At 40.5% G+C, this 61117-nt stretch overlaps 1 protein-coding gene across 1 annotated transcript; it reads right to left on the bottom strand.

Annotated features, from left to right (window-relative positions):
- Nucleotides 1–10503: 10503 nt before the first annotated feature.
- CHST13 (carbohydrate sulfotransferase 13) lies at nucleotides 10504–59424 on the bottom strand. The gene is made up of 3 exons (XM_081316339.1): nucleotides 59184–59424; nucleotides 17045–17127; nucleotides 10504–13481 (listed from the first exon to the last, which is right to left on the bottom strand). Exons 1-3 carry the CDS (start codon nucleotides 59275–59277, stop codon nucleotides 12636–12638), a joined length of 1023 nt encoding a protein of 340 aa, XP_081172465.1. The 5' UTR covers nucleotides 59278–59424; the 3' UTR covers nucleotides 10504–12635.
- Nucleotides 59425–61117: the final 1693 nt, after the last annotated feature.

Here is a 61117-nt window from a genome sequence, read left to right as displayed (position 1 = left end):
GTGTTTTTCTGGAATACCCGGATGATGAGTATCTACAATCAACTGTTACCTTGTCATGCCACACTATGCCTTCACCAGAGTCACTACTGCTAATTGCAGATGGCCTGTGCTTCTTTTTCAGAGAACTGTGCTAAAAGAGGCATCCTAAATGAACTGTCAATATAAAAGAAACCCTTCTTAATGGGAGGCATTTTTAAAAACGTATGAAGAGATTGAGACCGAAAGACCACAAGACCATGTCACAGAGATTCTTAGACATATATAGGAGCATAATTGTTTTTTAGGAAAAGAAATAGTATTAGCAACTAAAAGAGATCACCAAAATGTAGTAATGTACTTTCTAAACCCAGGCTGCAGTTGGAGTAAGTTCATGTTCATAGCATCGTAACTGAACCTGATAGATGTACAGATTCTATCCAAGAATCTTCGTGATTTTAAAAATATGTATACAATTTACTGAAAAATAAAAACAACAAGGCACAGAAAGAGCTCTGGAATTGCTTCAAATGGGTTTCTAGATTAAACAACTTCCTGGCACATAGTTATGGGGAAATGAGAAATAATTCAACCAGGATCTGCTTCTGCCTAGAAAAAGTGGGAGGTGACCCAGTAATTCCCCATTATGTTCCTTCTCTTGTCAAACACCCATTTGCTGGTGAATACGATTCTCCTAGGGGATTTGATCTGGTTTCTGTAACAGAAATGCAGTTGGGTGAACTGGTCAGGGTTATCTGGGCCCAGATTTGTCCTGTTTTAGGGAAGAGAGGGCCTGGGAAGGGAAGGTCTTGCCATTACACCTGCTACTGCTTGGGAACTTCAGCACCTGTGCTGATATCAGTCATGTTAAATTATGGAGCTCATAGCTGCCATGTCATCTGTGGGCCTATCACAATAGAAATCTGCCCTCATTCACTATTGAGGCAGCATGACTGTTCATTAGTGATAGAGATCCTGGTCCCAAATACTGTTTGTAAACAAGGTCTATCTGTATGAACAATTAGGAGCAATTCTTAGGGACTTCTCATCTCTTCTAATTGTGTGTGTTCTGTAGTTGGTTGCTGATTGAGTTAGACTGAGGTCTGGAAGTTTAGGAACCATCCAAAATCTAGGAAAGTAACTAGTTTGGAAAATGGATTAGACTTTCCCTCCAACACACACACACACACACACACACACACACACACACACACACCTCTGTCCCAGGATGTCTGCAGACGTTTTAAAAAAGTAAAAATGTAATCACAACTGTAAGATCAAAATCTGCCCCTTCTGATGTGTGCCATGTTGCGACGTGTGCAAAAATGGGGAGGCTTCAATTAGACAGCTTAGCCATCTTGACTTTTTTTAAGTACACCCTCCCTCCCTTTTCATGAAAGACCTATACACATCCGCCTTGGATACAGATGATACCACCTTAGGCATTTCACTTGTGAAAAGAATAACAGATTGCTGTATGGAGCAGATTGGAAAAGACAGAAAAAGGTGGATTTGTGTATCTGCCAGAACCTTTGAATCCTAAGGAATATCTTATTAAAATGTTATGCAGAACCAGTAGACATTTGCTGTTTTTCAGGATTCTTCGACTGAATTCCAGATATCCACAGCCAGCCTATTTGTAAACAAACACATGCTTTGTAAATGCCAAGCTGCCTCCCACAAACAAATTCCAAGGAAACCAGCCCCAGGTAAGAGTTTTAGAAATCCCTTCAGCTTGCACTCAGAAACACAGTGCAAGTAAAAACACATACTGCTGCTTTGCAGAAATTGGGTTATTGCTCCAGGGTTTTTCTTTATGGTTGGGTTTTTGTTGTTCACATTGCAGCAATTATAGAATATTTTCTTTCTATGGTCACATGATCACAATTAAATCCTTTCTGGGGGGAAAACAAAGATTTATTACTAAGCCCAATCTTTTGGTGTTATGTTGAAGCAAATATAGTCCATTCAGAAAGCCATTGGAGAGTAAAGTCTGATTTTTTTACTGAAAGAAAGAACTGTGTGGCTATTTGATGACAGATTATTGGTTAATACAGTCGGAGGGAAGGCAGATTAATTCCACTGTATGCAGTAAACTCAATTTAATTGACCAAAGGTTAAAGCCAGAAGAAATTCTTCAGACTTTTTAACAAAAAAGATGATACATAATTTTACCATGTGGTTCTATGATTCAAAAAGAAGGAACAAGGATTCTGCACTTTTTTTTAAATCCCATTTATATCCCGCCCTTCTCCGAAGACTCAGGGCGGCTTACAATTTAAAGCACAAATCAATGTGCTTAGCACTTTACAAGAATAATAAAGGAATGGCAAGCAAATTTCAGAAGAGGATATATTTAAAAATGAGCCTTAATTAACTACAGAGTTTGACTGCAGGATTCAGGTCACAGCCGTTCCCAAATGCAAATACTTTTACTAGTTTACAAGAGGTAGATATAAAAGAACCAGCTGGCTTGTCTTTACCAGCTGAAGACAATCTAAATTCTCTATCCAACAGTCCTTCAGATACTTCTCTGGAACTACAGCTAGAGATCAGCCATCTGCTTGGTCTGTGTCATTTCATCTCCGTGTTGGGGGAAAGCTGTATTTATTGGTCTCCCGCCTGTCACACCTGCTATTAAAAGACAGGGGAATCTGATCAGGGTAACTTCAGTGGTGGGATTCAGCCGGTTCGCACCACTTCAGCAGAACCAGTAGCTAATTTTTTCTTGCCCAGGCCCAGAATGGACTTCCGGAAGGAGCATCCACATAGAGAATCTGTTGTTCACATATTTGAATCCCACCACTGCTTAACTTGTATACAAATTCCTGGACCAAGAGTGATACTTTGCAGAACAATCATAACCCTAAAACTGTGAGCACTATGAAGATTTGTGTGCTTAAAATATGGTACAGTGGCTTAAAATATGGAAAATGGAGAAATGATTTCATATTAAGTCCTGATGCAGCAATTTGTAAGTCATAAGGTCACTGAGTTGGAAAAAACTGAATAATTGACAGTACTCCATCCCTTATATCCATGAAATCAAGAGCAATATTGGGAAAAAGTATTTTTTTTATTTCTAGATGTTGCTCAATGAGGACTCTCAACATTTCTTACTATTAATCAGTTAGGCTAGAAATTGTAATTTAGCCATATCCGATGGCCAAGGGCTGTCTGATCCAGGAATGGGAAACCTTGGCTTTTTTATGACTTGTGGACTTCAACTCCCAGAATTCCTGAGCCAGCCAAGGTTCCCCACCCCTGGTCTAATCCAAGGTAGCCTATTTCCGGCAGGTGGTGCAAATTCTATTTCAAGTTCATTTGAACTACTGTTGAATTGACGCCTAACAAAATCAGAATTTGTGTAAGGCAGGTATGCATGATGCTGCCAATTTGATCAACAGGCACACAGAAGTCTGTTGAGGGTGAAATGGACAGCACATACTTTTAATAAATAAAAATAAATAAAAATTATGTTCAATGCTTCAGTTTAACAGTTTTGCTAAATAACATTACTGCTGCTATACTATAAACCTAATGAGCAAAATAACAAAATACACTTACTGACACACAATACACAACCATGCACACAAAATAAGAAGCGTGTCTACAGAGGGATTAGGGGGGAGAGATCAAATAAGATTTACGTTAATCTATAAATCCATTTCAGTCATTCTGCCAGAGTATTTGACTTCTCCAACACATTATCTCGGAATAGGTATTTGCTAGTATTTTAAAAAACTACATTTCCAGAATCCACAATCCATATTAGGTGTGATTGGCACAAATGCCCTTAGTGCATTAACTTACATATGGGTTTGGAATGCCAGTTCTGAACTGAGCTTCCAATTCTTTCCAAAAATTCATTTTGCTGATCCTTTTGATAAAAACAAGTCAGAAATAGAATGTTGTTCTGTTTCAAACTTTCAGAAATCTACTTATATTTGCATATCCTTATTCTGTGCTAAATTGCTTTAAATGCATTTTGCTCCATGATAAAAAATCTGTGAAAAGAAACTTTTGTTTATTAAATCCCAATCCTCACAGGGGTAGGCAACCTTGGCTCTTTTATGACTCGTGGACTTCAACTCCCAGAATTCCTGAGCCAGGCAGCTCAGGAATTCTGGGAGTTGAAGTCCATGAGTCATAAAAGAGCCAAGGTTGCCTACCCCTACGTCTAGAACACAGGTCTGCAACCCGCGGCTCCGGAGCCGCATGCGGCTCTTTCAGCCGTCTCCTGCGGCTCCCAGACCTCTGCCATGTGCAGTCCCCCCCAAAAAAAGTGGGACTAAAAAAGTTCAACCAATCAATTCAAATATGCAGGGTAGGTGCATATCTCGCCTTGGCTCCACTCTTCAGTCAAACCCTGTTCTGCGCATGCGCGCATGTACGCGCATGTGAACACATTTTTTGCGGCTTCCAGTTTTTCCTTTTGTGAGGGAACCGGTTCCGAGTGGCTCTTTCACTGTTTCAGGTTGCTGACCCCTGGTCTAGAACAAAGCATGAGCAATCTTTCTGGTGCTCTTGGGACATTCTCAGCATATCTAGGAAGGGGCTGGGGCTGGGGGTGGAAGGACCATCATGAGTTTTTGCATTTGTACACCGTGGCCAGTGCTCATTGCATAAATAATAGGGGTGCTACAATGTGTTTCTGTTGGGAGATTGTTATTGTCTTTAATGATTTAAACTTTCTTTAGGACAGTAGAATTTTCATTTATTTTCAACTTCAGCATGCACCAGTGATGATCATCAATCACACTGCTTCCATATTGAAAGGAAGGAATTCCAGAGTTAGGGGGCTGATTATTAATTAAATGTATTATACTGTTTCTAGGCCACCCAACCCTTGTTTATGCTCTGCCAAGCCAACCACTGGGTGGCAGAGCATACACAAAACAATGTGATCAATAATAAAACCCAAAATATAATCTCAGCTAGAGAGAACAGTAACCAAACTCCCCCACCAGTGGCAAAAACAGACAAAAAAAGAGTTATGGAGCATCATCCAGGAAAACATGTAACTTTTCCAAAAAGCCACCAACAAATGCTATGTGAAGCATCTTTTCCCTCTGAATTCAAAATGCTGCAGAGTTTTGTTGCATCTCTTTGTCCTAAATGAAACATCTAAAATAGTCCTTCCTAATCTGACCCACTCTAGATGTGATGAAATTACAGTAGTTCTTAATATTGCCAGCTAGTACAAGCAGGTTATCTGAAAATTCAATGAGATGCAGTCTCATCACATCTGGAAGACATCATATTGGAGAAAACTGGTTTAAGCAGCCAAACAGCAACATGAATTATTTCCCCTTTTAATGAGACTCACCTACATGTACGTATGTTGGAGGTAAATGTTCAGCAAGATTGGTAATACTGGACAAGATGTTGCCTATGTTTTCCCTGTTTTTTCTAGAGTGATCCCGTTCCAACTGCAAAGCAAATAGGGGTGTGCAGTGCTTTGGATTAAGTTTGGAAAAGGTGGTTTCAATATATGGGTGCATCAATGCAGCATTTCTTTGTGATTCAAGAAAGCAGATGCCCGAGTTTCCAGGATCCCATAGCCTCACACTTTTCAAAGGATCCCTCCGGAATGGAATTGAGAATACCACACAATCCAAATAGCAAGCATCCCACATTTTTTTTAAAAAAAAGTCTTGTTGAAATGTGTTGTTATGACATGCTATCATCCAATAATGACTCTCATAGAAATCTTTGATGGCTTGTCAAGTGGAAATGGTGAGACTTCTCAGTCAGTTTCAGTACTGCAAAGGAATCTAGCAGAGAACAAGTCTGTAATTACAATGTAGTAAATCACATTAAAAAATAAACGCATAACTAAAAAAAGTTGGTCAATTTAAGACAGAAAAAAAGAATCCAAATCCGTTAAGATATTTATTAGGTAAGATATTTATTAGGATTAAATAAAATTAACACAAATATTTTTGCAAGCTTTCACGTTCTCCAGAACTCTTCATCAGGCGATGTGCAAAAAGCAAAACATTTAAGAAAAAGAATTGGCATCTTACTGCATAAAGAACCATTACATTCCTCTTTAAAATGGCTGTTCATCACTCTGACCTTAAGATGTCCTTATAGCTCTATATGGTTTCTAGATATTATAAGTACCAGAAATTTATATTTAACTGAACAAAAAAACCCCTGTAAAAACTATAGCAGTAAAAGCATGTTTCCAGATGGACAAGTCAAAAGGCACTGAATAATTACTCCATTCTTCCATCCTTAACAAATGTATCTCTGTGTGTGGTAAGAGAACAGCTAAAAGAAAGGGTAAAATTAAATTACAAGTGGAAAATGATGACATCTGGATGGCCTATAAAGTTCCACCACTGAGGGAAGGTTATTGTAACAGCCTTGCCTGGACACAGAAGAAGAGCTCTGGGAAGACTTTAAAGACCAACAAAGGAATCAAGATGTTACTCAGAGATAAGGAAGATCCAGGTTCAAGTCTACTATCAGTCATGTAAGATTTAGGTTATTCATGCTCTTTCAGCCCAACCTACCCACAGAGGCGTTGTTAAAGGGAGAGGAAAGGAAAATGCTACCTATCCTGGGCATACGAAATCTGAGCTGCAGTAATTTATAAGACCACTGGATGGTAGCAAAGAGACAGAAAATTGTGACTTTGGATTTTGGCATGGCTATGGAGTGCCTAAAGCAGGGGTCTTCAAACTCGGCCCTTTTATGACTCATGGACTTCAACTCCCAGAATTCCTCAGCCAGGCATGCCTGGCTGAGGAATTCTGAGAGTTGAAGTCCATGAGTCATAAAAGGGCCGAGTTTGAAGACCCCTGGCCTAAAGTATGGTACCTTGAGCTCCAGCAGGAAAAGGTGGATATAATCTAACACATAAATAATTTTAATAAATAACAAAGCTAATGCCATGTTCAGAAAGAAAAAGGAGACCAAGGCTTGAAAGAAAGAGCCCCTCAGAAAAGAATCAGAGCCACTGGGAGAAACCCTGGAATGTATACTTTCTTTTCACTTTTAACACAAATGGATATCTAGGCCTTAGTGCAGGGGTAGGCACCCTCAGCTCTTGTATGACTCATGGACTTCAACTCCCAGAATTCCTGAGTCAGCATAGCTGGGAGTTGAAGTCCATGAGTCATAAAAGAGCCAAGGTTGCCTACCCCTGCTTTAGTGGGGGGGGGGAGAGAGAGAGAGAGAGAGAGAGAGGGAGGGAGGGAGGGAGGGAGGGAGGGGGAGAGAGAGAGAGAGAGAGAGAGAGAGAGAGAGAGAGTCTTAATGTAGAGACCCTGTAGTTGTGCTTTTTCAATGGAGAACAGCTCGTCCTCCTGGACACAGACCTCCATTTCCCTAATGAGTTTCCACAAGCTTGTGAAAACCTTGTTGTGGGATAGCTCTTTTGGTGGGAGGAGGAGGGTGTTAAGTTTGGACCTATCACTGCTGGATGGCACTACTATGGATGATGCTATCATTCTTTTCTAAACTTTGTTTATCCTATACACTTCTTAGTAGCAGTCTGATTGAAGGGTAGAGAAATCTTAGCAACAAAATAAATAATGCCATCCCCCATGCACATTCAAAAATTTGGTTGCCTTGACAGGGCATGCTTGCCCGAAGTTGGTCATGATTTGTTCAATCTCATTAGAAATGGAAGTCTAAAATCTCACATGCAAGGTTCCTAGATTAGTTTCTGGTTCAGGAGTTCAGTTCAGTTCAGTTCAGTTCAGTTCATCCCATAAATATAACCAGTAAACATCTCTGAGCTTTTACGATTTCTTTCAGAATAAGCATGTGAATGTTATTACCACAGGATGCGGCTTTTTCTTTTCTCATCTCCCCCCTCCCTTTTTTTTTTTTGCATTTTCATTACCTCTATTTTTCATTGGGCGGCAACGTGCAGATGTATTTGCAGTAGGACTGTGCATTTTTAATGTGAATGGTTTTATTTGCAGAACAAATAACTGATTCATGTACAGAAATAGGCTGTTTTCTTCAGTCTATAAACATTTCAGGCTTGAACCACTTCCAAAATTATTGGGAAAGCCACCCCAAATTTGAAATCAACTACATCCCACTTGAAATGGGCATTTTGCACTTGACAGATGCATCTCCCGTCTGAATCAAGTTTGTGAGATTGCGGTTAAAGGCACCAGGCTGGAAAGCTGAAGACTGGGAATTCTGGTCCTGCCTTAGGCACTAAGATAGCTGGGTGGCATTGGGCCTGTCACTTTCTCTCCCAGCCTCAGGAAAGAGGCAATGGCAAATTGCTTCTGGGGGGAAAAAATCATGCCAAGAAAACTGCAGGACTTGACAAGCCACTTGGCAGGAATCAGTATTGGCTCAAGGGTACCAAACAAACCCTAATCACTTTCTAATTCAATCTAATTCAATGCATATGATAGAAACAGCCTGTTGCTTATAGGACAAAAATGCATAAATTAACTGTCTCATGATTTCATGTCATTTTTCTGATAATATTGGTTCAATTACTACCTATAAACTTCAGCTAAAATACATAAATCAGGACATAACCTGCCTGAACATCTGAGACCAATACCTGAAGTTTCACTGTCCTTCCATTAATGTCAAATGTTTGGTGATAGGCCTCATCTGCAATGATGGCTTTCAATCAGTGATGGTTCTTGGTGGTTTGTATGTTTTTAGAGAGTCACTTCTTTAACACATTTGTGTTGTTAAAATTATTTGATGTTCCTGATGCAGTTTATATTTATATTCTGCATGTTAACTGTTTATCCTGATTATACTATTGTTATGTTGTTGTTGTTGTTAGCTGCGAAGTCATGTCCGACCCATCGCGACCCCATGGACAACATTCCTCCAGGCCTTCCTGTCCTCTACCATCTTCTGGAGTCCATTTAAGCTCATGCCTGCTGCTTCAGTGACTCCATCCAGCCACCTCATTCTCTGTCGTCCCCTTCTTCTATTGCCCTCAACCTTTCCCAGCTTTAGGCTCTTCTCCAGTGAGTCCTTCCTTCTCCTTAGGTGGCCAAAGTATTTGAGTTTCAACTTCAGGATCTGGCCTTCTAAAGAGCAGTCAGGACTGACCAGTTTGATCGCCCTGCAGTCCAAGGGACTCGCAGGAGTCTTCTCCAGCACCATAGTTCAAAGGCCTCAATTCTTTGGTGCTCAGCCTTTCTTATGGTCCAACTTTCACAGCCATACATTGCAACTGGGAAGACCATAGCCTTGACTATACACACTTTTGTTGATAGGGTGATGTCTCTGCTTTTTAGTGTGCTGTCTAGATTTGCCATGGCTTTCCTCCCGAGGAGCAAGCGTCTTTTAATTTCTTGGCTACAGTCCCCATCTGCGATGATCTTGGAGCCCAGGAAAATAAAATCTGTCACTACCTCCATTTCTTCCCCATCTATTTGCCAGGAAATGAGAGGGCCGGATGCCATGATCTTGGTTTTCTTAATGTTGAGTTTCAACCCAAGTTTTGCACTCTCCTTCTTCACCCGCAACAAGAGGCTCTTTAGTTCCTCTTCACTTTCTGCCATTAGAGTTATTGTTATGTCTTATTACATTTGTATTCTGTTTTTCTGCTAGGATTTCACTGAGGAATATGATTCTCAATTGTCCATTGCATTTTATCTTCACAAGTTAAAATAACTGATAAGCTACCACTGAGATAAACAAAAATGTTGGATTTAAAAAACAAACAAATAAACCAAATCACAAGCTAGTCATAAAAAAAATGTAATGTTCCTGAGCATATACAGGTCCTCCTGTTTTTTTCCTGTGTCCAACAGCATAATCTTATAGTTGCCTACTCTAAGGTAAATGCTATTCACTTCAGTATGATTTCCCAGGGAGGAAGAGAGAAGATTGCAGGCTACTTCACCAATGGGAATAATTTTGGGTGGATCTGTTCACTTTTAGCAGAAACATGTGTCCAGAACAAGAATAAATATCAATTTACTAGAAGCAAATATGCCAATGGAATTTTCATCTAAATAACATAATAGTCCTAGCTATGTTTATTTTTAAAAGTAAGTTTAATCACTAGGTAACCAAGTTTTCTTCTCATATTTCACTGATCACTGAATTTTGTATATTGGCACACATTTAAGTTTTATTTCTGATGCTTTTAGACAATCTTTTGAGGAGATTACTACAGTTGCCTAGTTCAATTTTTAAATAATATGGATTTCTAATTCATTGGTATTTTAAATGTAATTAATTAATTCTCACAGCAAGCAATGGGAAAATTGCAAACCAAAGAGCAGACAGCATCACTGGTTACACGTTAGTGTATAGTAATTACATACTTGCAAAGTAAATAACACCCTTCCCAAGCTGGCACCTTTCCTATATGCTGGGATCAAACATGCAGAATTCCCAGCTAATAAGCTAGCTACATATCCCAGAGATTGCAAACTTGGTGCAATGGTGTGCATGAATGACTCTGGAGACAGGAGAAAGAGCAGCAGACTAGGCAACAGTTAGATAAGAGACAGCTGAATCAGCAGAAGGAATGAGTGTGAGGCAAACATCTCAGAAGGGACCCTCCTTGGATTATAAAGATGGGGGAGAGAGGTATTTTCAGTCTTACAAGATTCTGTTAATGTAATCTTACAATAATGTTAGGGTTAGTTCATCTGAGGGTGCTTCTAGTCTGGCCTATTTTGCAAAGCTGACAATTGGAGACAGATTTGAATTTGAATTTGAATTCTGAATTAATCACAAAGTACCTTGGGTAACTTTGAAAAGTTGCCCTCCTGTCACTTCATTCCATCCATAAGAACATTCAATCTTATTGCCAAATGTCTCATCGTAAGAAAAAGCTATGGTCAGAATCTAAGCTACCTAAAATTAAAGCTTGGAGTGATACTGGGGCGCTGCACAGGTGAACTGACTAATTCAAACTCTGAACTATTCAATCCTCTCTTGGGAATTCATTCTCTCCTACTAAAAGCAAGTAACTATGGGGTGGAAATGCCACATTCATACAGCAGGAATCAGCAGAACCAAATCATGTCTTTAATATGTATGCCCTATATACTTCATGCAAACAAGTACATTCGGTAGCGTATGGCATAAATCAAATTATTCAGACAGAATCTCTATTAGATTTGAATACCCCCGATTCCCAGACAGTCTGAACATGCTTAGTGGGACTTATGGGTGTTAAAAGCCAACACATCCAGACAGCACTAGGTTGGGTGATGCTGTTGTACAATAACTCCACTTCCAACCAATTTACATAAATGAGGGCATATATTTTGGTATACACAGAAATGTAACCATGTGGAGACAAAAATGCCAACTTAAGCAAAGCTGTCCAGGTGGACTGAATTAAATGTGGTCTTCTAGGATTGTTGCTTCAAGTAAAACCCTCCAATTTTACCAGTTAAATTTTTGTTTCTCTCTGTACAGCCTAATTCCACATGCAATCTCTGCCTCCGAAGCCATACCCTGATTTCTACAGTAAAACAGATGCTCCCACTTAGAAAAAGGAGACAGCTATTTTAGACAGAAAACATGACTGAGACAATATAGCAATGCTCTACAAAAAAGGCACTGTTAATGATTAACCCAAGATGTGTCTTCTGGGGGATACTGTTTAAAGGCACAGCAGAACCTCTGATCAATGCTCTGTTCAGCTTTCACAACTCAGTACTCTCCAAATGTGCCAGATTCCCATTATCACCCATGAGAGCTGTCATATTGGTAAGAGAAGACAGGTTTTGGTCAAACATATCTGGGGAATGCCTGTTCCAGAAGAACAATCGGTTCTCTTCTTAAAACTCTCTCTGAGATCAATCCAGTTTCATATATAAGAATTCTAGTCAAGTGGACACTGCCCAAAGTCCGCTGACCTCCCAGTGTCTTTGGTATCACCTACAAAAAATACAGTTCTAAGGGAGTTCATTTCTCCCATCTGAATGAGGGTCCACTAATTAAACTGAAGAGCTTTATTCTGGAGCATAGTTTGATTAGGCCTACATAAAACAGGACACCACCACAATTTTTGCACATACCCAAAACATATTCACATGAAAAAAAGGCCAAGGCAAATAATTAAATATTTCTTTTGGTCAAGATCTTCTCACACAGACAAATCTGCACAGACAAGTGGGCAATCCACTAAGCGTCACTCCAGTGCAAATTGATGGAATCTGCATGGCAGCAGAACTTGATGGGAAAATGCAGGGGGTGGGGGGTGTTTCCAAGAAAATACAGTTCTCTGAAACACCAGCTGCAAGGATGGTACAAGGGGGAGACACAGAAGACTCTTATCTAATAGACAATTCTGCCTCTGTTTGCAATTAGATACTTCTGGCTCATATTCCCCTTTACTCCATCAGTGTGGAGGAGAGAGGTGTGAGGGGATTATAACTGAACACATTAAATGCATGCACATTTTATTATGTCTCCTACTTCCACACAGATTCTCCCACCTCCTGACAAAAGGACATAGTTCCAGTGCTTCCTAGAAACAAATGCTGTTTGGTTAAGAACAGGAGGAAGGATATACAAACCATCGTAGATTCTGTCTACTGAAACAGGAACAAAATACGGAGAGAAGTCTTTGTGCTGATCAAACATAAACAAAAAACAGGCATAGGTAGAACTGTAAGCATCTCATATCCATGTCTGTTGATTGACAGCAGAAACGATGAGGAAAGGGCCTATCACCAGCCTCATCGTAGATGTAAATAAGAAGGGATGGTGTAATTGAAGAGCAAGTAATCCATCTTGTATAAATTAAATAATCTTCTTTGGTAGAAGGGGCTGATATTCTTGAAGAACTTTGCAGTCAGGTTGTTGTTGGTTCTGATGATCTTAGAAGAGGAGGGGAACTTGATGCCTGCATCAGCCCCAACCAACTGCAAGATATAGTTGGCATCATCAGTCAAGGTCTCATACTTGCCAATGATATCATAGTGGAGAATGCATGGATGGCAAAGGGAGTGCACTCGCTCCCAATGCTCGTTGAAAGGCTCCTCACGCTGGGTCTTTGGATCCAACAGATAGTACACAAACTCCTCAAAACGCACATCATGGCCACTTTCCAGGGCCTCGCTGCTAGGGTCCTGACGGTGCCGCCGGATTATCTTGGTCCCGTAGCGTTTATGGAATGCCGTGTTGTAGTTACGGGTGAATTTGTTCCGGTAGGCTGAGACCAGCCGTTCCAGAGGCTCCCGTACAAAGATGAACTTGAGGTAGTTGCGCAAGCGGTAGTTGATCTCAGGAGTGCTGTACTCAGAGAGAGTGTGAAGGTTGGCAGGTACGTGAGCTTCATGTGCTGGGATTTCCAGGGGGTCCTGGTACTTGCCCTGCCCTGTCAAGACCATCAAGACCCTCTTCCAATTAGTGCAAGCCACCTTGGGGACATAGCAGTAGAGCAGCTCATGAACATCGTCCACCACCAGGTGCCGCAAGTCATCTGGAGTTAGGAGGCGTCGCTTGCGGGTATAACGATGGCACATACTGCTCAGCAGCTCCCTCCTGTGCCGGTGAGTTGCCTGCAGGGAAGATTGCTCAAGCTGAGGAGACATAAGACAAGGACATAAAGAGGAACAGGAGTCACTTCATGCTATGTGCCAAGCTTTTTTCGTAAGATCCCAATAATACTCTCCCCTACATGCTGCCAATACCTATACACAGGAACTGATATCTTTGGACACCTTTAAGATTCATCAGTAGTCGTAACATGGGTTATAATTGCTCCTTAAAATGGTGCTCTTACCCTTTAATAGTGAGGAATTAAAGGTTAGCAGAAGGTAAAAACTGGGTAAACCTGGGGGGCTTTCTTTCAGGTGGCACGTGACTGTAACCTCAGAATTCCCAACTAGAAAGTCGAAATCTGAGATTTGGAGCCCACAGACTCTAGGTCATCAGACTGGGAAGGACCAGTTTAGAGAGCAGATTACTTAACCAATTTTCCTATAGTGTGTCTCATTTTCAGTCTTAGAAATGCTGTTAAGGAGCAGCAGCAGTGAGGGGGAAAGGTAAGGGTCTAAACATGTTCCATTTTATTTTGAACTTAATTGCTTCTATGATGGATATTTCAATTGAATGTATCTGTCTGCACTGAGGCAGGGGGGGTATAAATCCAAAATTTACCTATCCATCAAAATGTGGATTCCGAATGGAAATACTCCCATACTATTTGTCATCAGCTCTTTCAAGGTTTCCGAATAACAATGGTATATCCTCTGAATGAAGGACTCCATTGTCTCTTTCCTTTCCCCCCGATCATCTCTGATTTTGTTTTAGTGATACGGAACGATTGATATGAACAATGTTAAAATGCATTAGTTTAGTATGGAGGGGCATCAAGGGCTACACCAAATGCCCAGCTGAGTGCTCTTAGCCGGAGCAAAATACTCTTGAACCAAAATACTGTAAATGTAGGTCTATCTTCATGATTTGCCCTTGGCTATTCCAAGTTTCATTTCTTCCCATAATTGGAGACCTTTCCTAGGAGAAAAGGGTGCCTCAGGTCACCAGGGATTTCAGCTTGGCTCCTGAAGGTATGACACATGACAAAATCAGGAAATACCTTTCTTTCTTGGAATTTATTCTTGATTTCCTGTAACTTCTAGCTAATGGTGGACTTCTTTTTTTAAAAAAAATTATTCCCTGTCTATCTGACATTTTATAGCACTTCACCTAAGGAAAAGTTCAGAAAAATCCCTGAAACTTCTAGGGCCTTTTGCAACATTTTGGTTCTAGGAAAGATACTATTCATGTATGGACTTTGGATATCTTTTGAACTTTCCTTATAAAAGCATAAAGCAGCATCTGTTTATAGGGGCAAAACCTTTTTCCTTCCTCCTAATTATACGTAGTTAAAACAAGGTGCTTATTTGCAGTTTGACTAAATATATATAAAGCTCTCCTTTCAGCAAGCTGTTATATTCATAAAGAGAGACAGATGAGCACATTTAGTATGCCATAAACTTCATAAATACACTTCTTTGGATGCACACATGCTTAGGCCAGGGGCGGGTGGGCACATTTAGGATGCAGAGCACATGTGATATGTACCCTCTCGATCAATGACTTTTGGTGGTGGGGCACATTCTTTTTATAAGACAATGGCTGAAGCCAATTACAAAAGTTTTTCACTAGAAGGCAAACAGGTAAGATTTGCCTGCCAGCCCAACCCCCAATTCTCTAGAATATTCCTTCCCCCTCCACTCCCCCCCGAAAGCAGATGGACACACTTATAACCAAAGAATTGAGATACGGTTATCCGCCATTTTATTTTTTCATAGAAACCTGAAGACATTTCAACAGCACTGCTGGAAGTAAAGATTATACTAAAGTTTGGTTTACTGCTTTGCAACCCGCCTATTCAAATCATAAGTTCTCATTAAAAGAGTCTTAAAAAGGAAGGCAGGCAAGGTAGGAAAATGGGCAGATATTCAGAGAGGTGTCACAGGGATTATTTTACCTAATCCTTTTCCTACATTACCTCAGGATTATGTATTTCATTCTTGGAAGTGTCATAGGATCGTATTGTTTTTATTATTCCTTCATTCCCCATATTTTATCATTTTTTAGACACTGAATATGAGATATTTCTGCTTTTCAAGTTACTTCACAGAGAGGTCCACGTAGTTTTCTTGGCAGCATATGAAAGTGGTTTGCTCTCTTTTTCTTCCAGGTGATTTTTTTTTCCTGCTCCCCAATATAGCTCACTGCCCTAGAAGCACCCGGCAGTCTGCCACCCAAGTACTATCCACCTGTTATGCTATTGCACAAAAAGTTTATTTGAAGTTCTATTTGTATTCACCATTGTTTAGTGAACCTGAAGATCTATACAAGGTGTTGCAGATTGTTATTCACTGATGCCATCCTTTGTTTTACCTCAGGCCAGGATTCCCAACTTTTATGATGAAATCCTATTAGGCAGAATTCAAACTACCGATAGATCTCCGAGACCCACAAGCACTTCATAGTAGGAGCCTCTGGAGAATTTCAGGAGGCACAATATGCTTTTCTGTTTGTAGGCGGCCGCAGTATCCAGTAGATTTTTAAGATGCCTAGCAGGACAATTTTTTTAGGGTTGAGTTCACAGTTCTAAAGTAAACCTCTTAAAGTTGGCAAATTAAGTAAACATTTGCATTTGCAATATTCTTTATATATGTGGGCATGTTTGTTATTCTGGATATATTACTCCTCTCTGTGGGTGTTCATTTAGTCATTTTCTCAGTTCTCAGTTATAACCAGCTCTTATTTCTGAGACAAAGAGAGTCAGTATCCCCCAATTTTGGTTTGTAAAAAAAATGACAAGTAGAATGGATCTGGAATGATTCAATTTCTAAAACAAAAAATTGGCATTCCAGAAAACTCAACTCATTCTAGGACTAGGTTATCAACATCACTTAGCAATATAATAGATGGTTTGGCAGGTATTAAAAGAGATGTTGACATCCCTTCTTATTATATGCCAGTTCTCAAAAGGTACTGACTGGATTAGCAACTTGGCCTCCACGCTATTTTTTGTGTGCCTCCTGATTATTTTCTGCATAGCCAAAAGGGTAAGGAAAAGGACATGAGGAATTCAGGGACAAGGGGCTTACTTTCACTCACAGGGATTATCCTGTATTTCCAAATTAGGTGGAGAAAACGTACCCTATTTGGCTCTGAAAAAACTTTACAAATAAAATATTTGTATGTTAAAGCTGTGGGCAGGGTCCAAATCTCCAATTCACAGGACAATCTGCACAACTTTATAGCAATTGCTGAGGTGGGGAGGAAGGTCACATTCTCTGCATGCAAACAGTTTTCTTCAGCTATTAATTGTCTCTCTATTTATCATTCACCATCAAAGCTGACATCAGCCAGAGCACAGAACAACTCAAAGAAGTTTGGGTGATGTGGAGAGACCTGGCCCATAGAATCTCTAAGAGTCAGACACAGCGAAACGGATAACATCATATTTATACTTGCATTTTATATTTATATTTCATTGCACTGAAAGCCGCTGAGTGTCACATTCATTGCCAAGATGGGTGGCATGTACATTTAATAAATAAATAAATAGCCTGTTCTCTTTCTTCAATTACAACCACTTTGCTTTTTGAAGTCCATTTACCTGGTCATCCTTGTAAAGAGTCTGAAGTGGACTTCGACCTGATTTCCTGTGCCAGCTAATCCTCAATATCCTGTCTTCTGCAGCTGGAAAAGAAAAAATGGGGGTGGTGGGGGGAGAAGAGACTTTAAAGATATGTGGCAAAGTTTTTCTATTTCATGGAAAGTACAAGTTTGGTCATACTTAGAGAAGGAATACAAAAAGTAAGGATGGGAACAGCATTCTTTAAATTAAGACTACTGTTGAACAACCACCCTGTCCTCATGATGGAACTTTCCCAAATATCTAAACAACATCATCTGCCTTTTGTGATTGTTCTGTCTTCCTCCTCAAAGAAGTATTAGGAAAAAAGATAAGAGGAAGAAAGACAAAATAGCACCAAAGTGGGAAAATTCTCAAAGAGCATTTGGTTAAGTTGTGTGCCTATAAGTGAGTTTCAGTTGATCTAATAATAGGATTGTCTCACTCGTTCTCTGCCCTGTTTCTCTCCCAAAACTAATTATAAAGAATAGTTTAGGTTTTGCTTTTTTTTCAGTAATAATTTTCTCTTTGTATTTTCCATTTTTAGCAAAAATTATTATTATATGATTCTCTAAAGAGAAAGTTCTGGGTACATTGTTTGCAAATATCTTTGAATTCTTCCAGAGTTAAAATATTTTTTTCCATTCTATATTAGTGGCCTTCTCCTTTAATTATAATCTTTAATTTTTCTGGTTGCCTCTGGTAACCAGCCTTCAAGGTCTGCTGTTATCATGTTTTTCTTTCATTCAGCACATTTTCCCAGGGAGATTTTTTTACACTTAAACTCAACATTTTCATACATTTTAGTAAGATTTTAAACAAACTACAGGAACTATTCCTTGTGTTTTTCAAATCTTACTTCCAGTCCATCTGGTCCCTTATGCCATTTAAAAGCTTTCCAAAATCAACATTCTAATAAACTTTTATTGCTTATTTTCAAATAAAAGGTTTTTCTTTAAGTTTTAAACTTACATAAAGCTTCTTTTGCTGCAGGTTGAAGAAAAATCACCCAGTGTAATGAAACTCAAAGAAACTATGGCTTGGGCAAAACTGACTATTCTTGCTGCCAGAACTCTAAAATCTGCTAGAAGCAGCTGGTCTCATCAGAGACAGCATCTGCAAGGAACATTCTGGGTGATCCTAAGTCCTCTTCTTCATCTGGAGAGGACTCTGGGGATCTAATTCACTCACCAGCTCCATTTTCCACTACAGTCATCAACTCTGCTAAAAATAAAGTCTTCAGTTCACCATTGCTTTCCAGGAGTCCAGGAATAGTTATGTTTTTTCTAAATTTGCATATTTTTATTCTTCAACTTTTATTTACTTAATCATTTACTGAAGAGCTGCATGAGCCCCACTTGACTCTAGGAGGAGAAAGAAATGGTGGACTGCAGACAGTTCTATGAAAAGGAGAGCAGAATGATCAAGGCAGAATGAAGAGGCGAGTAGTCTGGTTGTTCAATTATTTTTCTCTGGACAAGGAGAAGACTTGAGATCATCCCCAAGTGTTCCAAACAGTTGTTTCTCTGGCAGGCACAGAACCCTGGGAGATGAAGGAATGGCCCCCTTGCTCAAAATGTGATTGGTGCCTTTGAAAAGGACATTGAGTTTGTATGCTTCCTTTTCTAAATCACATCCAGGTACAGATAGTGAAAAAGGTTAAATATTTGGGTATATATTTATCAGCCAAATGCTCAACAATAAAAGAAGACAATTATATAAGGCTATTGAAACAAATAAAGCTAGATTTGGAAAAGAGGAACAACTTACAATTGTCACTATTAGGAAGAATTGCTACAGTCAAAATGAATATATTGCCTAAGATCTTATTTTTATTTCAAACAATTCCAATAAAACCTGAGAAAAAATTCTTCCAAGAATTAAATTCATTAATTTTGAAGTTTGTTTGGCAAGGAAAGAAAGCTAGAATAAAGATGAAAACATTGCAAGATGCTAAGGAAAATGGAGGTTTTGGACTACCTGAGTGGGTTTTGTATTATCAAGCATCAGTATTAACATGGGTGAAAGAACGGATAACTCTTAGGAATAAAAGGTTGTAATATTTGGAGGGACGTGACTTACACTTGGGGTGGCACGCTTTTTTGTGGTACAGGAAAAAAAAATTCATAAGTATTTCCAAAATCACTATATTAGAAATCCTTTGATAACAATAAGAGAAAAAATCAAAACTAAAATATATGTAAAAATTCCAGGGTGGTTATTAACGGCGGAAGCTTTTTCACATCCACATTTGGTAGATTTTGAAAAAATTTGGGCATATAGAGATATTTTAAATACTGATGGGACATTAAAATCGAAACAAGAGCTGGAAAATCAGGGTATCAACATGTCACGGTGGGTACAGTTACAAATACAAAATAGATAAGAAAAAGATGTGAAACTGTATGGGTTTTATAAAGAACAAACTGTATTTGATAAGATATTGTTAACCTCTGATGAGAAACTAATTAAGAAAATGTATAATTTTTGTTAATTTTAGAGATGGAAAGTGAACAAACTAAAGAGACAATGACAAGGTGGGCGAAAAACTTTGGTTATAATATAGAATTAGAAAAATGGCAAAAATTATGGGAGAGAAATTATAAACTGATGTCAACTGCGTATAAAGAAAATTTATATAAAATGTTTTATAGATGGCACCTGCCACCAGCAAGATTAGCAAAAATGTTTAAAAATATGTCAGATAGATGTTGGAAATGTAAACATAATTCAGGCACGTACTATCATATCTGGTGGACGTGTGATAAAGCAAAGGCTTATTGGAGAAAAATACATGCTTGGTTAGAAAAAATATTGGGAGAACATGCAGTATTTAATCCTGAATTTTTTCTATTAGGTATAACACCAGAAAAGATTAATAAGCAAAGTTTATATTTGGTTCTACATATTACAATGGCAGCAAGAATAATCTTCGCACAATACTGGAAAAATGAAGGAATACCACCAGAGGAAGAAGTAATTAAAAAAATACTGGAATGCGCTAAGATGGACAGACTAACTATGAGATTGAAAGATAAAGCAGAAACAGAATACTATCAAAGCTGGAAATTATTCTACAAATGGCTAGAGGAGAGAACCAAAGAGTAGGATTTGATTATGTATTAGCACCTTCGAACCCAGACCGCACGCTGGTTGAAAAATTAACATATGTATGTAAAGAAAAAAGAATTAATAAAAAGCTTATATATATATTTTTACAAATATGAGCTGTCAGTGTTGTGACTACTGCCTGTCGATGGCCTTCGGTTAGGCTGAAACAGGAAATAAAGATTTGTCCCATGTTTGGGGCCTAGCAAGGTAATCTAAATAGTTAACAAGCATTTAACATATATATATATATATATATATATATATATATATATATATATATATATATATATATATATATATATATATATATATATATATATATATATATATATATATGTGTGTGTGTGTGTGTGTGTGTGTGTATGTATGTATGTGTATATGTATGTTTTCTGAGGTTTTCGCGGGTGTTTGTATGTGGATCTTTGGTCATTCGGGTTTTTCCCCCGCATAGAACTAAAGGTGTAGGAGCAACGTTTCGACGGAATCCCATCCGTCATCATCAGGCTGGTGGCTTCAGCTTCCTTCTTCTGGGAGAAGCATGTGGTAGTGGCTGTTTGTTCCTCTATATATATAAAAAAACCATATTCACAAACTCCTTTGATAAATAAGTCAAACCAACAGCCTGAAAAGTCATGTGGATCAGAGGATGGTGGTATTAACTAATAGTTTCCTTTTTGAAATATTTTTCTTAACACTGTTATTTCTTTTTCAACTGAAGTATAACACTTTCTGAATGAGTTCAGCACAACTTCTCTACAGGATCCATGCCGAACAATTCAGAGTTTCCTCTGCTGCCTTTTCTTTACTCTTGCTATTCTCTTTTAAGGCAGGGATATCTCAAAAATGTATGTGTGCTGAAATTTTTCGTGCTTAAGATTCAATAAGTGGCAGCTTCCAGTAATAATTGCCCAATGCATTGCATCAGTTCTTACAACTAACTGATGTTCTTGTGCAATGTCTTGCTGAGAGTCTGTTCAAACCATAAGAAACCATCTGACTCCTTTGTGTCCCACTTTGAAGTTTCGGACCTGCTGTGGTCAAGGCAGCTCCACCAAAAAGATTTCAAGGATTACTACTATAATTGCTATGAGGAAAGGGTTTCTCACTAAAAAAATGTGTTAGTTTTAGTTTCTTACCACAAACATATTGATACCTGTTTTCTATTATAGCATCTGTGGTCCCTTTCCTCATGAGTATCATGATAATGATAGAACCACTAGATCTAGGCTGCAAAAGATGATTGCTAAATGAAAGCCAAGATCTAATTTGCTACCCATCCAGGTTTTTGCAACTCAGGGGTAATGGTCCTAATAACAACATATTAGAACAGAACTGGCTTTCCTGTATCTATTCATAACTGCTGTCCAGAGCTGCTGCCTCTGTTGGCATCATTTCTGTGATGTAGAAAGAGATGATATACTCAAGGAAGGTAAATCTCAAAATTTGATAAACCCTATCTATATAGACTGTTGATGGGCACCTGGAAAAAGCAACTTTCTAACTATTGTGTAGCTGTTAAGCTGGTCGTAAGTGCTTTCACCAGAGTCAGAGGTCATCAGAAAATGAACTTAACCACATAAACCAAACAGTTAGCCTACTCTCCTCCTTGCATGTCAGAGAAGAGCTGATGAAGCAAGCTCCTTCAGCAGAAACCGTTAGTTGGGGCAAGCAACGAAGCTGTTCACAAGGCAGGCTGCTGCTAAAGGAAAAAGCAAAGAGGAGCTGATGCAATGAACTTACAGGAAATGAATTTGAGTGGTCTAAACAGGCCTCTTCCCCATTTGGCTGTACTGTAGTGAAGAAGGAAGTGGGGTATTGCAAGCAACTGCTATTCTTGCCCACAAAATTACTGTTACCAAGACGCAAGTAAAAGCATTTTGGTAAAGTTCTAATGGACATAGACGAAGGATCTGACTGGGGAATTTCCAATTCCAGACGAAGAACTTACTCTTTATCTCACTAGCTCTGCCCAAAGGTATTCTCCCTTCCTCTATGCCTTTTCTAGCCATTATCAACATCATGACTGGAAGAGTCATTACATCCATTTTTAATGAGAGATGAAGAAGTGAAGAATACCTATCCAATTTGTAGACAGCTGAAATGTACAGCGTGTGCATCGAAAATAATCTTCTTTAGAAAAATTAGTTGAAACTAACAGAACAAAATTTAACACACATATGCAAGATTCTTCACTTAAACGAGAAATCAGTTTAATAAGTACAGGATGGCAGCAGCTCATCTTGAAAATTGTACCTATGAAAATATTTGCAGAATATATGAAGTTCTTATTTAGAGACCACAAGCAGCTTGATCATTAAGGAAAGTGGTTGATAAGTCTTGATCATTAAGGAAAGTGGTTGATAAGTGAAATTGCAACTGTGCTTATGATCTTAAAAATCATAGAGTTGGAAGAGACCTTGGAGGTCTTTTAGTCCAATCTCAGTCCAAGGCAGGAGTCTCCATATCATCACGGACCAATGGTTGTCCCATCTTTTCTTGAACACATCCAACAATGGAGCACCCACATATCTGTGAGGCAAGCTGTTCCACTGCTTGATAGTTGTCAACACGAGGAAGTGTCTCCTTATTTCCAGGTTGCATCTCCCTCTGGGTGAACTCTCAGCCATCGCTTCTTGCCTACCTCTTTATGGAAAATAAACCAACACCCTCTCCCCTGGGACAGCCTTCAAATGTTGGAAGACTGCTCTTTTCCCTCCCCTCAGACTTCTCAGCAAAACATACCCAGTTCCTTTAGCCATTTTTCAAAGGGCTTAACCCCCAGGCCCCTCATCTTACAAAGCTGCTCTTTGCTTTACAGACTTGCAAAAAGATTATAAATGTGAGGATTGGCTATAAAGTTACTTTATCACCGTTATTTTTTATTTTTATTTTAATTCCATTTATATCCCGCCCTTCTCCGAAGACTCAGGGCGGCTTTACAAACTTAGCAGTAGCCTTCATTCTATGTATATGCCTGCTTATTAGGGCTTTCACACACCCCAAGCGGCATTATTACAAAGTCAGCTTATTGCCCCCAACAATCTGGGTCCTCATTTTACCTACCTCGGAAGGATGGAAGGCTGAGTCAACCTTGAGCCTGGTGGGATGCGAACCTGCACTAATTGCAGGCAGCTGGTGTTACTTAAGGAGGCATTAGCCCACTGCTCCACCAAGGCTCTTTCTATAACTGCAAATGGTCTCTATACAAAGGCAGTTGTCCCCAACCCCTGGTCCATGGACCGATCCTGGTCCATGGCATGTTATGAACCAGGCCACACAGCTTGAGGTGCGCAAAGCTTTGTCTGTATTTGCAGCCATTCCCCAGCGCTAGCATCACCACCTCAGCTCCACCTCAGATTATCAGGCATTAGATTCTTATAGGAGCATGAACCCTACTGTAAACTGCACATGCAAGGGATCTAGGTTATAAGCTCCTCCCCACCCCCACCCCCAAAATTGTCTTCCATGAAACCAGTCTCTGGTGCCAAAAAGATTGGGGACTGCTGCTCTAAACCTTAGGACATTTCATACCATATTGGAAAAGGGCATTAGGGAGGTGCACACTAAAAGCACTTTGGAGACCAAATGCAATGCACACACTTTCTTCTTCCCATATTCAGAAATATAGATGTTCTGGCCATAAATATTGAGATCACAATCATCAGTACAGCCGGATTTTCCATCACTACAGGTTTCCCAAGACGTAAATATCCTAGCTGAAAATCATCCAACTTTATGAAGCAACGAGTGCTATCAGACATAGTTGGAGGGGTTTAGCAAAGTCACAGCTGTTAAGTCCAAGAAAAAAAAAATGTTATTGAAGAAGCAGGACTGCTTCTAGGAGGATCCTTACCTCTGTTCTGCTCATACAATCTCATTTCAAACATCAAGCCCAATTTTACAATGAAATGAGTTTAACAAAACAAAACTTAGGTTTTTCCATTGAAATTCCAGCTCTCCAGGCAAGTCCTCTTTTTTCCAGACCATGAGGGGATGAAGGCATCTATTTCCAACCTCAATACCTATCATTTCCAGCCATCTATGGCCATTCATATGGGTTGAAGGACCACATCTATCAGTAACCACAGATTGCACATTTCAGTATTGAGAACTAACCTGAACAAAACACTTGTACCCATTTCACAAATTATTCTTTTCTCATACTCCATATAATCAGTATTTAATATAAAATATAGGGGGAGTTTGATCTGGATCAATTGCCAACAGAGACAAGCATTGTCTTTCAATCATTTTAATAGGTCTAAATCTAGAACAGTAGTTTTCTTCTGCAACACAGTGCTAGGCTGCATTAACAGAGGGATAGAATCAAGATCAGGTGAAGTATTAATACCACTTTACAATGCTTTGGTAAGGCCACACTTGGAATACTGCATGCAGTTTTGGTCACCACGATGTAAAAAAGATGTTGAGACTCTAGAAAGAGTACAGAGAAGAGCAACAAAGATGATTAGGGGACTGGAGGCTAGAACATATAAGGAACAGTTGGTGGAATTGGGTATGTCTAGTTTAATTAATTCCCCAGCCAATTTCTAAGGGGCAGCCACAAAGAAGAGGAAGTCAACCTATTCTCCAAAGCACGTGAAGGCAGGACAAAAAGCAATGGAAGGAAACTAACTAAAAGGAAAGAAGCAAACTAGAATAAGAAGAAATTTTCTGACAGTTGGAACCAGGCCTTTTTTTCTCATAGAACGCTCAGAACGGAGTTCTGGCACCTTTTTTGGATGAAACCTTGTAGGGTAGGCAAGGCAGGTTGTATGACATGTGTGAGTTCCGGCCCCTTTTTCTTTTACAAAAAAGCACTGGTTGGAACAATTAATCAGTGGAACAACTTGCCTCCAGAAGTTGTGGGTGCTCCAACACTGGAGGTTTTTAATAAGAAATTGGACAGCCATTTTGCCTGAGAACCATTTCCTGCTTGAGCAGGGGGCTGGACTAGAAGACCTTCAAGGTCCCTTCCAACTCTGCTATTCTGTTATTATGTCTGTTATTAAGTTTGAAAACCACTGTTCTGAGAGTGATGATGTTTTGTATCCAGGAACAAGATGTTCCACAATACACTGTCTCTCCCTAACCTATGGATGGGAACTTGTGATCCTCCAACTGTTACTGATCCACAATTCCTAACATTATTCACCACTGGCCACACTAACTAGGGCTCCTCAAATGAGTTTAATCACTCTTGATGAGACAGATGTTACTCATCTATCAACCACACAAATCACACAGACACATGTTGCTGTGATGGCTCAGATCCATTTTACATATATACAAGAATAGAAATGAGGGCAATCAACAACCCTTGAAAAATAAACAAACACTAAAAGCACAACAATAATAATCCATATGTTTGTATAACAAACCTAACCAAAATTTTGTTAAGACTTTGGATACTTTCAACATTTCTAGAACTTTTCAACTGGCATGATTTACCAAACGTTGAAGGGGGTTTGGGAAGGAGAGCTGAATATTTTGAAGTCAAGTCATCTGCACTTAATGAAGATGCTGGCCTAGAAACCAGCAGACTGTGAATTCTAGTCCGGCCATAGTTATGAACGTCAGCTGGGTGACCTTGGAGCAATCAGTCTCTCTCAACCTAACCCACCTCACAGGGTTGTCATTGTGGGGAAAATGAAGAAGGTATGTTCACCACCTTGAATTACTTTTAAAATAATAAATATGGGATTTAAAAAATACAATAACTAAATAATAAAATCTATTTCTACTGTTTTAACAAATCTGGGTCCCTCAATTTCTTTCCCTCCTTTGCCCTAAACAACTTGTTTTATGCAACATCTTGCCTTATAAATGTTTTGCTGACCTGAAACAATTACGATTTTCCACTTAATCTAAAATAGACATTGATCCATAGGAATTTTGCACCTGTATAATACATTCCATTTATTACATTTGTACCTTTAAAATGTATTCTCTGTTAATTTCTAACAAATTTTGTAAAATGAATGGAATTGGGCAGATATGGTATGCCTTTCCCAGTACAATCCATTGAAATAAAGGTTTAATAAAAACAACTAACAGTTGCTAATATACAATAGGAAAGATTGCTTTAGATCAGGGGTGTCAAACTCAATTTCATTGAGGGCCGTATCAGCATTGTGGTTGCCCTCAAGGGGCCGGGTGGGTGTGGCCTGGGTGGGCGTGGCCTACTGGGTGGGCGTGGCTAGAGTGCATATGGCCTACTGGGTGGGCATGGCCAGCTCTACATCGTTCGCATCAAGGGTACCTATGGGGGCCTGGGCAGGAGTGGGACAGATCTGAGGGTCTCTGGCAGAAGGAGGGTCTCTGGGCCAGGGCCAAGGCAGTGGGGGCCGTTCCCTCACTGTTTCCAGGATGGCTTCGCGGGCCACATGAAACCACTTCGCGGGCTGGATCTGGCCCCCGGGCCTTGTGTTTGACATGTCTGCTTTAGATTCTTTCATATTTTTTCATGAACAATGAACAGCTTTGCTTGTTCACCTCTCCTGCCATCAATCCTTCCATATTTGGAAAAGAAAACTATCCCAGGTTGAAGCAATATTCTATTAATCAGCAGTGTTATCATCCCCTAACTATTGGACAGCAATAATCACTTTAAACCAAGGTCTTGAAATGGGCTGCCAGTTGGTTCCTATCATTCTCTTTCAAGAATAGGAAGAAAATCAATGTGAAGCAGCTGGATGAGTTATTAATCTGACTGAATGGGGTGAAGGACAAAGAATGAATGTTCTCTGGTAACCTTTGAAAGCCTGAATTTAAGAAAGAGCTTTGTTCCTATTGACTATCTGAAATCAGGTATTTTGGGATAGCTTTAGCACCCAGCATCCAAGCCCCTGATTAAATGCCTCTCTAATCTTTCCCCTTATTATCATTTTTGACACAGCACTCTAAACACATTTAGATAGATGGATCTGGTCACCCTTTAACTTTTCTACAAGATTCCAATATTATATTTGGCATTGGTTTTATCCGATCAAGAGATCCAAATCCAAGTTTGCTTCTGAGTAGAGAATTAGTCACAGCTGTACTCGTTTTCTTCCTATTAACCCAAATTTCAAACTTCCTCTCTCCTTTCCAGCTAAGCATAAGAAAGGCAAGGAAATAGGCCAAGAGAATTGCACAACATGGGTCAATCACGTCTGAATCTTTCCTTTCCAGGGAATGAACAGATGATTAAATCTAAATTCATCCAACAATTGGAAGTATAGAGGCAGGAAATATATCTGCTGTTTGTAATCACCACTTTATTCACAGGTCATTTCAGGGAATGAGATATGCCACCTTCTGTGAAAAGTTTTAAGTACGGTATGTGGGGCAGCTTAATAAACTGAAGTTCTAAATTCTAATTTCAGCTACCTCATTCTGCCATCAGAATCTACTACGTTATTTAAAAGCACTGACCATAGAAAAGAATAGAATAGAATAGAATAGAATAGAATAGAATAGAATAGAATAGAATAGAATAGAATAGAATAGAATAGAATAGAATAGAATAGAATAGAATAGAATAGAATAGAATAGAATAGAATAGAATAGAATCGAAGCGAAGCTGGAAGGGACCTTGGAAGTCTTCTAGTCCAGTCCCTTGCTCAAGCAGGAGAACCTATACCATCTCAGACAAGTGACTGTCTAAGCCTCTTTTTAAAAATCTCCAGTGATGGAGCACCCATGATTTCTGGGAGTAAGCTGTTCCTCTGGTTGTTTGTCCTCACTGTCAGGACGTTTCTCCTTAATTCCAGGTTGCTTCTCTCTTTGATCAGTTTCCAACCATTGTTTCTCATCCTTCCCTCTGATGCTCTAGTGAATAACACAACCCCCTCTTCTTTGTGGCAGCCCCTCAAATACTCGTATACTGCTATTATGTCTCCCCTAATTCTTCTTTTTTTTAGACTAGCCAAGGAAGTCCAAAAGAGGTTCAAAATGAAAATGTTGTCCCATCGGTAGCATGTACAAAATGTTAATCTTTCCAGCTACTGGATTCAGCCATCTCCTTCTCTTTTGGTTGAGTCTACACAAGATATAAAAAGATGTTGAAAATTATACAGTTGCTTTAAAAGGAGAAATTATAGCTCTGGTCAATAATTACCCAGGGATCTTGAAGAGTGATCCAAAATACTTTTTCCTCCTTATTATAGTGCTCCTGTTGCTTTGAAGAGGAAAATTGCATTTGTTAGTGGTTTACTTTTATGCCTTAGCTCGAGTTAGCCTTTTAGAATGTAACAATCAACACACAATGGAAAGAGAGAAAATGGTCTTCTCCAATGTTGTTAAGGAAGGCGTGGCCATTGTGTCTCAAACCAGTCTATCATTAAGTATGAAGGTTTAGATGTGTGTTTCCTACGCAGAAGTTCCAGGTTCATTTTCCAGCATCACAGTGAGGGGATGAGAAAGAAATCTTAGAACAATGTTTCTCAACTGCAGCAACTTTAAGGCATGTGGACTTCAACTCTCAGAATTCACACAGCTTAAAGATGCTGAGGTGGAGTAATATTGCCCTACAGCAGGGGTGTCAAACTGCTGGCCCGTGGGCCGGTTGCATCATATGGAGGCCACGCCCACCCTAGCTCCGGCAATGCAAAAAAGTCGTGACATGTCACATGACGAGTTTGACACCCATGCCCTAGACAGATGCTCCTGAGAAGGGGGCACAATTTACAGATTTTTAGCTTTCTATATTCTCTTTCACAGATACACCTTTTTACATCATTATCCATTATGTTTTGAATCACTGAAATCACAACGTCCTATGTCCACAGGAGTAAAATAAACCAACCTCTATAGCCCCTACCGGATTTATGCAGGGGATAAGTAGCATTCTATGATAGAACAAAGTAACAGCTTAAAATTAGAAATAAGGAACTGGCATAACACAACATTCTTGGCCTGTGATTACAAATTTGTAAAAAAAGAAAAACAGAAAAACAGAATTGGGAGATGCAGCAAACAGTGTCAAGTGTCATTTTGCCACAGTGCTCTTCAGTTGCCATGGCGGAGATGGGGCCCTTGTTATTTTTGGATCTGGCCCAGCCCTAATTGCACCATGGCTCAAGTTCAGAGGCATCCTTGGGAGGTCCTTCTGCACATTCCATAGAAGCAAGAAACAAACATATGGGTGGAACTTCCTTCTCTTCCCCTGTATAGGCTGTGTAGGAGAACACAACTTCATCTTCAGCTTCCAAATGGGCAACTCATAGGGATTTATGGGACTGAACTATGACGTGGCCAGTCAGAATTTTGTACAGTGAAACAATGCAATCTTCTACACGCAGTAGAGAAACCAGCAAATTAGTCGAAAGTAGGAAAAGGGCATTATGACTACGACAGGAAGTCCAGGGGAGATGTGCCAGCTGGCTTTCTTACCATCTTACCATTGCTGTCTTTCAGTTCTGCTAACTAAAAAACCATGCAAGGACCATATGGCACAGATCTGAATGGAAGAAATTCAACTACCTTTTGGCAGTCAGTCACTAACTTACATTGCCCTTGAAGACAATCTTTATTTTTAGCTATTGGTCTTCCCTTCCTGCAGATTCATCTGTCTCCAGACTGCAGGCATTTTCCTTTTTCCAAGAAAGACTGGCCTGTGGCCTGACAACCCGCTTAAGTCTGAAAGGGCTGGAACAATTTACCTAGCAAATACCCTAGACTTAATAGCTGCAGTGGGATGCTTGCAAAAACAGTACTGGCCCAACACACTCAATGCTCCTTCCTCCTCCTATTTTCCCCACAACAATAACCTTGTGAGGTGGGTTAGGCTGAGAGAGAGTGACTGGCCCAAAGCCATCCAGCTGGCTTTCATGGTTAAGGTGGGACTTAAACCTCTAGATTAAACTGGCTCTAAATAAGCTGATAAAGTAACTGATTTAAATATTCACACAGTTAAGACTGCATTAATAATATAGATCCAGAAACCTCTAGAAAATGTATGCATTTAGATAATATATATATTCATCAGAGAATAAATATGAGTGTTAAGCACCAACAGTATGGTTTTCAATGGAAAGCATCTCAGAATAAAAGAATGTGTGATTTTGGAGAGATACAAACCAAGACTTTTCTAAGGGCTGGGAGAAACAAGATCACATCAGAGGATGGATGGGTTCAAGGGCTGCAAATGGTACTCCTCTTTTAGAAACATAAGTGGAAAATGTGGTTAACTGGAAACTGTGGGTAAGCCAACTGCTTCTTAAGAGCAAGATATTCCACCCCTGAAATCTGTTGCTTTTTTTTGGGAAAATATTATGTGATGGTTCTGTTCTCTTTTATTATTGTCTAGTTTAATATATCAGGGGAAATTCTTGGTTCTTTTTTTTAAAGTGCTATACATATCATTCTCACATCTGTGCAGGCCATTTAACACTTGCAATTCTTGGGCCCAGCCTAGAGAAATCAAGTCATATATGCCAGTGTGAAATTCAGTCCTGCCCACCCTTGCAAGTGACTTACGTCATCATATAAATGCTTAAGTCAGGGGTGTCTAACACTGGCAACTTTAAGACTTGTGGACTTCTGCTCCCAGAATCTCCAACTACCGTGGCTGGCTGGGGAATTCTGGGAATGGAAGTTCACAGGTCTTAAAGTTGCCAAAGCTGAACGGCCCTGGCCTCAATTTTATTTCATCTGAGACATTTAACTGGCACTGTCCAGTTCAATGCCTCAAGTTTTCGGAAAGGAAAGCTCTCCATTCAGAATCACACTAGGCAGACCAGACTAGGAACCTAACTCCAAAGGAAAAGTTAAAACTTTTCTTACAGATCTTTCCTTAAAATTTATGATTTGAATATTTTAAAGTTTTACCTTGTTTTTACTCTGTTGTAAGAGATGAGTAGGATATAAATTTAATTAATAAATAAAGTCATCTTCCTTACTCTCTACATCTCAACACACCAAAGCAATCTTGCTGCTAAGTCCATGCCAGGAGTCCTACTGTCTTGAGCTATCTGCTGGGGACAGAAACCTGCTGCAAAATTAGCTCAGTACAATTCTTATCAGGGAGCCTCTTCCACCTTTGCACACCTGCCCTTTCAGTCAACTGTGGAGTTTCATACAAAGGATAGTTAAAACAAAAGACTAACTGTCCTATATGAACAGTTTAGACTGGAAAGCATCTTCTTTCCTAGTCTGAGGCCTCCGTAGCCTGTGACATCTTTATTGTCTTTAATGAAAATTATCTGGGAACCCTCATACACTGGAAACACATCTCCTCAGGGCTCAGGTTGGAAAAAGGTCATTTTTCAACTTCTAGTTAGTTCAGTGTAGAAAACTATATAGATTTAATCCAGCAGATAAGGTGACACTGTCATATAATAGAGATGGTATTTCATACCCTTCTCTTTCTTAATGGAAACCATTCAAGGAGAGAACCAACCTAGAACTACGGAGAAATTTCCTGACACTTAGAACAATTAATCAGTGGAAAGGCTTGCCTCCAGAAGTTTTGGGTGCTTCAACACTGGAGGTGTTTAAGAAGAGATTGGACAACCATTTGTCTGAAATGGTGTAGGGTTTCCTGCCTGAGTAGGAGGTTGGACTAGATGACCTCCTAGGTCTCTTCCAACTCTGTTATTCTATTATTCTTATTCTGTTATTCTTTCCTTCTGGTGATTCCAACTATCAGCCGTGGGAAGCACCAAATGAAGAAAGAAGAATACCAAATTATTTCCAAAATTGCAATTCCCATCAAAATAGTAATAGGATATTTAATATATCAGCCATGTGGATTATATTGTACTTCTTGTACACTTGAGTGTGTCTAGCTCATTGGTTTGACACAAGCTCTCTCACTTAGATCAGACATGTCAAACTAGCGACGTCACGTGACGTCACACAACTTATCGGAGCTTTTTCACCATTACCGGCAATTGGGTGGGCGTAGTTTCCCAATGACGCGTCTGGCCCGCAGGCCAGCAGTTTGACACCCCTGACTTAGATGAACATGATGATTATTCATATAGTTCCATATGGCTGAGCAATGAACACTTTCCTCTTCATTTTTCCAAAAAACACTAAATTGGCTGTGCTGCAATTTTCTACTTTACTAAAGATCGATAAAACATAATGCTATGCTTGTGAATAAATACATAACATATATTACATGGTGCAACATTTTATAATTTAGGAGACTCATATTTCTTTTTTTGCAGTATCTGTATCTTGTGCATAAGATAATCACTTACTAATCACAAACTATCCACAGTGTTTATCACCTGTACATTTTGGCAATTGAAAAGATTCAGTGCAGTAAGGAAAAAAAATTGACTGTTATTTGCAAGACAAAAGAGAATGTAAGCAAGTTCAATATTGGATGGATTATATGAAGGCAATAAATAAAGAAGCCTCAGACAGCTGTTCTGGCATGAGATAAACCAGTATTGAATAAACACAAATTCACTTCCAATTCAGAAGTCACTGAAGGCATAGGCAACTGGATATGAAAGCTGTGCAAGTTTGAATCAAATAAAGTTTGAGCTGCACTGAGCAGCAATATAATATATATATATATATATATATATATATATATATATATATATATATATATATATATATATATATATATATATATATATATATATATATATATATATATATATATATATATATATATATATATATATATATATATATATATATATATATATATATATATATATATAATGGACATATGAATAATAAAACAGCATTTGGAATTAGAAGTTCTACTTTATTGACCACAAAATGTTCCTTCTCTCACAAACTATTTCCTTGTTAACTTTATTAAAGAAAAACAGTTACATATACTCCATTGAAGGAACTCCTCTCTAGTTCATCCTTCCCATTGCCAACTCTCCCCTGCCTAGAAATAGCTTGGCTTCTTCTGAATTCCTGGAGATCCTACAGATGGTAAAAAAAATTAGCAGAGTTGCTTCCTGGCTTATGTGTCCCTGACTATGAAATCATATTTCTGATCAAGCATACTTCTATAGATTTGATGATTAATTGGTTCATACTCTACTACCCAGGAAAAGGGAGTGAAAATTCATTTGTGGGGAAGAGTATTAAGTATTTGTTAATAATTTATTTATTAAGAATTTATTAAGTATTGTTTTTAAATGATTTTCAATGAAAATAGCAAATAACAAGTCCAACAGAAGAAGACTGTATATAAACAGGGAAATGAAGAGGAAGGAATGCTAATAATGTATGAGCTACTCTAATAAATTATTGAAAGCTACAGATAGTAGAGAACTGGTCCATCCACTTTCTCACTGAGGAAATCCAGTACAGCAGAATGTTCTCTAAACAGGGGCTACATTGGGTTGCCAGTTGGGATGGGACACAATTCAAGGTACTGTTTATGTCTCATTAATCTATTTGCATGTGCGTGTGTGTGTGTGTGTGCACGCACACACACACACACACACACAGAGGTACTGCTTGGTTGAACTGACACCATGAAAACTCTGGTTCAAATCCTCATTCCTCTATAACGGGTCTTCAAACTTGGCCCTTTTATGACTTGTGGACTTCAACTTCCAGAATTCCTCAGCTAGCGTGCCTGGCTGAGCAATTCTGGGAGTTGAAGTCCACAAGTCATAAAAGGGCCAAGTTTGAAGACCCCTGCTCTATAAGATCAGCAGAGATACTTAAATCACCCAAAACCTCACAGCAAAAAAAAGCAGGTTAGCTGGGAGAAGCATGAAATAAGACATTAAATACAAATACATAAATTGCAAATAGATGTCTTCATCTATAGCATTACAACAGAGGCCCTAGGAGAGCCTGAGCAGATGTTTTCTATAACAATGTTATAAATAGATTTGGATTGTTGAGGTAATTGTTAATTGCCAACTGATATTTTCAGCAGAAGACATTTGCTGGATCTTAACATTGAATTAGGCTGGGGGTTAGCAAGAGCCAAGTAGTTTGAAGTGTATTATCAATTACAGTTTATGTCAATTATCTGAAGATGCATTGGTGGGCTATTTTGCTACTGGAAGTGGCCTCTAAATATTTTTCTTTTTAAAATAAAATATAGCAGACGTGGTACAGAAATGTGTTTTGGGTGCAAATGGGTAGAAGTAAGTATTACTACAAGGACAAACTGTTAACTTCACTGGTGAGAATGGGCAACAGGGACTTAGAAGTTAAGGCAGTTAGTGGTCTGGGAAAAAGAAAGTAGTATTTCTAGATGAAGAATAAGTTAGGTCAATTCTCCTCCATTGGGTGTCATCCATATTTTATTAGATTTTTCCCCACCTGTCAGGTCCCCAAAACCTCTGTGTTTTCCTTGCCATTCTGCTGGGAGGAGGGGGAGCTTGGGATGACTTTCGCTTTCTATTTTCACTCTTCTGCCTCTATCCTTGAGAAAGGAATGTGTCTCCCTTATCAGGGAGACAGTTACAGAGAAATGAAAGCTGGAGAAGACCTTGAGATGCCACCAACTGTGCTAATTACCCACACATCATACCACCTGTGGATTGGCTGAATTTCAAATGGACATTATGACTTTGGTGGGAATATTGCTAGCTTAACTATACTGTGCGGGATTTTCCCCAGATCTCGCCTTGACTTCCCTACTGTCACTGATCCCTAATAAAAAATATCCTTTTGAGACAATGCCTGTTTCAAGAGTTCTGTTTTCCTGGGTGGTTAGTTGAAATGGGTCCTTACACCACCTTTATTTCTTTGTCAGTAACTAAAAGCTAACATATCTAATAGTTTTTCTTACTATTTTCCCCACAACAACCCGATGAGGAGGTTAGGCTCAGAGAGAGTGACAGCCAGTATTCATGCCTAAGATGGAACTAGAACTCACAGTCTCCTGGCCATCACCTTAACCACATACCAAACTGGCCCTCTGATGTGTGAAGACCGTAATTTCTACTATTCTCACAGGTTTTTCATCCAGGGATAGCTATACTACTTGGAAGGAGGGGATCTATAGTTCAACACATTTGGGGGCATTGGGGTGGGCAAAATTCAGTAAAAAAAGAGAGTAACCTCCCCCAACCATTGATCCTATATATATTATATAGGAGAACATGGGTCAGGGTTGCCTCTTAAATCAGCTGCAGCCAGCTGCAATTCCATCAAGAAATGTATTCTGTTGCTTAGCAAGTAGCCTCATGGAACAACTTTGCTCTCTTCTCTACTTTCGCCCAGGTTCGCCTGGTGCGCCAGTTGCGGCCCTATCTGGACCGGGATGCCCTGTGTACGGTCACTCATGCGCTCGTGACCTCTCGCCTGGACTACTGCAATGCTCTTTACATGGGGCTTCCCTTGAAGACCACTCGGAGGCTCCAACTGGTACAGAATGCGGCCGCAAGAGTTGTCTTGGGAGTTTCCCGGTACTCCCATGTTACACCTTTGCTCCGCGAGCTACATTGGTTACCAGTTGTCTTCCAGGTGAGATTCAAGGTTTTGGTTATGATCTTCAAGTCCTTACATGGCATGGGTCCGGGGTACCTCGAGGACCACCTGCTGCCGGCGTCAACTCCCCTCCGCCCTGTGCGTTCCCACAGAGAGGGCCTCCTCAGGGTGCCTCCGGTCAGGGAATGTCAACTGGTGGCCCCCAGGGGGAGGGCCTTCTCTGTGGGCGCCCCGGCACTATGGAACCAACTGCCGGTTGAGCTCCGGATGGCATCGGACCTTCGCTCCTTCCGGCGCGGTCTGAAGACCCACTTATTTGAACTAGCTGGTCTGGCCTGATGGGGAACGTTAGGGTTTTTAATGGGTCTTTTATTGTTATTGTAATTTTTAATTGGGCACTTGTTTAATTCCTTTTTAATTTTTGTATTGTTATTTATATATGCCCTGTTAACCGCCCTGAGTCCTTCAGGAGAAGGGCAGTATACAAATTTAATAAAAGTAAAGTAAAGTAAGTAAAGTACTTGCTAGGTGCAGAGACTGGGAGGCTTATGTCATCCTCATCTGACTGTCTCAGCTGTACAGGTGGCACCTATGCTTGATCAGCCTTGTGGCTCTTGACTTGGTGCCTCCCGAGGCTAACATTCCACAGTTTCAGCTGCAGCAGCTTCTTCAGATTCAGATCTCAGTCCCAAATGAGGATCATGGCACCAAACACAGTTTGAACAAAGTGGTTTATTCCCTTGTCTTCAGATCTCTAAACCCACCAGAGACTACTGCCTGATAGCTTCCTGATAAGGAGCAACTGTCTGGAGCACTTGTGGGCAATCTCAAATCTCGCTTGTCTGAAGAGGAATTTCCACTCTAATTACCAGCTCTACATTCCGCTGTGACCATCAGCTCTACTTTTCGGAACCGTCTTCAGTCTGTTAATTGCTTCCCTGGAAGTCCGATGATCCTGCTTTCCAAAATAACTATTTTTGTTTCTTCCAAATGGAGAATCAGTCTTTCTTCTCCATAATAAAGCTAAGGAAGCTGGCAAGAAAGCTGAAAAGTATGAAAAGGCTAGCAGGTATTGGTGCTTGTATGTCTACTAAAACAAGCACAGAGCTCTCAATGCATATCGTTATTGTAATGCATTGAGCTGGTTCACAGATTTTGCATCTTTACTGCTTCCTATTTGTGCTTTGAGAATCTGAGGACAGTTGTCAAGTTTATAGTCAAGATACATTTGCTTAAGTGACTCAGTTCCAGAACTGAGTATTTCCTGTTAATGCTGTACTAGTATTAGTGCATGTCTGAAAAATCTTTTTAATTTAGTTGGATCAAAAAATGCACAAGCCCTAAATTTAACCATTCACAATTCTAGCATTGTATTATATGTATATAGTTCAGTTATATAGTGCAGTTAATGTGTTAACATTAGTGGTTCGTAAGGTTAAGCATTTGACAGCCGAACATGAGGTAAAACGTTGACAGCTGAACACGAGGGAGTTTTGACAGCTGTCAAAACTCCCGGCTCACGCAGGCGCACTAGTTGACAGCTCTCGGCTGTCAAAGCAACACAAGCCGCCAGCACGAGGAACCGAACTGTCAAACGTACCGCAAAGCTGATTGGAGGAGAAGAGAAGCGGGAAAAAGACCGGCCAGTGATTGGACCGAACGACCGGCGCCAGACTATAAATAGCCAAGTGCTCCTGTTACCTGTTGCTCTGTTCTAATAAACGTGTTAAGGTTACCAGCTGTCTTGAGTGGTCTGTCCAGCCACTTTACTGGCGACGAAGGTGGGATCCGCTTCCCGAGCTGAAGTCACGGCCAGGAAGGCAGTTCCGGCCAACCGAGCTAAGTCACTGGAAGTTTTAACTTCCACCGTGAAGCAGACCACCGAACCTTGACAGCATGGCAAATTTCGGACGAGTGAGGGAATTCGACACTCACCACCCCGAGCGATGGGAGTCGCACCTGGGGCAGGTCGAGGGGTTCCTCCTCGTCAGCAAAATCACGGATGACAGAGCCAAAGCAGCAGCCCTTCTATACATCAGCGGGCCACCCGTCTACGACGCTGCTGTCGGGCTATTCAGCCCCATGCCGATCACCGAGGTCCCATATGCCGAGCTCATCGACCGGCTTAGCAAGCACTACATGCCGGCCCGCTCGGAACTGTACTGGCGAGTACAGTTCGCCCAGCGAAGACAGCGGCCGGATGAAGCTGCGAACGACTTCATCGCAGGAGTCCGGCACGCTGCGCGGAGCTGCAACTTTCCTGATTTAGAAGAGCGGATCCGGGACCAGGTGGTCATCGGCCTGAGAGACGAACGCCTCAGGAAGAAACTCACGTCAAAACCTGAGATGACGCTTGCCCAGGTCTCACGGGAGATCTTGGCATATGAGGACAACCACAAGAAGTCCCTCAACCGAACAGCAATGGAACCCCAGGGCAGCGTCCATCAGGACGAAGCATCTTTCAGCGACGAAGAGTCCATAGACTTGACCGACACTGACGCCATACAACGCCGTATGGAGAGAAGGCAAAACAGACGAGGTGACACCCACGACCATTCCAAACCAAGAAACTTCGCGCCAGTTCAAAGTGAACAACGCAACGTCTGTGCCAGTTGTGGGGGCAACCATGCCCGGGCCAATTGCCGGTTTAGAAGCGCTAAATGCCACAACTGTGGCAACACCGGCCACATCAAACCCGTCTGCCGGAGCCGTCCCCGTGACAATCTGCATGAAGTGGAGGCTACCCCCCCAGGTACGATCACCTTCCGAGCCAGTAAGGGAAAAACCCCAGAAGTGTTAATAGAGGCAATTGACAGGGTGCACAATTTGAGCCCTAAGGTAAAAATTAAAACTAAGCTGCAAGGAGTCATTTGTGACATGGAGGTGGATTCAGGCTCAGCTGTAACACTAATTTCGTTTAAGACGTTTAGGGAAGTCTGCCGGCACAGTAAAAAAACAATACCGTTAGAACCTCCTCAGGTTCAATTAGCAGACTACCAGAAAACACCGATTCAGCTTAAGGGTAAAGCAAAGGTCTGGGTGGAGTACAAAGAGTTCAAGGGACCCCTAGAAGTAATAGTCACCCGCGGAAATCACACTAATCTAATAGGGTTAAATTGGTTTAACCCCTTAGGAATCGCCATTACTGGCGTCAACACGGTGCAAACGTCTAACCTCGAGGCTGTCTGCAGAAAATATGCAGACGTTTTTGACGGTTCTTTAGGCAAATATACAGGTCCGCCCATCACCCTTAACTTGAACCCCGCCATACAACCTGTCAAAATCAGGGCCAGGAGGGTCCCCTTCGCCCTCAAACAAAAAATTGAGGATGAACTGGAACGCCTCGTCAAGCTGGGGGTTTTAGTACCTACTGACGGGGGCAGCTGGGAAACCCCCATCGTAACACCAGTAAAACCAAATGGGCAAATTAGAATATGCGCTGACTATAAAGGGACCCTGAACTTAGCGCTCGATGCCCATTCTTACCCCATTCCAGCAGTAAGGGATGTCCTAGCTTCTATTCGCTCAGGCGCCATTTTTGCGAAATTAGACCTCACGCAGGCGTATTTGCAATTGCCTGTGACAGATGACACTGCGGTCGCCCAGACAATTGTCACCCACCGCGGAGCATTTAAAGTGACAAGACTGCAATTTGGCATTTCGGCAGCCCCAGGCATATTTCAAAGTATCATGGAAAAAACTTTAAAAGGAATCCCCGGGGTTTCTCCTTATTTTGACGATGTACTCATCGCCGGAGAAACAGAAGCCATTTTAGCTGACAGGCTGTCAGCTGTACTAGACCGGTTCAGAACTGCCGGATTTAAACTAAAGAGAGAAAAGTGCTCTATAGGAGTTCCGTCTACGGAATTCCTCGGGTACAAAATCGATGCCCAAGGCATCCACCCTACCAATGACAAACTAAAAGCTATTCAAGCAGCCCCCAGCCCCAAAAACAAACAAGAACTTCAGGCGTTTTTAGGACTATTAAATTTTTATCACGCCTTTCTGCCCCACAAGGCTACAATTGCTGAACCGCTTCATAGATTATTAGACAAGGGCAGTCCCTGGACCTGGACAAAAGTACACGAGAATAGTTTCCAGTCACTTAAAAACATCATTTGCAAAAGCTCCACTGTCACCTTATTCAAAGAGGACGCCCCTGTCTGCATCGCGTGCGATGCATCTCCATATGGAATAGGAGCCGTCTTGAGCCACCTAGACCAGGACGACTCTCAAAGACCCATCGCATTCTATTCCCGGACACTAACTAAAACAGAAAGGAATTACGCTCAAATTGATAGGGAGGCTCTGGCCATCGTTGCCGGGGTTAAAAAATTTCATGACTATTTGTACGGCAGACCCTTCACTATCTTCACAGACCACAAACCCCTATTAGGCATCTTTACCTGGAATAAAACAACCCCCCAAATACTATCCCCTAGAATCCTGCGCTGGTCAACCTTTTTATCAGCATATTCTTACAGATTGATATACAAGCCAGGCAGGGAACTAGGACATGCAGACTGTTTAAGCAGGCTTCCAATACAGCGCTACGACCCAGACCCAGCCCCCGCCGGTGACATACTGGCTATCAATGAATTACCAGAATGCCCCCTCACAGCAAAAATCATTGCTGACAACTCCGTTAAGGATAACACTCTCAGCAGGGTCCTGCGATGGGTCACAACCGGATGGCCACACAAATGCCCAGAGGAAAGGTTCCGTCCATTTTTTTCCAAACAATTAGAACTAACCTCACACTTAGGCTGCCTATTATGGGGAAACAGGGTGGTGATACCACACACAAACATACAACAAACATTAAAAACCCTTCACGAGGGACACCCAGGGATGGTCAAAATGAAGCTTCTTGCAAGAAGCTATGTATGGTGGCCTGGGATTGACAAGGACATAGAACAACACGTAGGGGGATGTTATACTTGCCAACTAACGAGAAGCGAGCCACCCCACGCCCCAGTTCATAGATGGGAAACGACAAAAAATCCTTGGTCCCGCATCCACCTAGATTTTGCGGGACCGATACGAGGGCAGAATTTCTTAATAATAGTTGACAGTTTTTCTAAATGGCTCGAAGTGATTCCCCTAAATAAAATTACATCATACTCCACTATACAAGCACTTAGAAAAGTTTTCGCAACACATGGCCTTCCAGACGTCATAGTTTCTGATAATGGCCCACAATTCACTTCTCGTGAATTTCAGATGTTCGCTTCGAGGAACTGTATTAGACTGGTGACGTCAGCGCCATTGGGATGGCAGAAATTATGGTAAGGTCCACTAAAGAAGCACTTAATAAGTTCATAAAAGGGAACTGGCACCAGCGGCTTAGTCAATTTCTCCTAGCCCAACACACCACACCGGGCACCACCACCGGAAAAACGCCAGCTGAGCTACGATGGGGCAGGAGACTAATAACGAGATTAGACCGTCTGCACCCTGATAGAACATCAAACCACCAAGAACCCCCAACACCATTACCACGAACCTTCTCTCCAGGCCAAACCATCTGGGCACGGAATTACACCAGCAACCAAAAGTGGATTCAGGGGGTTATAATAAAACAAACCGGTCCCGTCTCATACTTAATTCATTCAGACTCACAAGGCCAATTACGCCGGCACGTCGATCAACTACGTATCCGCAAACCACAAATTACACCCCCACCACCTCAACAACCCCTTTTACCTTCCTTCATACCAAGTATCCCACCTGCCGAAGAGGCACAGCCACTACAACCTCAAGAGGAACCAGAACCCGGAAATGAGACTCCCCCGCGATGATCCAGCCGATTGCGGAAAGCACCAGCATACTTACGGGACTACGAGTGGGAAGGAAGTAACAAACAAACACACGGGGGTGGAAACGAACCAGGGGAAGGGTAAGGGGTGTATTATATGTATATAGTTCAGTTATATAGTGCAGTTAATGTGTTAACATTAGTGGTTCGTAAGGTTAAGCATTTGACAGCCGAACATGAGGTAAAACGTTGACAGCTGAACACGAGGGAGTTTTGACAGCTGTCAAAACTCCCGGCTCACGCAGGCGCACTAGTTGACAGCTCTCGGCTGTCAAAGCAACAGAAGCCGCCAGCACGAGGAACCGAACTGTCAAACGTACCGCAAAGCTGATTGGAGAAGAGAAGCGGGAAAAAGACCGGCCAGTGATTGGACCGAACGACCGGCGCCAGACTATAAATAGCCAAGTGCTCCTGTTACCTGTTGCTCTGTTCTAATAAACGTGTTAAGGTTACCAGCTGTCTTGAGTGGTCTGTCCAGCCACTTTAAGCATGCATGCTCTTTTTCCCACCAATAACTAACCTACGTATAATAAAGAAGAAGAAATGTCTAACCAAAAATCTAGACAGTTTGATTGAGAATTACACTGTAATTCTAAAAGAATGGAATACCTGGATATGGTTAGAGTCATGCAAATCTATTCTGTTGCATAATGGCTGCCCTCTGCATATGCTGTGCAACCATATGGAACACAAAGACACATGCATACATACATACATACATAATACATACATACATTGGTGCAAAAGTAGCTGATCCTACTATATTCAAATGAGTTTGGGAAAATTTCAATTAGGGGGAAAAAATTCTAGCATGCTTCATAGTGACTGTAATGCTGCTCCTGCAGCTATGTAAGGAAGATGCAAACTTAATCCCATTCTGATTTTACTTAGCCTGACTTTAATTCTTCAGATACTGCTATTATTGTGGCTCAGGGCTATTTCTGTTCTTTCTTCATATTAGATGAGAAAGAACAGAATTTTAGTAGCTGCCTGGATCTGCCTTTTATCAAAGGATAAATAGGGCATATTTTAAATATTCTTTTCTACACACATTTTTCTCACTATTTTTAGATTGTTAAATATTTGCAAGCAAAAGACTATATAGCTTAACAATTAGAGAAGCCATAGATTGTTTGTTTTTTTAAAAAAATGTTTCTGGTTGGACAGAGCATCAGACTACCCTTAATCCCCTTGTTGGTTTTGTGAGACTTTCAGAAGAATAAAGACTGTTTGACTTTCCACCAATTTTAAAGCCAAATTTCTGCACAAAAAAAGACCCTTATTAATGTCTCACTCTGCTCAGAAGCTGTCCAATAGCCATCCCAGTTCTCTCCTTAACAATCATTCTATCAATCTCACAAGGCACAAAATCCTATGATTAAGCATCAACATTATCCAGGATTAGCCCGGGATTGACCTGAGGTTGCCTGGGCTTCATTTGTTTGCTCTGAACTTGGCCTCTATGAAATTCTAATTATTTTCTTATTTTATTCAATTTAAAAGGAATTGTGAAGGAATTAAAATAGAATCAATCTATACAAAGATTATCTGGGATTAACAGCCTCAACTGCCAAAATATATTCTCAAACAGCCTAGAAATTCCATAACGATAGAGTCGGATAATTGGTAATGAATAAGAAGGGTGGAGAAGGAAAAGGATTGCAGCTGTACTTTTATTGTTTCTGGGGTTTTTGGGAAGGGTTAATCCTAGCTTGTTGTAACAGGTTGTACTGTATTTGCCACAGTGCACAGCACAGAAGTAGTTTCTCTTAAAAAACTTTGGAGTAAGAAGCCAGCTTGACTGTGATTAAAAATATTAGAAGCAAACAAATAAACTACGGTACCTTCAGTTAATTCTCTCTTATATAACAGTCAATTAAGCCAGAGCATTTGAAATAACCTAATTTCAGTTAATGAAATATATATGCCTATTTAACAGTTGCTCTTCTCCTACAGTGTCATCAAACAAGCTGCTTAGGTCACATGGTAATATTCAACCACAATAAGAGAAATGAAGTACCCAAGTCCTGAGATGCTCAAATGGACATTCCTCCTTTAGATTACAGATGCCTTGGATGCTGTACCTCTATCTCTAATTTTCTGCCTGAAAAAGTTATTATTCATACACACCCGCTCATCCACCACCCACATACTGAATTAGCATATTCCCAAAGCAGCCTATCTTAATTAAACTTTCTGGAAATCATCACCACCAGGTATTTGGAAACCTGAATGCTTGCCCCACCCACCCATAAAAAACCCAAGCAAAGACGAGTCCATGTTTAATGGTATTTTCATTTATACTGCAGTGAAAAAATCCAGACATGCATAATAAGAGCCTGCCAAGTTCCAATACAGAAGATGTAACACTAGACTGAACTTAATTCTATTAACTAAAGCTTGACAAAGTCCAGCATTGTTCTGAGAGCAAATAGGTGATTAACCAACAGTTACATATAGAGTGGAACTCCAATTTTGTTTTCATTTTTTGCTTTAATTCCTTAGGATCCCTGAGAAAGAACTGGAAGATTGTTTTACAAAAGCCTCTTAAACAAACTGACTCAGAATACAAAAGAGCTTTAAACTGCTTCCTATCTGAAGGAAAGAACAAGAAAGAAAAGGAATCTCATATTAAATATTTCATTTTACATGAGATGTGCAACAAAATCTTAATACAAATCCATCAAAAAGGGTAATAAACTCAGATAAATTCATCTGCATATTCCTGCATAAGAACCATGCTTATTTAAAACAAACAGGACTAATGCCAGATCAATTATCAAGCAGTAAACAATACTTGAATTAAGAAACTACCAAATCAGACAAACAATGAAACAGTAAACAACAATCTTATCAAAGAACCACCAAGAACACTTCCACCAACACTGACAGGGCAAGCCACTTGTATTTAAAGAGAAAGCAAATCCCACTCCCTTTTACTACTGATGATGTTTGCTAGTTGGGTAAAGAAAAAACCAAGCTCAGAGAGCACCAAGGACCCCATAGTTAAACCAAACAAACAAAATGATAGAAGAATAACACAAAGAAGCTCTACATTTATGGACAATGCATCCTTCTTCTGCCCTTCTCAAAATAGACTTTGTGCAATGAGAGAAACAGAAAAAAAAGGGAAATAGCAATGGAAAAATATGGTTGAATTATAAATGGATGGTACTATCCTCTGTACAATGTGGGATGTAACGGCACAATGTATGCTTTGTTTCACGGAGCCACACTATACAGGGTTTGTCACCTACTGCTTCAAATGACAACATGCAAATAGTGTTCAAAGTGACCTAATGAATCTTTAGCTTTTCCTGGAGTAAATGTGACCATTTATCCATTCTCAGGCTGTGCTAATGTTTCACATGACTGCTTTTGTACATTATAAATTAGCTCCAGGAATGTCACAGACATTAACAAATAAATAGATTTACCCTCTGATGTATTGCTCAAACTTGACATTCTCAGAGGGTAACATGTGCCTGAATGGTTTGTTTCTAGTTTGTCTGCCAATTCCACATCTGGAACTGATGAATTCCAGTTCATGGTACAGTTCCCAGACAATGGAAGAATGGAGATACAGTACAATTTTTCATATCTTTCCAACTTATCTTACTCATTTCTATTTAAGCTAAGACTTCATCATTGCTGAAGAAGAAATGGAAAGGCTTATAAAAATAAAGTAATATAACTCAGTCCAATACGACAGATTTTGAGGGAACTAGAGATTTAAGCATTGTACTCAGCATTCTTCCAGGATTCCTTGGCAAATCTACAAAAGTTTAACACAGTCCTTTAAAAAATCTGTATGTACCCTCTTCCATGACTGTTTCTGGCATCTGCAAAATGGGCTTATGAAAACTTATTCTGCAATGTATTTGATCAACTGCCACTATCACAATATATTTGATCAACTCTGCCCATAGCCTGCAGTTCGATCCTGAAGGGACTTAAGGTTGACTCATCCTTCAGAGGTCAGTAAAATGAGATTGTTGGGGGCTATATGCAAATAATGTGACACTGTAAATAGCCGAGATGATTACGCTATGAGGTGATATATAAGCCTAAATACTATTACTAAGCTATCACAGTATTCCTTTTCTATACCCAATAAACATACATTCAAACTGATAGAAAACCATAGAGGAAATGGTAACATAGAATCCCCTACAATATTATACAAAAACCATATTGGGAAAAACAGCCATTCTTACTTCAGTTGGACAGATCAAAGCTTTAAAGTAGCCCTCATATTAACCTCTGTGTGAAAATATATGGCAGCAAATATTAAAATGAGAAGCACAATTCCTAGACTATTTTCAGCAAACAAAAAAGGTATATAATTGGAAAGCAATTAAGTAGGTAGGTAAATTATCCAGGAAAAGCAACAAACAATCAAGAACCCAAAATAAAAATCCCAGCTCTTAAATATGCCATCCCCTTTTTTTCTACTTGATTCACAACATCAAGATTTTACTGTATATTAAAACCTGGATCCTTGCTTGCCACTTGGTTGTTAAATCGAAAGAAACAAACCAGTTGCAGATGCTGTTTTCAGATTCTTATTTGTCAGGGGAAATGTGAGAAAATAGGAACCCAGCTTCTGATGAAATGGAAACATCTTTTTTGAATAGTTTCTGATAAAGTCATTTTTTTCCATTCAAATAAAAGGTAGGAGCTATGACAGTGATGTAATGGGGCCAGGATGGAAAGTACATTTGACTTTATTTCATTTATATTTAATTCATGTAAAATAAAATCAATTAAATGCAGTTATGTCAAGAAAAGGAGGAGGAGGAGGAGGAGGAGGAGGAGGAGGAGGAGGAGGTGGAGGTGGAGGAAATCTAATAATCAGACTCTTTGGGAAAGATTTCGGGGGTCTTCCCTGTGACTTTTAAAAGCCAGAGGCAGTTCTGAAGCTTTAAGCCAACTATTTTAATGCCTTGGAGAAATCAAGAAACATGTTTGCCTCTGAACAGTAAGCCAGAATTTGCCATAATTTCAAGATAGTCTCATAATGAAACATAGCCACTGTGAAGGCTTATACTTGAGAATCACTTTCTTCAAATCAAGATCAAGGTCGCTCTTGTCCCTCTGCTCTGCAGAAGGGTTTTCATGCCCCCTGAGCTTGCCTTCAGGGTACCTGGGACATCGTTTTATAGGGATACCTGTAACAAGACAGCTTTAATCTGCCTATTGTCCTCCCTAAGAACCTGGGATAGACAGATGTGGATGTTTGATGGTGTTACACATATCGTCACAGGTGAATTGTTCCGAGTAAAGCTGCTCTTTGCAATTGAATGATGACAAATTTGTCTATGCCGATGGTATTCAGGTGATGCTCCAATTCTTTTGGGATCACACCCAAGGTGCCTATTACTATTGTTACTGCCTTTACTTTCATTTTATTATTTTTATAAGTAACTCAAGGAGGTGAACATAGCTAATACTTCTTTCCCAGTTTCTAGTCTGGTGCCTTAACCGCTAAATCAAACTACCTCTCTACGTTCTTTATGTTTTCAACATTACCTCATAGGGTACAAAGTGACTATATGCTTATAATAAAGCCTTTCTTAACAGCAACAAAAGGAGCATCTCTCACTAATGGCTGGAGTGCTAAGGAAAGAGCCAGGTTCTTGATACAACCGATGGGCATGGAAAAGCTCCTGAGGGCAACCTATTTAACACTGGTTTGGTTCTATGCACTCAAAAGAAAAGATCAGCTGTTCCCTGCAGCCAGAAAGAAACTGGAGCAGGCAGATGTGTTTCGGAGGAGAGCATACCCACATGGGACAACCGAAGTTAAGGTGGAACCCACAACCTCTTTTTCCAAATCTGCATCACATGGGTTGAACTGGATAAGTACCAAGGGACACATAAAATAGATTTCTGTTCATTCCTGGCATTTTTCTATTTGGAGCCAACCAAATGGTTTCCACGTCTGGGAGGTGTAAAAAATATTGCAGAAGGGAATATTCAGAAGATTTAATCCAGCTCAAACACAGCAACAAAACAGCACAGTTCAAATAGCTCCTGCAAGTAAAATGTGCAGAGAGGAAAAATGCACAAGCAAAAACAAGTAACACAAGTAACAGTGCTAAAACAGAACTCTCAAAGAAAACTAAAGTTTATGTCCAGCAGTTTTCCAATCATCCACCAAATCCTACCAAATAAAGTTTCCTCTCCTGCCACTTGATCACCAGCATTTTTAATATAAAAACAAATCTGTAGCTTTCCTCAGTTCCCTTCTATAACTGAGGATACTAAACATTCTTTAAGACTTTAAGACTGTAAGCAAGGTGGTCTTTCTCTCCTTTTTCTTACAGCAGTTAAGACAAATTTAAATACAGGTAGCCCTCAATTTATAGGTATTCATTTACTAACCATTGGAAGTTACAACTGCACTAAATAGAGTGACTTATGACTGGTTTTCATGACCGTTACAGCATGCCCATGGTCATGCGATAGGAGCTTGGCAACTGGCATGTATTTATGACTGTTGCGCTGTCCTGGGGTTATGTGATCACCATTTGTAACTTTCCCAGCTGGCGTCCAACAAATAAAGTCAACGGGAGACCCCAGATTCACTTAAGGACCACATTGTTCACTTAACAACTATGGCAAAACTAGTCAACTATGGGGTGCAACTCACTTAAGAGCCATGGTGGCACAGTGGTTAAGTGCAGTATTGCAGGCAAACTCTGTCCACAGCCAGGAGTTCAATCCTGACCGGTTGAAGGTTGACTCAGCCTTTCTTTCTGAGGACCCAGATTGTCTGGGGCAATATGCTGACTCTGTAAACTGCTTAGAGAGGGATGTAAAGCACTGTGAAGTGGTAAATAAGTCTAAGTGCTATTGCTATTAACAACTGCCTTGCTTAGCAATAGAAATCTGGGGCTTAATTGTGGTTGTACGTTGAGGACTGCAGATGGAGACAGTCCATGAAGGAAGGGATCTAACCGCTTTTGTTACAGGCAGTGCCTGGTTAAGAAACAAATTCTGTTCCTAACTCTAACTTGAATTTGTATGTGTAATTCACTTAACAACCAAGGCAAAAAAAGTCATAAAATTGAGTGCAATCACATACCTTGATTAACGACTGCACCACTTAATCATGAATTTTCCAGGTCCAAATTGTGGTCATAGGTCAAGGATTGTATAACTGTTGGGGGAAATGAAGATTTCCCTCTCCTAAATAAGAGGGATCAACCTACATTCAACCTGCACGTCTTGATCAAACTTAACATTCTGTCATGTGAATACAGCATGGGTGTTCCTCTCACCACCTTCCTTTGCTTTTTGTCCCAGAGGCCTCAGAGTGGTTATTTATAAATTCTAAAATGATGGTACCAATAATAGAATTCCATCAACTTTGGAAAATACTGTCTTCTCATTTCATCTTCTAAAAGTCATCAACATGTGTTGTAAAAGTGGCATCAGCCTTCCCTGTTGACACTTGCATTTTTTTTTAATCTGAAGTTAGTGTTTCTAGTCCCAGAGCTGAAATTAATTAAATAAATGTGTAACTTGCACAATACAGAGACAGAAAATTGCAAAAAGGCAAGAGACAATAGTTGTTATATTTTCCCAGAAGTGAGGAACTTCTTCATGACAGAAAGAGAGGAAAGGATGAGAAGGTGATATTTTTAAAAATAACTCTCACAGGAAATAGAAGTATCTAATATTCTGAAACCTGCAAAATGTGTAAACACTAAATTTTACAAAGCCAGCCAACTACTGGCTGAATTTCTACATTTAGTCTCAAAGCAAACAAGTTTAGACTCCTGCTGTTTTTCTGAAATTCCTCCATCTAAAGAGATATGTGAGATATTTGCAATCAAACGGTTAGTAACATTTACTGTAGATTCCGGCGTATAAGACTACTTTTTAACCCATGAAAATCTTCTCAAAAGTCAGGGGTCGTCTTATACCGGGTGTTGAAACTTTAGGGACAGGGCTGGCTGGAAAACCTGGAGTGGATCTTCCATTTAGTCTGCACAGGGAAAGCGGGACCAATTGGAGTAGAAGCTGCAGTCTGTGATTTTTTACAGGCTGGGGTCTGGGCTTTTTTCCTTCTAAAGTTGAAGAGCAGCTGTAGGCAGGTGGGGAATGCAAGAGCAACTTGAAAGGCAGGTGGGGAATGCATAGCCAGAGCAGCAGCTTAGCTCTAAGGACACATTTGACTCAGGAACTGGGCGGGCTGGCTGGAAAACCTGGAGCAGATCTCCCATTTGGTCTTTTTTTTTTAATCCCATTTATATCCCACCCTTCTCCGAAGACTCAGGGCGGCTTACAATTTAAAGCACAAATCAATGTGCTTAGCAATAGCCTTCATTCTATGTACATGCCTGCCTATTAGAGCTTTCACCCCCCCCCCCACAAGCAGCATTATTACAAAGTCAGCTTATTGCTCCCAACAATCTGAGTCCTCATTTTACCTACCTCGGAATGATGGAAGGCTGACTCAACCTTGAGCCTGGTGGGATGAGAACCTGCACTAATTGCAGGCAGCTGGGGTTACTTAAGGCTCTGCGCAGGGAAAGCTTTAGAGTGAATTAGGAAAAGTGAAAAAGTGAATTAGGAAAATAGGAAAAGGGTTGCTGGAATTGGGTACGTGTAGTTTAACGAAGAGAAGGGTGAGGGGGGACACGATAGCAGTGATCCAATATCTCAGGGGCTGCCACAAAGAAGAGGGAGCCAAACTATTCTCCAAAGCACCTGAAAGCAGGACAAGAAGCAATGGATGGAAACTAGTCAAGGAGAGAAGCAACCTAGAACTAAGGAGAAACTTCCTGACAGTTAGAACAATTAACCAGTGGAACAACCTGCCTCCAGAAGTGGTGAATGCTCCAACACTGGAAGTTTTTAGGAAGAGACTGGACAGCCATTTGTCTGAAATGGTCTAGGGTTTCCTGCCTTAGCAGGGGGTTGGACTAGATGACCTCCAAGGTCCCTTCCAACTTATTATATTATTATTATTATTATTATTATTATTATTATTATTATTATTATTATTATTATTATTATTATATTATTATTATTATTATTAAAGTTTAATCCACTTGCACTGTTTTATGTTTACATGTTTGATGACAAACAGCCTTATGTTTATAAGTGACAGTTTTCCTACTAAGTACCTGCATGTCATAAGCATTTGAATTAAAATTACCATATTAAAATCAAATCTGATGTTTTTTAATTTTTATTTGGTGTGCGTTGGAAGAGGGGTAGTCTTATACGGCGAGTATAGCCCAAACCCTATAATTTAACAGGAAATGTAGGGGGTCGTCTTATACGCCCAGTCGTCTTATACGCCGGAAAATACGGTATATTATGAAAAATAGAAATGCTGCAGAATTAGATATTCCGATATCTGCTTCCTTTTCCTCTGGGCATTCAAAGTGGTGAATATGGAATTATCCCTTCTTTTATGCCCATATCAGTTCTTTGTCCATTTATTATGATGTTTATAAAGAACATTAGTTCATTTACAGCTGCATTTGTGTAGCTGGTACTTGAGATCCAGGTTCTGGACTGACAACTCCAATCATTTTGCATATTCCATTACTAAAGCAGACGTTATGTTATTTGCCCTTATATATGTAAAGATTCTGTCTCTTGGGTGTTGAAATACACACACACAAAAAGGCCCTGTGTAATTTTGAATCATTAAGATGAATGATAGATTAAGATCAGTTACTGGACTGGTCACAAAATCAGCAGTAAATCAGCAGCCAACAATGAAATGTTATTTTTGTGAAAAAACAGATCAAAACAATAGTTTCTGATCTTCAATAATACAATGTTGAGAAAGTTGTGCATTACATATCAGACTACACATAGAACTGTAAGCATTAAAACATCATATTGTTACAACAGCAAATGTATAGAACCAATAGGATATCATTCTGTCAATTTGCCATATGTAGAGTTTTTTTCAGTTTTATGGAGGGGGATTATGTACCAAGTTTGCAAGGAAACTAAAGTTGCAAGCATAAATTATCATCTCAGATAACTAAGTATTAGCTTGATCACGCTATGACACGCTGAAATAATATTGCAGGGGAAAACTATGTCCTTGCAAAAACCATTAGAACTAAAAACAATGTAAGTGCTGTGAAAACTAGGAAGGACATACCTGATTTTTAAAAAGCATGATTCTTAGCTTACATTTAAAAGGGACAAAACTGTTATTTTCTTGAGATCTAAACCCATCAACCATCAAAGTAGAGTAACAATTCCATTTTTTGCTTCATATGCTGTGTGTTAGCTAAACAGAAGCCACATCTATAAAACCACAGCACAGTCAACTCTTAATAACAGCTTCTAGGGACTTGGATACGATTTAAAATAATGCCTTCTGCCTTAGTCTTACACCACCTCTCTGACTCAGGAGAAAGGGGCCTGGAGAGGCAGGGAGACTTTAACTCTTTACCTCTGCTGTAATTTTAAAGGTCTTACACCTTGTGTTGCTTCTCCCCACCCAACCAAAACCCAACAATTGGTATCAAAGGGGGTTGGGAAACCAAGGCAGGTAAAGCTTTTCTATTTCAGCTAGCTAAAAGTCTTTGGATCTTCCTCTGTGAGGTCCTATTCATATGGGGCTCCTTGCAGCTATGTTCAAGGAGAAACAATGGCTTTGTTGTCAGGCAATTTTGAAGCAACTTTTAGCTCAACAGGCTGCAGGCATAGCTTGGAAAGGTTCTCTAGGGGCAGCCATTTCTTGCAAACTTTCAGCCAGTAGTTCTGTAGGATTCAGACTTTGGGCCTTGACTGTAAATAAAAGTCTGCCAATTATAACTTTTCCCCATGCTCCTGGGCTCTGGGATATTAAAAATATGAATTTTAGTAGCTAAGGAGAGGGCATCTCTCAGGAAGAAGCCATTTCAATGTCACAATATAGAGAAGGAAGAGTATTAGGGCCTGCTCCAGAAGATAAAAAAAAATTTGGTTGAAGGAGATTCTTCCTCTGCAAGAGCCTGTCCAGTTTATAATTAATAGCATTTCATTCACATTGAGGTGTATTTACTGAGTTCAATGTCAATACTAATACTAACACAGTACCTAAGGCTTTCTTTATAGATTTTTGTTTTATTAATAAATCTACAGCTTGTGCATGTGTGTGTGTATATATATAACATTTAAATATTTGAAAATCAACATGGTGGGTGAGTTGGTCAATATTTCAATAACATACAAATATCTTTAGTACAATCTCAAACTATTCCATTAAATCTTTCCTCTCTTTTCCTCTTGGTATTTACTGTCTTATATTTAAATTAATACAATTCTTATTATATTAAATAAAAAATGGACCCAAGGAAGTGTATAGGTTTCAAAGGACTGCAATCTCAATTTCCTGCTCTTTCAATTCATGCCCCTCTTGGCTACTGAAAGAAGCCCAGGGGTGTCATGTGAATGGGTTCTAGCAATGGTTAATTGGTTGTGGAGTGAGGAGTTGTTCCTTTGCCTCTTAAGAGGGCTTTGGCTCACCTTTTCATCAAGAAGCCATAGCTGGAACCTACTATACTGGACTATATTTCATCCTTTTAGGGGTGAGGTGATTGAGAAGGTGATTGTGTAGCAGTTTCAGAGAACCTTGGATGAAGCAGATTATCTGGATCCTTTTGATCAGGATTCAGGCCTGGGTATGGGATGAAAACAGTATGGGTCACACTTTTGGAAGATCCCTGGTGTGGGTGGGATGGGGGTCGTGTATCCTTAGGAGTCCTAAAAGGAAACTGCTCCTTGCGTGTTTCTACCAAGACACTAGATCTAGAGAACAATAAGCATTATCATCTGACTAACTCTCTTCTGTGCTGGATATATCATTCAGTAGGACAGTGACCCTCTTCAAGCCTGTAATCCTAACAGTTAGAGTGAGGTAGAAGGGGAAAGCATATCTGCTCTTTAAAAGCAGTTTAATATTTAAGGAGAATAAAGAACATTTTGATGGTTGAATCCCGTACACCCTATAGTCCTCTTATAAAACAGTATAATATGCCTTTTTTGTTCTACTGTTTGCATCAATGGATGAGTTGGATTAGTTTTGCCCTTAATGTAAAGTGTTTAGCATTTATTTCTATTACCTCCACTGATTCAGATATTTCTATTAGCAAAGAAAATGCTTCCTTCTTCAAATACCTGTGGCATAGGCATTTTCCTAACTTGTCTTTCCATACCTTTGTCTCTATCTTCTACTGCAGAGGTTCCCAACCAGGTGTGCTCGCACCTCCTGGGAGTGCGAGACGATATTCCAGGGGGTGCGAAAACTTGGGTTTTCAAAATTATAGTGTATATGCATAATTCGTTGCTGTTATTTCGAACTTTTGTTCGAAGGGGTGCGAGAATATATCAGAAGCGTTCTAGGGAGGCGGGGTATAGAAAAGGCTGGGAGCCGCTGTTCTACTGTGTGTTTTCAGCTTGTTCCTCTCCCTTCCCCTCAAGTACAGCAAAAAACACCTCCACCCACATTGTCCTTCCTCTAGAAAGCTTTTATGGGTGAGACGATATGGCCAAGTCGGCCTTTGGGAGGGTGAATCTTCACTTGCAGAATTTCCCAACTGGAAATATCATTGCTGAGAATTCTGAGACTTGACATCTATACATCTTACTACTACTCGGGATGAGAAAGACTGGAGGCCTCCAGTTGGAATAGGATTAGGAATACAAAGGTTCAACTGGTCCAAGGGCATAGAAATTTGCAGTAACGTACTGTGGTGTAACATTGAGGGTGGAGTACAAGCTCCTGCAAACAAGACAGGATTAAATCAACTGAGTAAACTCATGTAAATAAAGCCTTATTAAATAAATGCAACTACATTCTTGTACAAGTAAAGCTTCACCTTTTATACCAGTTTAGCCTATTCCAAACCTTTGTCAATCCCTAATAATCACTATATCATTGTTTTAGCCATTGAGATTACATGGGTAATGTCTTAAATGGTGCACCGGGATAGATAAATATAAGAATAGGATCTATAAGCATTCTTAAAATCAGATTCATCCAATGATAATTCTTTCAAAAGAGTGCTTCTCTTAAACCATGTCATTTTGTTCATTCAAAGTTCATTTTAAAGGGATTAAAAATTGGAAAGTTTTCCCTGGATACTTCAATTAGGATTAGGATGACCACTCCAACAGAAACTGAGACTTGATATAAAAGAAAGAACACTGCAAAGCACAATTAGAACTCAGCACTCCAAGATGGCCCCAATTTGGAAGGCATTAGGAACAGTTAGATGTATTCATAGAAAAGTCTGTAAGAGATCATGATGGCTATAAAATAATTGACAGAGAATTAGCCACAAGGAGACTGCTTGTAGTTTTTCCATAAACACTTTATAGCCTGTTGGCTTAGCCTGGGTCAGGGCTTTTCAACCAGTGGTACAGGTACCACCTGTGGTACATTGGCACCTGGCAGGTGGTACGCGGCCATCCTAGAAAAGTGGTAGTGAAGGAGGGGAATGAGCTGAACCGGTGGCAGCACCGCACAAGCCTGAGCAAGAGATGGCTGGAGCTGCAGGGCTGTCAGGGCTCAGTAGAAGTGCCAGGATCAGCGCTTCTTTGGGGCTGTCAGGGCTCAGCGGAAGTGCCAGGATGAGTGCCAGGCTCCAGCTGGAGCTTGGCACTGATCCTGGTGCTTCTGAGCCCAGACGAAGTGCCGATCAGCTGGAATGTTGCAGCATCCCCAGGGGCTTGTGATTTACATTCAGATGCTTGGCAACTGATTCATATTTATGATGGTCACAGTGTCCCAGGGTCATGTGAAGTGACCAAAACCTGCTGCAACCACCCAGCGGGGGGGGGGAATAAAAACCAACCCCCACCCTACCCCCACTGCCAATCTTCAACAGAAATGCTCACAACAATGAAAACCTCGGACAGGAGGAAGAGCGCCGCCGGGCAGGCAGGCATCTTGCTCAGTTGTGGCTTGGGGGGGGCACTTTTTTCAGTGCCATTGTAACTTTGAACAGTCACTAAGCAAACTGTTGTAAGTTGAGGACTACCTATACTTCATCATTTTTTTCCTTTTTTTTTTTGGTCATCAAGTTTTTGACACCTTGCTAGGTGACTGGTGGTACTCGGATGTTGCCATATCCTAAAAGTCGTACAGTGGGTGAAAAGGTTGAAAAGCCCTGGCCTAGTTGATCATTTTTACCATCACTATACAGATGTGGGACAATACAGCAGATATACCACCAAAGTTTAGAGGCTCCAAAGCTGGCTTCTCAAAAATTCTGTTTCAGGTTAAGAAGTGTGAATATCTAGCAGGCTCTGGAAAAGCACAAGACCAAGTAGTCCTTGACTTGAAGCCACAACTGAGCTCAAAATTTCTGTTGCTAAGCTAGAAAGTTGTTAATTACGCTTTGTCGCATATTCTTCTCATTAAAACAGTATACTCAAAATGTTACTTGCAATTCACAGTGCTAAAAAAAGGTCAACACTAACATCAGCATAATCCTGGCAACTGCTAAGATGTTCTTGAGAAATACTGGCATATATTTGATTCACAAGAGTCACATGGACATTTCTAAAATGAAGAAACAATATACTTCCAAGAACCAAAATGAAGGCGGGGGAGCAGGGGAAAGGATGGCTTCTCTAAGCTTGGCACTGCTTGGATGAGTATCCAAATCATGAATTGAATTAATAGGTGGATCAATCTGCTAGTTAACTGGCATAGAAATGATTTGGCTTTTAATTTGTTAGAGCTGTACAGAATTTTTTTTTCCAATTCATAACCTCTTGCCAATACTTTGGAACTCCTAACCCAGCCAATACATGAAATCCAAGTTATTTCTGCTTTAGAAAAGAATCAACGAAATGAACGGCAATTCATTCATGTCTTCATCCAAAGGCTTTGTCATGATTTCTCCTTGAATAAACTACCTTTTTGAAGGCCAATCAACTTGTTAATTCAAAGTCATAGATACCGAAGAATAATGGTGGAAAATACCATCGGAGTCAAGAACGTTGATACCAAGGCTATATAGTCTCATGCATTTTTAAGCTGGAAATAAACTACACTGCCTTTCTTTTCAATGGCTACATAAGGAAGAGTTGCTCTCTCATTCATTGAATCTCTTCATTTTAGTTATATGGGGTTTGGTCTTCAGCAGGAAATTCATACATCCTGCTAACCTAAACATATATTCAAGAATAATCCCCATCAAACTGAATGGAACTTCCAAATAGGCATGTAGGGAAGGTGGCACCTGTGCTTAAGTTCTACTTAAATTAATGGAACAAATACAAAGTTGAATATTATTATGTCCCATTGAAAAATGCATTTTTATATGCAACAGATCTTTCTCAGTATATAAAGTAGGAAGGGATGGACAGAGTCCAGAAAATAAATATATGAGTGAGTTCCAACTTCTTCTATTTGTGTCACAAGCCCCATCCAGCTAAAGCCAAGCATCTGTGAAAGAAGCTTCTGTCAGCCTATTCCAAGCTCCATTAGGTAACTCTACGCACATTCTTGAATCTGGAAAACTCAGTTGAGTTTGTGCACAGCCAGCCTCACTTAGATGATCCACGGGAATGTCTATGAGTTTTGGGGAAGAAGTAAGGGATCAAAAGAACAGAGGAAGAGAACTGGAACTGCTTTCCTACTTGAGAGTTTCTCAATGGGCTTTCTTTCCGGGGAATCTTCTCTTTAGTATTCCCACTGCCTCAGCAAACCACGGGTGTTATTACCTATTGAGTCCAGAGCAGCTGAAGAGAACATGGCATATGTGATCAACAAAGGTATCTGTCTGGAGTGTAACACTTCTATGCATTTTCAGTTCCTTCCCATCTGTATTGCTTCACCTCCAAGATTTTATTTGTATCCCTCCTTTATTATTTTTACAAATAACTTAAGGCGGTGAACATATCCAAGATTCCTCCCTCCCGCTAATTAAATTAGTGTCACAGTGATGTTAAAAATTACATTGTAAATGGATGGTGGTTGCTAAAAACTATAAGATCATCTCTGTGTGAAGAGGAGTGCCATACTCTTAGGACAGGCCTTAGAAAGTGCAGGCGGCTCATTCATGTAAGTCATTTTGCTTGTTAATGCTCAGAATCCAAGAAATTAAGGCCAATATAGGAATAGCTGGATTTCTGTTCCAATTCTATCTCCACTACAGATACTCTGGGTGTCACTTATGTCAAAGGAAAATTTTAAGCACACCTCAGTTTGCAGCTGTATGTCACACTCCACTGTCAAAATGTGCAACCACCAGTCGAATGAACTTCGCTAAAATATGCAATCTTAGGCGTTCTCCTGGAGTCACTTCTGTGACTCTACTTACTTACCAATCACAGTAAATTTGTACTTGCTTACCAGTGCTGCTTAGAACTCATTTGCACTATATTGAGATGAACTGTTAGTTCAGAAAAGTTAAGTCTATAAGCCTATAGTGAAGGTAGCTGATTTCATCCCCCATTCCTTTAACTGAAGTCAGTTAAATTGAAGCCTTGACTTATCTTCACATCTTTCAAGGCCATCAGCCTCCAATATATTCTGTGCAAATTGCATTCCATGTCCTTTATGTCTACACAATCAAGAAATCTAAACTTGAAACCACTTTGAAATAAGTCACAAAGTTAATTGGGATTTTAAGACGATCTTATGCTATTATCTATATTGTTGTCCTCCTCGTTCTCTGCAAAGAATCCCAGCCACCTGGAAACTTCTACACTCCTTAAGCACAATTTTGTATCAGAAATTCTTCTCCAGATGTTGACTCAGTTACCTGTTGAAAATCAATTAATCCTACTGGCACATGTCTCAGCATGAAAATAAAACCACTAAAATCTTTTCACTGAAGCCAGCAGACTGAAAGGTATTTCACAGCTTGACATCTCTCAGTGATCTTTTTCCCCTCTGCCCTGGAGCCCACTCCTCTCTTCCTAGCTCTTCTCAGAAATCACACCCATTTAACATCCAAGTACAGGTAGTCCTCGACTTACAACCACAACTGAGCCCAAAATTTATATTGCTAAGCGAGTCATTTTTGCCTCATTTTATAACATTTCTTAATCACAGTTGTTAAGTGAATCATTGCAGCTGTTAAGTTTGCAACCCGGTTACAAACCTAAGTGACTCTGGCTTCTCCGGTCGACTTTGGCTGGTCAGAAGGTTGCAAAAGGTGACCCGCATGGCTCCAGGGCATGCCAGAGTCATAAATGTAAACCAGTTGCTAAGCATCCCGAATTTTGATCATGTAACCATGAGGATGCCGCAAGATGGTAAGATATGCAAAACAGCCACAACTCGCTTTTTTCAGTGCCGTTGTAACTTCGAATGAACTGTGTGTGTTGTAAGTCGAGGACTACCTGTGCAAAAGCTAGAGTCGGTAGCCTGTACCGGTCGTGCAATAACGTTATTGTCTCCATTTGTCAATGATACTTTCAAAAGCGAAGCCCCTAATAAGCTCGTTAATTAATTTAACCGCAAGAAAGCGGGTTAACGCTCTGCCGCCTGACGAACGGGGGAAGTCTGCTCGTCTGCCTCCGAGTCTCGGTTAAAGCAGGAGGAGGTAAGAGGAAACCCCTCCGGGACAAGCTTCGTCTGAAGCCTTTTTGCAGCGAAAGCCCCGGAGCGCGTCTCCCGAGAGGCCACCTTAAAATATTGGTGTCTGGAGGAGAACTTAACGCCAGAAATAAAAAAAAATTCGAGAGAAAAGGCTTGAGGTGTCTCTTCGTTATTTCAATTTAGGGTCAGGAAGGGTGGGGTGGGGGGGGGAGCGCGCTGCCCCCCTGAAAGAACATTCCTGCTTACGGCGCCGGAAAAGGTGACGGGGGACGAGGCTCCGAGGTCAATGTTTAACTTACCCGGGTTCAGGCTACTCTGGAAGTAGAAGATGACCAGGAGCAAGGAGCCCAAGCAAGTGGCCAAGACCATGCGGTGCACCCGGCTTCTTCTCATCTTCGCCCCTGCGCCGCATTCCCCCCCACCCCAACCCCGGATCAGAGCTTGGTGGAAGTTCGGCGAAATCGCCAGGATTGGCGACAGCGACTCATGGCCGGGCTTGTCCGGCTCCTCTCCGAGCGGCTGGCAGCCCAGCTCCGCCGCTTCCACCTCCTCTGGCTCGCAAGCCCAAAGCTCCCCTGGGCCAAGCGGGCGGGCGGCGGGGAGAAACCTCTTCACAGGATAGGACCGTACTAAGTAAGCGGGCCGGGGAGTGAGGATCGAAGAGCAAGAAGAGAGGAGAAGATGCTTTCCTCGGTCAGGTCTCTCTTCCTTTGGGTGTCAACCCCTCTGTACCTATCTGTGCACGTATGTGCCTAATGTCTTCGAGGGGTTAGGCGGGGGGGGGGGAGAAGCGAAGAAAAGTTTATAACAGCGACCGTCCGGGAAAGGCGGGGGGCCCCCCCTCCGTCTTCCTGTCCCGTGGATCAGTCCGAGTAAAGAAAGAAGTCACAATACGCAGGCAAAAGGCACACCGGGTTGTAATGTACCGTTTGCTTTTCAGGTTGCGTGTTTGGGGAAGGGTTTTGGAAGGCCGGCTTCAATGTTTGTTCTTTTTAACGGGGGAATCCAGACTCCCGGAGGACTAGACCAGCGTTTTCCAACCTTAGGAACTTGAAGATGCGTGGACTTCAACTCCCAGAATTCCCCAGCCAGCTATGCTGGCTGGGGAATTCTGGGAGTTGAAGTCCACGCATCTTCAAGTTCCTAAGGTTGGAAAACGCTGGACTAGACCGTTCCCTGAGCGTGCAAAGAGTTTCCTTTAAAGGCAGCTGAAAAGTTAAGCATCTGGTGATTAGTTTGGGAAAATAATCTTATCCCTAGGAAAGAACTGCCTCGCTGTCTTCGCGATGCTTGGAGTTTCCTGGGCCAGCATTTGAGAGACGCCAGTTCTCTTAGCCCTTGACAGCTCAGTCCATGGACTGCCCTGTCTCAGAAGTCCCTTTTCTGTTATAAAGTAACGGGGTGTAAGGCTCTGCTACCTATGGAGTTATTAAGCCTGACGGCCCTTGAGACTCGTTATTCTCAACCTTGTTGGGTGGTGGTCCCCAAATTTTTTAGAAAATATTAGAGACTTCCCAAATGCTATATAGAGATCCTTAGAATAGAATCTGAAATAATTTACGTGCCATAAACTCTAGAGTAGACCCTGGAAGGTGAGGGGGTTTTTCCCCCTCTTTCCTTTAGAACGATTCACAGGGGAGGGCAGCATTTATCAATCCTTGGCTAATCTTGGGTGGGGGGGAGTAAATGTAGTACTTGGATGGGAAATCACTGGGAAATCCTACAGCCAGAGGCAAAACTGGGGAAATGAAAATTCTGGGAAGGGCAGAGACAAACCAACTTGGAGTATTGTTTTAAAAAAGAGAAAGATGGATGTGTTCGTGTACCGGTAGTTAACTAAGAGAACATCTCAGAATAGCAAACCTTAGCTGGGTTTGGCAGCAAAACATGGTTGGGCCTTTGTAACCCTTTGGCAAGAGATCTCTGAGGAATATCAAGGTTGCAGACTAGGAGTCAACTTCAGTTTGAGAATATCTTTAATTTTTAAATATATGTAACCCATTCTCGGTGCAGTCACCTCACTTTTATAATTCTTCACACAAACACCTCTCACAGAAACATACTCTGATATACAGTCTTAATTCCCATCCTACACACAACAGTCTCTGCAGCTTTTTAACTTGTTCCTAGTGATAAAATTCCAATCCAAATGGTTTTTGCCTGACAGCAAATATACTTGCACAGACAGGTTCTGCAAATCTTTATTAACAATTCTGTTACGTGAATATTGTAC

This window comes from Vipera berus, assembly GCF_964194415.1.
Source record: "Vipera berus genome assembly, chromosome: 2".
Taxonomy (NCBI): domain Eukaryota; kingdom Metazoa; phylum Chordata; class Lepidosauria; order Squamata; family Viperidae; genus Vipera; species Vipera berus.
Note: the sequence above shows the minus strand (reverse complement) of the source record. Positions and strands in the feature narration are given on the sequence as shown.

Bases quoted from the DNA above. Each gene is read 5' to 3' on its own strand.
- CHST13 (XM_081316339.1), bottom strand. From the start codon at position 59,277: ATGAGAAGAAGCCGGGTGCACCGCATGGTCTTGGCCACTTGCTTGGGC. The intron at 17,128-59,183 runs GTAAGTTAAACA...TTTCTTTTCCAG, and splicing joins CCAGAGTAGCCTGAACCCGG to CTGCAGAAGACAGGATATTG. The intron at 13,482-17,044 runs GTAAATGGACTT...ATGTCTCCTCAG, and splicing joins CTCTTTACAAGGATGACCAG to CTTGAGCAATCTTCCCTGCA.